Raw genomic sequence first — 64,473 nt, 5'->3', positions numbered from 1 at the left:
AATCTCCGGGCAGAGTACACTGCAGGAGTCCGCTATTGTTCCTAGCCACATGGCTAAATAATATTCACTGCACAGTACTGTTATTCAGTACGAGCTTTTCTGTGAGTGGAATCATCAGGAAGCAGGCAGGACATGACGACACATTTGGCTTCATAGGAGACAGACAAACATGGAACCTGCCATGAGCTGTCAGGAGCATCAATCTCTGCATATACTATATAAAAATTCTGTGAAATCCAAACGTGGACAGTGAAATGCATATGTAATGTAAGTACAGCCAATCTTTAGCTACTGATATATGTGTTTATTTTCTCTGAGACCTTATACCTAACAGCTCCTCTTTAAAAGTATGCATAATTAAAATTTAGATAATTAAAGAAGTGAGAAAATCACACAAAAACTGATCAGTATTTCCCCAAATAAAGATTAAAATTAAAAAGAAAGTGAATTTTGCATGTTGGCTTCCTAATTGGTCAGTGAATCCAGTCATTACCCTGATGGCCTGAGAGCTGGAAGGGGTGTGGCCTTGCTCAATTTTTTGGGAAAAAATAATACATTTTTAGTTGGGCTTTAGAAGGAAATGGGTTACATTTTGTATTTTTCCTTTCTTGAAAATATTATCCACATATCATAAGAAACATGCATATGTTACATAGTTCAGTGTATCTGGATGGGCCTACCTTTAAAACATCCCTCTTCACACAAGCACATAACTTATCATAAGCATTATATAGACACGCGTCAAGGTGTGCCTTACTCTAAAACAGCTGTCAAGGAACCTGCTACCTCTGTACAGTGGCATAGTGGATAATGCTCTCACCTCGCTGTGCTGGGTCCCTGGTTCAAGTCCCAGCCAGGGCACTATGTGCACGGAGTTTCTGCATGGGTTTCCTCCGGGTGCTCATGATTCCTCCCACATCCCAGAAGCATACAAATGAGTTAATTTGCTTCCCCCTAAAATTGGTGCTAGACTATGATATAGACATATGACTATGGTAGGGATTGGATTGTGAGCCCCTCTGAGGGACAGTTAAGTGACAAAACAATATACTCTGTACAGCACTGCGGAACATATTGGCGCTATATAAATAATAATTTTTTTTCAGCCCTCCTCCCCTAATTTATAAACTTGTAAAAGCAACCCAGCCACCCCCACCACCACCCCTACCCCACTGCCACGCACACACACACTTACAATGTTTTCTGTCTCAGAGCTAATGGCTATGCCTTTGCATGTACCTGTAATGTTGGATGATATTAACCTTTCTATTATTTATGTATGCATTTATAAGTGTATTGTTAGACATCTCCATTGCAAAGATGTGTACGAAAAATAATAATTACCCACAATAGCCTGCATTGTCAACATTGCACCCCGTGAAGTGCTACGGCATATAGCTAAATGATTTATTAATTCAATCAATCATAATAGCAATAGTTGAAAAAAAAAATGCTACAGAATCCCAGTCTTTAGTTAAAATGAAGTGTTTCTAGTGAAAGATGAGACTTTTACACCAGTTATAAGCAGCCATTGACAGATAGTAAGATACCTGGATTGATATTTTGCTTAGAGAAACATTCGAATTATATGAAGGGTCCGAAATGTCAGCGCTTGTGTCATGTTTTCTAAACTGAAAAGGTCAGCAGTTCACCCGAAGCTTTGAAGGGACAGACACTAAAACAGTGCTAATACTGGAAGCAAACAAATAGAGGCTCCAGACTCCTTACCTTACCAAGCTCTCACAAGGGACAGTTCCTGTGGTCTGGAAATCTCATGGAAAGAGACCCTTTAAAAAAAAAAAAAAAAAACCCTACAAGTTATCGTGATAATTATCAATGATTTTTCCTTATTTCCGTGGTTGTGGAGTTGTGCTCAGCTTGACCTAGTCTTTCATGCTTGAATCCTCAGAGGACGATATGCTGAATATTCCATAAAGAATATTGAAGTTTTAAGCCCAAGTTCAGGCATGAATTGTTAATATGCATTTAATAGACCACTGTTTTAAATCTATTAGGTAAAGAAGTATATTAATTTAGTTCCATTATATATAAATTATGGGGTGGGGTGGTGAGATGCAAGGTATGCTTTTGTGAAGAGATTTGCTATGTATTATCAGAATCAGAATCAGAATCATTTTTATTTCGCCAAGCACGACTAGGTCGTGCCCGGAATTGGACTTGGCATATAGGGCTGAGAAAAACACAAAACACAGTGTAAATGTTAAACAAAACACAATACAATACAAATACAGTTTCGAACACAATTGCGCTACTGCTATAAAATGTTTTTAACTTTGGACTGCCATAGATCATCCGTGAACCTGTTTGTTCTGTAGGCAAACTGGAACGGATCCATCAGTGGTTCCGTGGAAGCTTTTAGGAGGGGCAAAACCGCTCTTTCAAAGGTCCCCATGTCAAGTACTGTATAATGTGCAATATGAATATTTTTAATATTGTAATAAGAAATGTTAAATAAAGATATAATAGATGAGAAGTTTATTAAAATAAATTATGCAGTTTTTAGAAAACAAAAAAGTTAAATGGCTGCTGGATCAACTCAGAACTACCTATAGTTCTCCAACCTCCTGCTGCCAGCCTTCACATTCGCAGGAGTCTGATCCAACAATCATGATAGTTGTTGGTCAGCAAGGAGGTGTGGCTTTAGCTGGCAGGCCAATCACTCTTCTCCAGCACATGTAAATAAAGGGTGCGTGTATCAGACTGACTCAATGAGCAGGCATTTGAAGGTTGCTGAGGGGGAGGTGATGATCTATCAATTGTTGCAGCTGGTATTTTCCTTTTTATATAGTAAAAATCGTATATATACTATTTTTGGTAAAACATTTTTATGCTTGATTATTTAAAATTTTTACAAAAACTAAGCCTGGGGCGGTCCATTAAACAGGTGATAAAATCAAACAAGACACCTGACAGTAGGGGCTTGTTTCCACTTGAGGAGATTCACAGCGTCTCCCCAGTATGCAAATTTGGATAATGAATGGCAGCCTATTGAAAGCAATTCGATTTTGCAGGAATTTTGTGGAAACGGTCTGTAACTCATTGTAGCCTGATATACAGGTGCCGGAACATGCTGATCTGTATTCCCAACCACATTCTATTATGATGATTCATATTATTTGAACAACAGCTTCTGTATTGCTGTGCATAGTGCAGAAAACATACAATAATGGGGAGCAGTTCAACACACTGTACTATCAGGACATCCAGTGACACAAGTACCGACACATACAATTGATGTATAGTTTGAAAACATCGCAAATACTGGTACATGACTATTCAACAGAAACAGGAAACACAAGAGAGAGGCCTCTGTCCTTAGGAGTTTGCAATGTAGACCAGGGGTGTCAAACCCAATCATGCAAGGGGCCAAAATCTAAAACATATTTGAAGTCAAGGGTCAAGTTGTCTTAAAGAGGCACTTAAGCCAACCTTTTTTTTAAAACCTGACAGTGTGCACAGTAGAGGAGCCAGATAAGAGTCTTACCGCAGTGTTTGTTTTCTTATCTGGTCCTCTGTTTCCCATAAATCCGCCCTGACAGCCAGCCCTGTCGGCGCCTGACGGCGAATGACCCAGGATAGTAAACACGTCTATCATTCCTTCCTCGCTGGGTCCTTCTGCCGCCGGCGCCGCTGCCTGTACTGAGCTGTGCGAGTGCCTGAACATTAGAAGCGTGCGCGCGCGTGCACGGAGCGGGGGCACGCGTGCACGGCGCGATTTGCATTGCATAGAAGCAGTGCATGAGCGAGCGTAGCTAGGAGGCAGGAGACGCAGGAAGCTAACAAGCGCTGGCTGACCCGGAAATAGTTCCGGCCAGCAGCTCCATTTTGAATAAATTATAATCAATCACCCTGCCAGTAACAATGTAACTAAAGGCTCCAGAGCGGCGCTACACAAGCGAAATTGCAGGACTGGGAAGGAAGATTTAGGTAATATCTTCATTTTGAAAAACGATCCTGGCTTAAGGTTCACTTTAAATAAAGTGGCCTAACTATGGTGACTGGGGGGGGGGGGGGGGTCCAGTAGAGTAGTGTAATATTCACCTGCTCCAGTGCAGTGTTGAGTCTCCTCTAATCTTCCTGGCAGCCACATGCTTTATTCTGCATACCTCTAGATTTGAATGCATGTCAAGTGATCGAAAGCTAGAAATATAGAAGTATAAAGATTGCAGCTGGTGCTCTCGAGGGCCACATAAAATGGCAAGGAGGGACGCATTTGGCTGGGGACCTTGTGTTGGACACCTGTGATCTAGAGGGTAGTGGGAGGAGTAGATAAAAGGGTTAGTGGATACGGCAGTGAGCCTCAAATTTTAGCTATAACAAATATATACCTGTCTGAATAGGTGTGTCTTGAGGGTCTATGTTTGAACATTTCCAAGCTTACAGCATGATGGACAGGCTGTAGGAGAGAGTTCCAAAGGAGAGGTGACACTTTTGTTTCTCAAGTCCCTTAAGGTCAGGATTTTACCAAACATTATTTCAACATTTTACCTTGTTTTTATGAGCATGTTAAACACCAACTATTGCAAAGAATTTGTAACGATAGGTGTCAGCAACCAGAGAGAATCTGATTCTTGGTGATCTGCAGTATCCGCAAGAATACAGATATACCTGATTATTGAGGATCTGCAGAATCGCCAATAATCCAAATATAACTAACCTCTAGACACCTGAAGCGTGGAAGTTTGGTGTTACAGTAAGAATTGGACCACCAGGGTAGCAGGTGGTCCAATAAGTAGAGAAGGACTCTACTACAGTCAAGGGTTCCAGGAGGGGGAGTACCTGACTGGTTTTGCAGCAAGGCCCCCTCTGAGGAGCAGAGGACCACTGCAGGAGGACTGAGCACCCAAGGGGTGGGTGACAGCCAGAAGGTCGGGCAGGCCGGGTCGGCAACACACAGACAAAGTACAGAGTCAGGAGACTGATTCGGAAACCAGGGACAGGCATGGTCGGCAACAGTAGATCAGATGTGCGAAGGTACCGAATCAGAAAGCAGAAGAGAAGTCAGGAGAGCTACAAATTCATAAACAGATATCCAATAATGCCTAGTCTAGAGTGTGAGGTCCGTGGTCCCACACCAAGAAACTGGTCTAAGAAATAACACAGATGATATACAGTATTCCTAGCCTGGGGTGTGAGGTCCGTGGTCTCTACACCCTGGAACTGGTCTACGTAAATACAACAAATTTACACAGTATTCCTAGTCTGGGGTGTGAGGTCCGTGGTCTCTACACCCTGGAACTGGTCTAAGGAATAACACAGATGATACACAGTATTCCTAGTCTGAGGTGTGAGGTCCGTGGTCTCTACACCCTGGAACTGGTCTAAAGAATAACACAGATAATAATATAGTGAACTGGCTAAGTGTGGATTCCCAGGTCTCACCTGGATCCACCACACTGAAGGATCTGACTAAGGTTTGAGTGCTAACACATAGGTATTCGCAACGCCAGACAACCAGCAACTGAACGGCAAGAGATATATATAGCAAAGCGCTCCACAGCGCCGCCCAGCTCCTATCAACCAATCACCTGCTGGGCTGGGATCAGCTAAATGCCTCGATCAGCTGACCCTTCTCCTATTGGCATAAAGAACGCGCAGTGGTTTCTCCGCAATCCATCACAGTACCCCCCCCCCCCCCCCCCCCGAGGAGTGGACTCCGGACACTCTCCACCAGGCTTCCCAGGATGTAAGTCATGAAACTCTTTCTTTAATTCTTCCGCATGCATGCGACAATCTGGCACCCAAGATCTCTCCTCTATGCCATATCCCTTCCAGTGGACCAGATACTGCACAGAATTCTGCACCAGGCGAGAATCCAGAATCTTTTCAATCTCATACTCTGGTTGGTCATCCACCAACACAGGGGGGGGGGGGGGGGAGAGGAGTCCACCTGTACTGCTGGTTTTAACAGGGACACATGGAATGATCTCACACCTTTCATACTGGCTGGGAGATCAATAGCATACGTGACATTATTGATTTTCTTGGCCACTGGAAAAGGTCCTATAAACTTAGGACCCAGCTTGGGTGACAATTGCTTCAAGGCCAAATGACGCGTGGACACCCACACCAAATCTCCTGGAGAAAATCTCCACTCTACAGACCGATGTTTATCTGCCTGCTTCTTCTGGGTTTGGAAAGCTTTCCCTAGGTTCCTCTTAACCATTCCCCAAATCTCTTTCAGGGCCCTTTGCCAATCCTCCAGAGCTGGAAAAGGAGTAGATGTGACCGGTAAAGGAGCAAACTTAGGTGATCTCCCTGACACCACTTGGAATGGGGAGAACCCAGAAGAAGAGCTCTTCAGGTTGTTGTGCGCAAACTCTGCAAACGGCAAAAATTTTACCAAATCAGTTTGCGCATCAGCAACATAACACCTGAGAAATTGTTCCAGAGATTGGTTAACTCTCTCGGTCTGACCGTTGGTCTGTGGGTGATAGCCTGATGAGAAAGCGAGTTCCATGCCTAATTGATGGCAAAAGGCCCTCCAAATTTTTGAAACAAAATGGACTCCCCGATCTGACACTACATTTTCCGGAATGCCATGCAGCCGGAAGATGTGCTGGATGAAGAGATCAGCCAATTCCTGAGCCGAGGGGAGTCCTTTCAGAGGGACAAAGTGTGCCATCTTACTGAAACGGTCCACTACCACCCAAATGACCGACTTGCCTTCAGACCGAGGGCGTTCATCCACAAAATCCATGGAAATATGAGTCCAGGGTTCATTGGGGACTGGCAAGGACTGTAAAGTGCCAACAGGGGCCTGACGAGAGGGCTTACTCCTCGCACATACAGCACACTTTCTTACAAACTCCTTACAATCTGTAGCCAAAGTAGGCCACCAGGCACATCTAGCTAGTAGATCCTGAGTTCTGGTGGCTCCAGGATGTCCAGCATTTTTGTGAGAATGAAAGAATTGCAGGATTTGTAAGCGGAAAGGCAGTGGCACAAACATGACCCCCTCAGGCTTCCCCTCTGGAACATCCTGTTGGTAGGGACTCAAAGTGGCTGTCCAATCTCTCCATGTCTCAGTGGCTGCCAAAACTACCTTTGGAGGTAGGATGGTCTCAGGGGCTGCAGGCTGCACTGACTCGGGCTCAAAACACCTGGAGAGAGCATCGGCATTGATATTCTTACTTCCGGGAGTATACGTGATTACAAATCTAAACCTTGCAAAAAACAGGGACCACCGGGCCTGGCGAGGGCTAAGTCTCTTAACCCCCTCAATATACTCCAAATTCTTGTGATCTGTATAAACTGTGATAATGTGTTCTGCACCCTCTAACCAGTGTCGCCATTCCTCAAAAGCTAATTTGATGGCCAGGAGCTCCCGGTTTCCGATGTCATAGTTTTTCTCGGCGGGTGAAAATCTGCGGGAAAAGTGGGCACATGGGTGCAGTTTGCCCTGCAGGCCTGACCTCTGAGACAACACAGCTCCCACCCCCACCTCTGAAGCATCAACCTCCACGATGAAGGGAAAGGCGACGTCAACATGCTTCAGTATCGGGGCAGAACAAAACAGTTTTTTAAGGGTCGAAAAGGCCGCATGAGCCTCTGGTGACCAGTGATGAGTGTCAGCCCCTTTCCTGGTGAGACTGGTGAGAGGAGAGATGATGGTAGAGTACCCCTTTATGAACCTTCTGTAGTAATTGGCAAACCCCAGGAATCTCTGAAGTGCCTTCAGCCCCACAGGCTAAGGCCACTCTAGGACAGCAGAAACTTTCCCAGGGTCCATCGAGAGGCCAGAAGTGGAGATAATGTACCCCAAGAAGGCTACTTACTCTACCTCAAAGAAGCACTTCTCCAGTTTGGCATAAAGTTGGTTCTGTCTTAACTTCTTTAACACCCATCTGACATGCTGGCGATGTTCAGAGAGACTGGACGACAAGATTAGTATATCGTCCAAGTAGACTAGAACAAACTTGCCCAACACTTCCCTGAACACCTCATTAATTAACTCCTGGAAGACGGCCGGCGCGTTACACAACCCGTAGGGCATCACCAGGTACTCGTAATGCCCGTCGGGTGTGTTGAAGGCCGTCTTCCATTTGTCACCATCCCTGATACGGACTAGGTTGTATGCACCCCTGAGATCTAACTTGGAAAAAATCTTGGCGTTGGTCACCTGCGTGAACAATTCGTCAATCAAAGGCAAAGGGTAGCGGTTTTTCACTGTGATCTTATTCAGGCCTCGATAATCAATACAAGGGCGGAGGCCTCTGTCTTTTTTCTTTACAAAAAAGAAACCTGCCCCTGCTGGTGAACGAGAGGGACGGATGAACCCTTTCGCCAAGTTTTCCCTGATGTATTCCTGCATAGCTAGTTTATCCGGCCCAGACAGGTTATAAAGATGACCCCTGGGCGGCATACAACCAGATCTCAGATCGATGGGACAATCGAAGGCACGGTGGGGGGGAGTTTGTCCGCTGACTTAGGACAGAAGACGTCCGCAAATTCTGCGTATTGTCTCGGTACACCTTCAACCTGAATGTTGGTATTACCCATGGTTACTTTCGCTAAACAATGATGATAACAATGGTATGACCAGCTCGTTAGCTGACCTGAAACCCAGTCTATGTGAGGCGAGTGAATTTGTAATCAGGGCATGCCAAGAATGATGGTAGAGGTTGCCATATGCACAACCAGAAATTGCAGATTCTCCCCATGTAATACCCCCCCACTGAGTTGCAAAGTTGGAGTATGGGATAAGGGGTGTCTACTCTGCAGAGTAGAGGCATCTACAGCAGTGAACAGAATCGGCTGATCTAAGGGGAGCATGGGTATTACCAATTTTTTAGCAAACTCGTAATCTATAAAATTATCCGCTGAACCGGAATCAATGAAAGCTTCAGTGGAAACAGTTTGACCTTCCCATGTGACAGAACAGGGAAGTAGCAGACGATTGTTATGTAGAGGTAAAGACTGCGCGCCTAGGGTATTACCTCTGACTACTCCTAGGCGGCAGCGTTTCCCGACTTCCTGGGGCAATTCTGCACTCTATGACCCTCCTCTGCACAGTACAAACAGAGCTGTTCTGTTTTCCTGTGATTCCTCTCTGACCGCGTCAATTTGGACTGACCAATTTGCATTGGCTCAGGTGGCGGTGAGGTAGGTGGAGGAGTGGCATAGGAGACATATCTGATCCTGTCTTTACCACGGGTTTGTTTTTGATATCGTAACCGACGATCAACCCGTACTGCCAAAGAGATTGCTTCATCAATAGTTTTCAGTTCAGGGTATCCCAACATCAATTCAGAGACTGCGTCTGACAACCCTGATAGAAAACAATCCAGCAACGCAAAAGTCCCCCACCTAGCTGACACCGACCACTTCCTGAACTCAGCTGCATAAACTTCCACTGGATCCTTGCCTTGGCGCAAGGTCTTCAACTTCCGCTCAGCGGTAGAGGCAATGTCTGGATCATCATAAATTATGGCCATGGACTTAAAAAAACTCCTCAACTGACCTGAGTGCTTCATGCCCTGATGGTAAACTATACGCCCAGGTCTGAGCATCCCCTGAGAGTAAGGTCTTAATAAAGGTAATTCTCTGTGCCTCTGTTCCTGACAGATTAGGCCTCAGTTCAAAATATGACATTACATGATTCTTGAAATTCTGAAAGACAGATCTATGGCCAGAAAACCTTTCAGGTACAGACATTCTTAAGTCTGTGACTGGAGGGGATCGCACTGAATTTACAGTCGTCTGAAGGACTTGTAGTGACCCAGATAAAGCAGAGATCTGGACCTGCTGATCATCCATCACTCTGCTGAGATTTTCCACCGAGGTGGTGAGTGTGTCCAGACGACTGTTAAGTGCGTCCATATTGTTTTGGTCTGGCGTTCTGTAACGATAGGTGTCAGCAACCAGAGAGAATCTGATTCTTGGCGATCTGCAGTATCCCCAAGAATACAGATATACCTGATTATTGAGGATCTGCAGAATCGCCAATAATCCAAATATAACTAACCTCTAGACACCTGAAGCGTGTAAGTGTTTGGTGTAACAGTAAGAATTGGACCACCAGGGTAGCAGGTGCTCCAATAAGTAGAGAAGGACTCTACTACAGTCAAGGGTTCCAGGAGGGGGAGTCCCTGACTGGTTTTGCAGCAAGGCCCCCTCTGAGGAGCAGAGGACACCTGCAGGAGGACTGAGCACCCAAGGGGTGGGTGACAGCCAGAAGGTCGGGCAGGCCGGGTCGGCAACACACAGACAGATAAAGTACAGAGTCAGGATACTGATTCGGTAACCAGGGACAGGCAGGGTCGGCAACAGTAGATCAGATGTGCGAAGGTACCGAATCAGAAAACAGAAGAGAAGTCAGGAGAGCTACAAATTCATAAACAGATATCCAATAATGCCTAGTCTAGAGTGTGAGGTCCGTGGTCCCACACCCAGGAACTGGTCTAAGAAATAACACAGATGATATACAGTATTCCTAGTCTGGGGTGTGAGGTCCGTGGTCTCTACACCCTGGAACTGGTCTAAGGAATAACACAGATGATACACAGTTTTCCTAGTCTGAGGTGTGAGGTCCGTGGTCTCTACACCCTGGAACTGGTCTAAAGAATAACACAGATAATAATATAGTGAACTGGCTAAGTGTGGATTCCTAGGTCCACCTGGTTACACCACACTGAAGGATCTGACTAAGGTCTGAGTGCTAACACATAGGTATTTGCAACGCCAGACAACTAGCAACTGAACGGCAAGAGATATATATAGCAAAGCGCTCCACAGCTCCGCCCAGCTCCTATCAACCAATCACCTGCTGGGCTGGGATCAGCTGACCGCCTCGATCAGCTGACCCTTCTCCTATTGGCATAAAGAGCCTGTCTTGCGGCGCGCGCGCGTAGCTCTCCATCTGTGTGCACTACTAGGTCCAGACAAACTAGACGCATGTTGCTGCGGTAAAACCATCGCTCTGTACGCAGACACCGCCACCTCACTGTCAGAACGCACGGCGGTTTCTCTGCAATCCATCACAGTATTCCTATCAGAAAATGCTGATTCGGAGTATCAGCTTGCTGTTATAGTCCCAGTTTGAATAAAGTAAGTTTTCCGCTCTGTGGAGCTCATTTTTGAAGGGCAAAGATATGAATGTGGAAGGTCTTGTTTGCCAGCGAGAACACGTCTGAGTGTAGTGCTAGAATACCTTCTCAAGGCCCGTACCAACAACGCAATTTTTCCACTGATTTTCCAGAGTTTTTTTTTAGTAACAAGCAATTATTTCTACAATCTTGTGATGTGTATACAGGCACACGATTACCCGAACAAAGTTTGGCAACGTGCAGCAATAATGACCATCACAGTGGATTGGATCTTTAAGATCCCTGACGACTCTTGAACAAAGTGCCATAATCATTTGAACTTTCATTCGCGCCAGTTGTGTGCTGTTGCATGATGGATCGGCGAACACTCGTCAGGGGGACGTCAACTGTCCTACCATCAGTTGTTTAGTGTTTGTCGCTTGAGATGGACATAATGAAATAATTCCCAGGCTTTCATCTTTAGTGAAATACTGCTAAAATGTAATAATTTGATACATTAGCTTTCTAGAAATAACACCACATGACTAGACTTAACATCTTTAGCTCCTTTAGCACATTTGCTGAGTCTGGACATCAGTCCACTTTGGACTGGAAGGTTACCTGGTGAATCAGCACAGTAATCCTTGCTGGAGTGAAGGGATTTATTTACTGTGCACTCTGAAAATCCTGTTAGTGCCGGAAATCACAGGTTTGTCCTGTAACTTCTCATCCCAAGTGTTATTCCAAGAAAACACAGAACAACCACCCTTCCTTTTCAAAAACTCCCCTCCCATTAGCCTGTCCCACCTGGAACAGAATGCAGATAGAAGAAATTATATCATTTGAATTATTTACTGTAGGACCTGCTTGCCAGTGTGATCATTTGTTGTCCCTCCTGATTCCAGGGAAAGAAATTTGCTGTGACTTGGAGGGATACTCACAGAGGGAAAGATGAAAGGTTATGTAGGTCGCAGCACTATGGGAGACTTAGTCATGGTGATTTGTCCCTAGTTGGTTGGTTGCGGTCATTTGTCTCAATTATACTGAGCAAATCACGGATGTGGTGCACAAAGGGAAGGAGTTGTGTTTTGTTGAGATCTCCCAACTCGAAATTTAAAAGTGATCACAGGTATACATCTTCTCAAAAAATTAGCATATTGTGATAAAGTTCATTATTTTCTGTAATGTACTAATAAACATTAGACTTTCATATATGTTAAATTCATTACACACAACTGAAGTAGTTCCAAGCCTTTTATTGTTTTAATATTGATGATTTTGGCATACAGCTCATGAAAACCCAAAATTCCTATCTCAAAAATTAGCATATTTCATCCGACCAATAAAAGAAAAGTGTTTTTAAAACAAAAAAAGTCAACCTTCAAATAATTATGTTCAGTTATACACTCAATACTTGGTCGGGAATCCTTTTGCAGAAATGACTGCTTCAATGCGGCGTGGCATGGAGGCAATCAGCCTGTGGCACTGCTCAGGTGTTATGGAGGCCCAGGATGCTTCGATAGCGGCCTTAAGCTCATCCAGAGTTTTGGGTCTTGCGTCTCTCAACTTTCTCTTCACAATATCCCACAGATTCTCTATGGGGTTCAGGTCAGGAGAGTTGGCAGGCCAATTGAGCACAGTAATACCATGGTCAGTAAACCATTTACCAGTGGTTTTGGCACCAAACTCATCATTATTAAAACAATTAAAAGGCTTGGAACTACTTCAGTTGTGTGTAATGAATCTAAAATATATGAAAGTCTAATGTTTATCAGTACATTACAGAAAATAATGAACTTTATCACAATATGCTAATTTTTTAAGAAGATCCTGTATAAGCATGTTCATGAGGTTAACAAAAAATTGAAGAGGTTTCACAATTATAATAAACACTGCCTTGCCTGAACTGGCTGGATAGTGTGATAGTTAAGGGCTCTGCCTCTGGCACAGGAAACCTGTGTTCAAACTTCAGCTCTTCCTGTTCAGTACGCCAGCACCTTTTCAGTAAGGATTCCTTGGGCAAGACTCCCTAACATGCCTTCTGAGTGTGCTCTCGTGGCTGCAGCTCAAGCGCTATGAGTCTGCCATGTGAAAAGCACAATATAAATTTTATCATTCTTGCCTGCCCATTCATTGCCTAGGCAGCATTGTTGATTTTTTCCCCGGAGGTGTCAAATCAGACATATTTAAAGCTGGACTCAGAAATGCAAGGAAAGGGGAGGGAGCTAATGTTCAGACCTATGGGCCATGTGCAGCACCAAATAAGGTTGTATGACCTAATGAAATATCTCAGACACCTGTATGTTAGTAATGGTAGTGCTTAGGGAAATGCCCTAGGATACATTCAGGGTAGGGCTGGGTATATAATATCAGTGGGTACAAAAAGATGCAGATCCTGCAGGAAAGCTGTATTGCGTGTTTTATTGTCTCTACCAAATACTCTAAGATAGAGTTTCACAAAGAGAGTGCTGCAGTGCCCTGGTGCGCCACAATCACTTCTCAGAGAGGCTACAACATCACAGCACTCCCCTTCCGTGGCTCTTGCCTGCTTCTCGTTTCCTCATTTTTCGGATTGGGGAGGTTTGAGAACCAATGCTCTAATCAAACAGTGTCATTTCTCACTCCTGCAGGAAGTGACATCACTAGTCACAACACCATTTATGATATGTACTTTTTCTAACATGATTTATGGGAGACCAACACTGTCCAGAAAGTTTTCTTGCCAGATCTGTATCTTTGAATGGGATGTAACTGTACATCTCTGTTCCCTCACATGGATTATATCTTGTTTTGTTACTGTACTCTGCAGTGTCTAATTGTATTCATGGAAAGAAGGGGGAGGGCTAGCTATAACGCATGTTTGTAAATAAGGCCTTGATGTGGGGCCCATAAGTCTTTGATGTGGGGCTCATGATTTGTGGATTTTTCTGGGCTGAGAGTTTCTGGGGTAAGTAAACAACTAATTGATGACTGTATTTATGTATTTAAGAATGATTATTTTACCTCTAGAAGTTGCTGCTAGTACAGTGGGATGCAAAAGTTTGGGCAACCTTGTTAATCATCCTTATTATCCTGTATAAATCATTGGTTGTTACAATAAAAATATCAGTTAAATATATCATATAGGAGACACACACAGTGATATTTGAGACGTGAAATGACGTTTATTGGATTTACAGAAAGTGTGCAATAATTGTTTAAACAAAATTAGGCAGGTGCATATATTTGGGCACCACAAAAAAGAAATTAAAAATCAATATTTAGTAGATCCACCCTTTGCAGAAATTACAGCCTCTAAACGCTTCCTGTAGGTTCCAATGAGAGTCTGGATTCTGGTTGAAGGTATTTTGGACCATTCCTCTTTACAAAACATCTCTAGCTCATTCAGGTTTGATGGCTTCCAAGCATGGACAGCTCTCTTTAACTCACACCACAGATTTTTAATTATATTCAGGTCTGGGGATTGAGATGGCCATTCCAGAACGTTGTACTTGTTCCTCTGCATGAATGCCTTAGTGGATTTTAAGCAGTGTTTAGGATCGTTGTCTTGCTGAAAGATCCAGCCCGGTGCAGCTTCAGCTGTGTTGATTCCTGGACATTGGTCTCCAGAATCTGCTGATACTGAGTGGAATCCATGCATCACTCAACTTTGACAAGATTCCAAGTCCCTGCACTGGTTACACAGCCCCACAGCATGATGGAACCACCACCATATTTTACTGTAGGTAGCAGGTGTTTTTCTTGGAATACTGTGTTCTTTTTCTCCATGCATAGTGCCCCTTGTTATGCCCAAATAACTCAATTTTAGTTTCATCAGACCACAGCACCTTATTCCAAAATGAAGCTGGCTTGTCAAAATGTGCTTTAGCATACCTCAAGTGGCTCTGTTTGTGCTGTGGGCGGAGAAAAGGCTTCCTCTGCATCACTCTTGCATACAGCATCTCCATGTGTAAAGTGCGCCAAATGGTTGAACGATGCACAGTGACTTCATCTGCAGCAAGTTGATGTTGTAGGACTTTGGTGCTGGTCTGTGGGTTGACTCACCATTGACCACTTCTCATTGATCTCACCATTCACCGCTTCTGTCTATCCAAGATTTTTCTTGGTCTGCCACTTTGAGCCTTAAAGTGGTCTAACACCCAGCATTTCAACTTTGCTTTAAAAGATTGCTTACAGCTTATAAACTATTATGCCAGATTTTTTTTTAGCAGAAATTCACTGAATGGATTAAACATGACATTTTAGTGCTGCATTTAGCTAGAACTGCTCCTCGTGCTTGCTTGTTTAGTTACAAATGTATCTATCTACAATGTAACAAACAAACACTGCTCTGAGATAACAAAGAGGGCTTCCCCGGCAGGCTTTTCAAAGGTCTATTTGTATTCCAAATAAAGATACATTTGTATCTACAGATGTACTACAGATAAGAACCGATGCGGATTCCTAGTTAAATCCAACACTAAAATGTCATGTTTAACCCATTCAGTGAATTTCTGCTTAAAAAAAAATCTGGCATAATAGTTTGTAAGCTGTAAGCAATCTTTTAAAGCAAAGTTGTAATGCTGGGTGTTAAACCGCTTTAACTTGAACTGAGCCTGTGGTCTTCCATTTCCTCAATATGTTCCTAACTGTGGAAACAGACAGCTGAAATCTCTGAGACAGCTTTCTGTATCCTTCCCCTAAACCAAGATGGTGGATAATCTTTGTCTTCAGGTCATTTGAGAGTTGTTTTGAGACCCCCCATGTTGCTACTCTTCAAAGAAAATTAAAAGAGGAGGGGAACTTACAATTGACCCCCTTAAATCCTCTTTATCATAATTGGATTCACCTGTGTATGTAGGTCAGGGGTCACTGAGCTTACTAAGCCAATTTGAGTTCCAACAATTAGTTCTAAAGGTTTTGGAATCAATAAAATGGCAACAGTGCCCAAATGTATGCACCTAATTTTATTTAAAGCAGTAGGATCAGCCATACTATGCCAGGGAAAAAAACACATATCTAAGTAGATAAATACTTGATCTACTTACATAACACATGTATTATACTGTCCACGGTTTGATTTCAGTGAATGTTATATAGTAAATGATGAGAATTCTGTTCCTGGTGGGGGCCATGTCTTTTGCCCACAGTTAAGGCTAACTCGTGATGTCATTTCTGCCCTTTACTTTTTTTCTTGTCTCCTCCAATCGCTGAGTCGCCTTAGCCTTGCTTGTAAACACAAGTGAGTAGGGGATTAGGTTTCAGATAAGCAGTGGCAGGGAAGTAAAGGGAAGAGGAGGAATAGATTATAGATAAAAAGAACCCCCAGCATGCAATTCTTTGGCACGACTACTAAAGTGCCAGTGCTCCTTAAGTATGTGATAACTCCAAATCATTACAGCGGAAAAAGTTTTGAATGCAGGATTAGCATCTTTATCACCTAATACACTCAGACCAGTTGCTGTTGAAATTTGATTTTTATGGTGACGATACCGCTTTAAACAATTATTGCACACGTTCTGTAAATCCGAAAAAACTTAATTTCACTTCTCAAATATCACTGTGTGTGTCTCCTATATGATATATTTAACTGACATTTTTTATCGTAACAACCAACGATTTATACAGGAAAATCATGATGATTAACAAGGTTGCCCAAACTTTCGCATCCCACTGTATATGCTGATTTCTTCAAATGTACCTCCCTGCCCTTTCAAGAGACATTATTATTATTATTATTATTATTATTATTATTATTATTATTATTACAGCCAGTAACCATCTTTCAATGAAGCTCACAATCTGTGTCTAAGGTCAGGTTTTTTTTAGGGCAACCAAATAACCAACCAGTATGTTTTCCTGATGGGAGAGGAAGATGGGGTGCCTGAAGGAAACCCATGCAAACACATGGAGAACATACAAACTCAATGTAGATAGTGTCTATGACAAGACTCTGGTGCTGCAAGTGCTACAAATGCAAATCATGGGAGCCTCACCAAAATTTTGATGAGGTTTCTGCTATGTTCACATTCCCATTCCTTGCCCTCAGTGGTCAACCACCCTTGCCCCCTTCCCCATGGCCAAGAGGCCCATCTGACAAGGATCATGTAAAAAGTGTGGCCACCATGACAAGCATGGCCACAGCAACACCTGCTCCGGAGGGCAGGGCCACAATATTGGAGGGAGAGAAGGTAAGAAGTTGAGTACTCTGCAGCCCTGGGCTCCCTGTGGCTGCAGAGGCTTCTCCTATATGCATTGCCAAGCTGAGTGTTTCTATGTATGCATCATTTGTCCATCAACCTCTAAAGTCTGAGGGCAGCTTTAAACATCTAAGCTCTGCTGTTATGACGGTACGCCAATGCGTTTGCACGTAATTGAATCTATGAAGGAGATCTATTAGTTCTAATATCAACATCAACCATTTCCCATCTCCATTGCCCAGAGGCGCTTTTTATGCTGTGGGTATAAACGACATGCTCATTCCCATGTAACACATCTTAGTGAATTTGTTAAGAAGTTTCCAAGTTAATGAAGAGCAACAGAAGTGCCTGAAGGCATCTAGCACTGCTCAGGCATGGAGAAGCCAGTGTTGACTTTTCAAAGGACTATTAATACCAAGGCTGTCTAGAGCAAGAGGGATACACCAAGGGCTGGAGTCTTCCCATCACAAGCTGGCATGCCAAGTGATTTTTTTTTTACTTTGTGTGAGAAATATGTGACTTTGTTTTAACCATCCACCTTGTGATTTTGTTTGTTTTAAGTGAGACTCACAACATTTCCCAAATGACTAACAAAGCCTTGTGCGGTAAGCATCATAAAAATCCCAAATGCCCAACTTCAATGAACTTCTACTGAGTTTTATGAGGCATCCTGGTGTGTGAGAAGAGGGAGGCAGAAATGTATTCATTAGAAGAAGAGAGGAAAGAAAAAATACTACAGACTCCTAAAATTTTTGTCTGTGATTTTGGAGCAAATTTGTTTTTTAAAAACTCTCTTGGACAAAAATTCATAGGTAATCCCGGAGCAATAATGCAAATTCATTGCATTATGCAATTAAAGGGAAAAACAAAATGTATATACAGGATCTTCTCAAAAAATTAGCATATTGTGATAATTTTCATTATTTTCTGTAATTTACTGATAAACATTAGACTTTCATATATTTTAGATTCAAATACACACAACTGAAGTAGTTCAAGCCTTTTATTGTTTTAATATTGATGATTTTGGCATACAGCTCATGAAAACCCAAATTTCCTATCTCAAAAAATTAGCATATTTCATCCGACCAATAAAAGAAAAGTATTTTTAAAACAAAAAAAGTCAACCTTCAAATAATTATGTTCAGTTATGCACTCAATACTTGATTGGGAATCCTTTTGCAGAAATGACTGCTTCAATGCGGCGTGGCATGGAGGCAATCCGCTTGTGGCACTGCTCAGGTGTTATGGAGGCCCAGGATGCTTCGATAACGGCCTTAAGCTCATCCAGAGTGTTGGGTCTTGCGTCTCTCAACTTTTTCTTCACAATATCCCACAGATTATCTAGGGGGTTCAGGTCAGGAGAGTTGGCAGGCCAATTGAGCACAATAATACCATGGTCAGTAAACCATTTACCAGTGGTTTTGGCACTGTGAGCAGGTGCCAGGTCGTGCTGAAAAATGAAATCTTCATCTCCATAAAGCTTTTCAGCAGATGGAAGCATGAAGTGCTCCAAAATCTCCTGATAGCTAGCTGCATTGACCCTGCACTTGATAAAACACAGTGGACCAACACCAGCAGCTGACATGGCGCCCCAGACCATCACTGACTGTGGGTACTTGACACTGGACTTCAGGCATTTTGGCATTTCCCTCTCCCCAGTCTTCCTCCAGACTCTGTCACCTTGATTTTAGAATGACATGTAAAAGTTGCTTTCATCCGAAAAAAGTACTTTGAACCACTGAGCAATAGTCCAGTGCTGCTTCTCTGTAGCCCAGGTCAGGCGCTTCTGCCGCTGTTTCTGGTTCAAAAGTGGGTTCATGCTTCCATCTGCTGAAAAGCTTTATGGAGATGAAGATTTCATTTTTCAGCATGACCTGGCACCTGCTCACAGTGCCAAAACTACTGGTAAATGGTTTACTGACCATGGTATTACTATGCTCAATTGGCCTACCAACTCTCCTGACCTGAACCCCATAGAGAATCTGTGGGATATTGTGAAGAGAAAGTTGAGAGACGCAAGACCCAACACTCTGGATGAGCTTAAGGCCGCTATCGAAGCATCCTGGGCCTCCATAACACCTGAGCAGTGCCACAGGCTGATTGCCTCCATGCCACGCCGCATTGAAGCAGTCATTTCTGCAAAAGGATTCCCGACCAAGTATTGAGTGCATAACTGAACATAATTATTTGAAGGTTGACTTTTTTTTGTTTTAAAAACACTTTTCTTTTATTGGTCGGATGAAATATGCTAATTTTTTGAGATAGGAATTTTGGGTTTTCATGAGCTGTATGCCAAAATCATCAATATTAAAACAATAAAAGGCTTGAACTACTTCAGTTGTGTGTATCTGAATCTAAAATATATGAACGTCTAATGTTTATCAGTACATTACAGAAAATAATGAACTTTATCACAATATGCTAATTTTTTGAGAAGATCCTGTATGCTGAGTGTTTTTTTGTTCTACGTATACCGTATTTTTGGACTCTCCTGATCATAAGACTGACCTAATTTTAGAGGACACAAACTAGGGGGGAAAAAAACTTCTTGTGGCCACCTTGTACCAAAGGATGTCAAATGCTTTTTTGCATGGTAGCAGAAAAGTGTTTGGTCATGGCAAAACGAGCTGCCGGCAGTTGACCTTGTGAACCAGGCTTAAGGACTCTTTTACAATACACACATTTCCGAATCTGATTTCTGATTTTGGTGGCCATTTTACATGCGCTTCCGATTCCGATTTTTGATGCGATTAAAAAAAAAGTCCTCCATGCTGCATTTTTTTCTGCCTTCTTCTTCTTGTGTTGCTAGCATCCAGTGAAAGTCAGAATCGCAAATTGGAATGGAAAATCGGAATAGCGATTTGCAGTGTAAAAGAAGCCTTACTCTGTACAGCACCATGGAATTAGATGTCACTGCATCAATCAATAGCGATAATAGTATAGATGGCATGAGTAGATTTTGGAGTGTGTTGTTGAATACATAGGTGATGCAGGGAGCATTGAAGATTGTCGTATGACTTGAAATGTGTGAAATGTGGTGCAGTAAGCATGAGTATTAATGGAAGAAAATATTCATAGTAACGTATGTTTGTTTCATTTTTTGGTTTTAGGGTTTAACATTTAGCATTGTCGAGGACCAGGGGGTCACCAAGGTTTGGAAGGTGAGGTCCCACTGTGAAAAAGGGTCTAAAGTCTGTCCACTGCTACCGACAGTATCTCACGTACAGCCTGTTAACAGGGATTCAGATGGATGGATGGATTAAAGGTGCTGCAGAGATCATTAGAATTCTATGGGCACCTGCATGAAACCATCTTATTTACTATATTGCGTCATGTAATTGCTAGCTGTTGAAAGCGGACATTATTTCTGATTAAATTTCAGTTACTTCACATGGACACACATCAATGATTTTAATCAGCGTAAGTACATTGGAAAGAACACATGTGCATCAATGCAGAATTTACTCTGGCATTAGCCAAGGCAAATATGAATCTTAGGGGCCCCAAAGATAGAACAGCCATGTAATGCATGCAATGAGAAATCTGTATTTTTCCTATGATATATATACATACACCATACATCCCTGCTTTAAAGAAATTTGCAATGTACGTCAATCAGTTAGAAGCGTAACAATATAACGCCAGTTTGAGCAAAAATAAAACCATCTTAGAAATAAAAATAAGAGAACAAATCTTACTGGATATTCTTATGAGATGTTATTACTCCCTGGAGTGTTTTTTGTGCTTTTTTTTTTTTTTGCCACCTGAGTAGATGTTTCAAAAAACTGTTTTTCAAAAAATATAATCTGACTGCTATACTAACTCACCAAACTCAATATTGATCCAGAAAGCCTTGGCATTGAGGGTGAGTGATGTGTGTTTGGTTTTTCATACTGCTGGACATACTTTCTATGGAGCTTATCCTTCCTACAGTATAATTGTATCATTTATTCTAAAAAGAAGGTCATCGGTCCATGGGAAAATGGTCATCATACATCCAGAGCATACAGCTCTAGAATCCCAGGTTCAATACCCAACAAAGTGCTACACAAAGGTTATACACTTTTCCTGCATTTCTTATCCCAAAGCCCCACTGAGGGACAATGGGTGATGTGGGTTGTTCTTCGTATTTTGTTCATCACTGTGTAATGCTGTTTGTCAGTGATATATATAAATGCTGGAGATAAATAATAAAGATTACAGCAATTCCTTTTAGTGTACAGATGAAACTCGAAAAATTAGAATATCATGCAAAAGTCCATTTATTTCAGTAATTCAACTTAAAGTTAACCTGAGATGTAAGAATATAAAAGTTCTATACATGCCTGGGGTTTCCTCCAGCTCCCTCTACACCAAATGCTCCCACGCCATCCTCCTCCTCATTTGCCCAGTAGAATGCCCATTTGCCCATGCGTGCCCCTCCTCGCTCCCATCGCCAGGAGTGCTCTGCACCTGTGCAGTAGTACCGTGCAGGTGCAGAAGCGTGATGGGGTGCGCACACGTGTGGACTGCGCCTGCACCGACTGGTCCCGACTGGCCAAACTAATGGGGGTTCTACCAGGCATATGAGGAGGTAGAGGAGGGCGGCGTGGGAACAATCAGTGTGGAGGGGGCTGGAGGAATAACCAGTTATATATAAAACTTGTATATTCTTACATCTCAGGTACACCTTAAAAGATTAAACTAATATATGAAATAGACTCATTACATGCAAAGCGCGATATTGCAAGCCTTTATATGTTATAATTTTGATGATTATGGCATAAAGCTTATGAAAACCCCCAAATCAAAATTTCAGACCATTAGAATATTGTGAAAATGTTCAATATTCTAGGCTCAAAGTGTCAGACTCTAATCAGCTAATTAATCCAAAACACCTGCAAAGGGTTCCATCCTATTTCATAGATTACCAGTAGTTTCACCTTTTAAGATGAATTACTGAAACAAATGAACTTTTGCACGATATCCTAATTTTTTAAGTTTCCCCTGTATATGGTAGCCCTAGCTAGAGTGCTGCTTCAGAGGGGGTTTAACACAACTTAAATGTTCATTATTAGACAACTTAAAAGCTGTTTTCTTCTTTTGTATATAGTGGTTGCTATGGAAGAATTCTTGTTTGCATATGGAGGTATTAAAGGATTGGGTATGTATGGGATACCTGAAGTCCCTGGCTTGGGCACATAGTCAGGGCCGGATTTGTACTTTTTACCGCCCAAGGCCACTATCACGAGCCACCCCCTGACGAACAGCTAGTGTCCTACCACACATACACACTTGTATTGATCCCAGTAATCAATGTATTTAAAGATGCTTATTAACAATGCAATTTTACAGATTGATCAACCTTCCGATTGATTGGACTGAACAGTATTGATGGTGCCAATTGACTACAAACGACCAACTGTCAATTGTTTCATCGGTCTGTTTTGTGGATCGATTATATCTGAAATGATCAGAATGATTAATCATTTTTATTCCATTTGTGGGCCAAATCAATACTTTCCACTCTGAAGATGGTGGAGGGCGGAGTTGGACTCGTGATGAGTGACAGCTCAGGTCACAGACAATAAGCTGCCCATGTTTGCTGCTCCTTCCCTCCCTGAGTTCCATACACTTGCCCACCTGCTGCAGTTCACATGTTGGCAGGTTGACTGCATGAATGTGCCAGGCTGCAGCCCGCCCCTGGCTTCCTGGTGCCCTAGGCCATGGCCTATGTGGCCTTGCCTGAAATCCGGCCATGCACATAGTTAATGCTACTACAGTACTTGGTTAGAGAGAGAGATAATTATCGTTATCAAATCTTCTGTTCCTCATGAAAATAATAAAGAATGGTGAACTGTTTTCAAAAGAAAATCAAACAAGATAGATAGAGATCAAGGGCCTGATTAAATTAAATAAAAAAAAAAAAAAAAACTTGCCTTGTGTGAGTAAACTGTCAGCCCACATTGTACACCCACTAGTTCAACTGCAAAGTTGACTCTTGCCTTGCAGGTCCAATCATAATTTCTGCTGGTATGGTAAAACACTTGGCTCAAGTTTGATCCTGCATGATGGGTCATTTCTATTGCTTTGGCTGAGCTTTCTTCAGATCCACACATCACATACTGCTACCTGCTTGACAAACTCGAATTTAGTTATAATGATTAATACAGTACTAGCTGATGTGTGGCAGAAAACTAACACTGCACATCACTCTGAACACACCATCCCCACAGTCAAATATGGTGATGGCAGCATCATGCTGTGGGGGTGCTTCTCTTCAGCAGGGATAGGGAAGCTGGTCAAAGTTGATAGGAAGATGAATGCAGCCAAATACAGGGCAATCTTGGAAGAAAACCTCTTGGAGTCTGCAAAAGACTTGAGACTGGGGCGGAGGTTCACCTTCCAGCAGGACAATGACCCTAAACATAAAGCCAGGGCAACAATGGAATGGTTTAAAACAAAACATATCCATGTGTTAGAATGGCCCAGTCAAAGAGTTTAGCATTTTGGGCAAAAAGTTCCATTTTGGTCTCATCCGACCAGAGCACCTTCTTCCACATGTTTGCTGTGTCCCCCACATGGCTTGTGGCAAACTGCAAACGGGACTTCTTATGCTTTTCTGTTAACAATGGCTTTCTTCTTGTCACTCTTCCATAAGAGCCAACTTTGTGCAGTGCATGACTAATAGTTGTCCTATGGACAGATTCCCCCACCTGAGCTGTAGATCTCTGCAGCTTGTCCAGAGTCACCATGGGCCTCTTGACTGCATTTTTGATTAGCGCTCTCCTTGTTCTCCTGTGAGTTTAGGTGGACGGCCTTGTCTTGGTAGGTTTACAGCTGTGCCATACGCCTTCCAATTCTGAATGATCACTTGAACTGTGCTCCGTGAAATGTTTCAAGAATTTGGAAATCTTTTTGTAGCCTAAGCCTGCTTTCAATTTCTCAATAACTTGATCCCTGACCTGTCTGGGGTCTTCTTTGGACTTCATGGTGTTGTTGCTCCCAAGATTCTCTTAGACAACCTCTGAGGCCATCACAGAGCAGCTGTATTTGTACTGACATTAGATTACACACAGGTGCACTCTATTTAGTCATTAGCACTCATCAGGCAATGTCTATGGGCAACTGACTGCACTCAGACCAAAGGGGGCTGAATAATTACGCACACCACACTTTGCAGTTATTGATTTGTAAAAAAGGTTTGGAATCATGTATGATTTTCGTTCCACTTCTCATGTGTACACCACTTTGTATTGGTCTTTCATGTGAAATTCCAATAAAATTGATGCATGTTTGTGGCAGTAATGTGACAAAATGTGGAAAACTTCAAGGGGGCTGAATACTTTTGCAAGCCTCTGTACATATATATATATATATATATATATATATATATATATATATATATATAGCAAAAATGTAGTGGAATTATATTGACATGATTAGCAGCTTGAAGTAGAGTCATAGAAGGCAATCCCGCTTGGGTAGTAAACCTGATACAATGTTGCTATGCAACAACCATGCTCATCCTACAGTGCATGCTGCATCATTGCCAGGCAACCAAAGCAAGTCTTCCAGCAGAGGGGGCAGAAACACTTCAACTTACCAAGGTGATAGTGATCTTGATAATTCAGCACCTCACTTTTCAAGTAGATGCCCCCCCCCCCCCCCCCCCAGCATCTGATGGTTTGTCACAGAACTGGAAGGTATACCTGAGACACAAGAAATATAGGAGGAGCCATTACTGACTCGCCTACTCCAAAAAACCTAATGCTCTGGCTGAAAGCCAATCTGAACCACTCACCTGGAACAAGCAGCCAGCTATGGATTGTCAGAATATTGGCAGATTACCAGATCTTCATATTCACTCCAGATGGGTGATTCTGAAAGAATTATTGTATAGCCATGTAATCAGTATTACATTCAGAGAAGGCCAGTATAAGCTGCTTTCGTGTTTCTCACGTCACGTTTACCGCAAGATCCAAACTCCTTTGTTCTCAGCCAGGTTGCACCAATGGGGGCAGAATTGATCTCTTTGTATATCCTAGTTATATTGTTTTCTATTATTAAGTAGAATGTGTACCTATTTATTTAGTAAGCTTAATTCATTTATAGCTTATTTATTAATATTGCTACATAATCTTTATACGCCGCTCCAGGCGTGGCATCTTCCACACTCCTGGTACTTTAAGACTGTACTATGTACATTTGCAAGAATAACATATTCCAATGTCTGAAATCTTGATAAACTACCTGTTGAGGTCCAAAATAGACTAGTATCATCGCCATTGCACATCAGTTCTTATCTATTGGGACAATACTGCATATTTGGCTGTCTTGAAAATGGGAGTTTGGAATTTTTTAGGAATATGTTAATAAAGTTTCCTTATTTTGAAAAGACCTGGGTATCCCTCTCAAATACTATTTCCATAACAAGTGGGTGTAATATTCACCCTTTATGATCGCCCTCCCCGCCACAAAGACATACCGTAATCTTTATATTATATTTTCATTTTTTTTTTAATTTAAGTATTTATATAGCGCCGACATATTACGCAGCGCTGTACAGAGTATATTGTCTTGCCACTAACTGTCCCTCAGAGGGGCTCACAATCTAATCCCTACCATAGTCATATATCTATGTATGTATCGTGTAGTGCATGTATCATTGTCTAGGGCCAATTAAGGGGGGAGCCAATTAACTTATCTGTATGTTTTTGTGATGTAAGAGGAAATCAGAGTGCCCGGAGGAAACCCACACAGACACAGGGAGAACATACAAACTCCCTGCAGATGTTGACCTGGTTGGGATTTGAACCAGGGACCCAGCGCTTGCAAGGCAAGAGCGCTAAACATCCAGTGACTGACTAAGCATTACCTGGTACTCATACTATGGTGTGTGATCTGGTTTTCTTGTATTCCTGTATTGTCATATTGCTGTATGTCACCCCTAAATATTGTCTGTAACCTAAATTAATGTTCAGCGCTGCGTAATATATTGGCGCTTTATACATACAATAAATAAAATAAATAAACACTACGCCACAGTGCTGCCCATATTTGTAATGTTATATGTAAACACAAAGAGCTATCCTCTATTCATACTGGGCGCCCACTGTGTGAGAATGAATGTCAGGTGACCTATTAGTTCTGAATAATTACATGTTTCTCATGGCTACACCATGGAAAGCCAAGCTGAAGGTTTTCTCTTCATCCATGGCAAGTGCAACTATAGGAGATCTTCCATGGTCTTTCTCTGTACAATAGCATTGCCATTACTGGAGGTTCCTGCAGAGTCACAGGTGATGAATCCAGAGTCTCCACTGTGACCCCTGCATAGTACTAATGCTTAAAGTGAACCTGTGTTTGCTTTAAACATTCTCAGCTGTCAGCATATGAGACATAGAGGTGCCTGTATGACTCTTCAGACACCTTGCAGAGTACACCAAGAGCACCAGGTCTTGTGATAATGTAATGAAGCAAACCACAGCCATTCTTCTCAGTTGTGTTATTAGCCTTCCCCCTGGTAGTTGTTCCTATTCCTATCCACCTAATTACTATTAGCTCATCATTTGGCAATCCAGCTAATCATTAGTATACCCAAATGCAAGTGGGGCAGAGATAATACTAAAACTACCGTATTTTCCGCCGTATAAGACGCACTTTTTCTCCCCTCAAAATGGGGAGAAAAAGTCCCTGCGTCTTATACGGCAAATGCAGGGAATCCCCGACTTCCGAACACCCGCCGATACGAACCGCCGCTATGTCGGGGATTCCCTGCATTCGCTGAGTTGTGTGGTCTGCTCCCCTTGCAATTTGATAGGTGCATAGATGTATGTATATATCCCTGGCTCACCCCGTGTGACCGCTTCCCCTCACGGACTCACTCCCCTGTCCGTGTCCGCTTTCCTCCCGGCATATGTTGCTACATTCCCCCCGCATGTGTGGGCTCCCCTCCCCGCTTGAGTGTGCGCTGCCCCCGGGATCAGTATAGCAGCAGCAGTCTTACTTTACCAGCGGCTCCCCGGATCGCAGACCTGGTCGCCTGTCTCGCCGCTCCTCTAGTGATGACTGTATTGATGACGCGTATTGCAGAAGCCATCGCTAGAGGAGCGGCGAGACAGGCGACCAGGTCTGCGATCCGGGGAGCCGCTGGTAAAGTAAGACTGCTGCTGCTATACTGATCCCGGGGGCAGCGCACACTCAAGCGGGGAGGGGAGCCCACACATGCGGGGGGAATGTAGCAACATATGCCGGGAGGAAAGCGGACACGGACAGGGGAGTGAGTCCGTGAGGGGAAGCGGTCACACGGGGTGAGCCAGGGATATATACATACACCTATCAAATTGCAAGGGGAGCAGACCACACAGCTAGCGGGTAAACCTATAGATACATGGGGACACCTGAGGGCACATGGGGACCACACTGGGGACTCCAGAGGACACATGGGGGACACCTGAAGGCACATGGGGACCACATAGGGGACACCTGAGGCCACATGGGGGAACACCTGAAGCCACATGGGGGACACCTGAGGGCACATGGGGACCACACTGGGGACTCCTGAGGGCACATGGGGACCACACAGGGGACTCCTGAGGACACATGGGGGACACCTGGGAGCACCTGAGGGCACATGGAGGACATTAATTGAAGGAGAAGATCTACAAGACGCTCCTGAATATGGACGCACCAGGTTTAGTATTTTTTTTTCTTCCCTGGATTTTGCCCTCTAAACCTGGGTGCGTCTTATATTCCGGAGCGTCTTATACGGCGCGAAATACGGTACCTAGATAATTATATGTCCTACTGAAGTGCCCCAGGATAAGGGGTTCTCCCAGTGCATGCGTATTAATTCAGCAATAGTGGTATGAATATGGACACTAGATTTAGAAAACATGCATCATTTTAAGGCATTCATTCTTTTTATCAATGGCTTCAGTGGTTCTCCCCTCATTCTCCTAAGTGTAACCACTCCCTTCCTGAAACCTAACCCTAACACTCATAACACTAAAAACGATTACCTCGCCCCCTTTCAAATAATACTAAACTCTAACTAGTGCCAACATCACCCTAACTGATGAAGAAACAACCTTATCCCTACCACCCCACCCCACCCCCTTGATCCCCCCACAGTGCCACAATTAAACCACCAATACGCTCATCTCACCAAGCATTAGCACCCAAACCACAGCCCAAAACAGTCTTGCTTCATCCTCTTGCACACTTCAGAGAAGTCTGAAGTCTTCTAGGTGCAGGCATGTCTCATGCAGGGCCAGATTTACAACTCAGAGGCCCATAGACACAGTATTTTTACTTGGGGGTGTGGCCTGTGTTTAGGGGTTGAATTTAGGGCACCAGAACGGTGCCCTAAATTCAACCCCTGAACACAGGCCACACCCCCAAGTAAAAATATTCTGAACTCAAATCCCTTCCTTATGTCACTAACTGTCCTTAGAATCTTAAACTCTAATCACTGCCTCATATCCTCCTTAGTGACATGAGACAAGGATAAGGGTGTAAGTGCCTGAGGTTAGTGATATGAGGCAGAGATTAGGCTGTAAGCTCCTGAGGTTAGTGATCTGAGGAGTGGGGGCCGCTTCTCCCACATAAGGCGCCTATAGGCGTGTGCCTACAGTGCCTTACTACGGAAAACAGACTTGCTTTATTCTCTTGCGCGTATATGCGCATTTCAGATATAAGTTCAGTTTAATTACATAGCCAGAAATGTATATTCCAGTTATGGATGTAGCAAGCAAGCAGACACTGGAGCACCTGCTATGAGAGTCAAGTCTAAATCACCGACCAATATCAGTTGGATATTAAAAAATAAAGAAAAACGAGAGAGGGAAACAAGAATCTTCTATGGCATTCCTGGTAGGTTTGCTATGCCACCCAGCTTTATGAAACAGTAGACTAGCTATGGCAACCAAATGTTCCTAGCCTGCACAGTGTGGAGGGGTGATTGCAGAACAATAAGTCACACATTTGTATGTTCCTAAGTGGATATATAGTAGTAGTTCATACGTGGAGGAGCACAGTGTATATACAATGTTTATTCTTTCAGCTGTTCGTTATAGCCAATTTAGGACAGGAGGTGATATTCTCTCTGCCATAAAGTGCCACATCAAAAGAACACAGTTGTTATGAGAAGTCCTTTGGCAGCAATGTGCATGAGAAGGTCATACAAACAAGCTGTGTGAGCAGTCGCCTGTCCCTGGCCACTATGGGGGAGGCCTCGCAGTCACTTTGTTTGTCTACACATATTAAGTCAGTTTATTGCGCTGAAATTGGAATGGGCATGAAAATGGCACTCAAAGCTACGAAACAGGTCTTCAGTTTCTCCAGGCTACTATATGTGACAAGAATTGTTTCAACTACAGCTTTATAATCCTTTCCATCGACAGGAAGAATGTTGTGCTGTATCTGTGCTGTGAACCAAAGGTTCTGGATGCTGAGACGACTACTCTAAAGGAATCATCAGTATGGCTCCACCCTTTGCTCACTCCAAAAGTAAAGTGCAGCAATATAAACTGAGTGTGATTATAAAGTACATAATTAGAGGCTACCTTAGTGAAAACCGCATGATAAAACTTTTTTTTTGTTTCAGAGCTATGCTGTTGCTGATAATGTCGGGAGGAAATTCCCCAGCGTTAGGAGGTACTCCCTTCCTTTTGTCCTTTTACCAATCCTCATGTATCGTTTAATGTGAGCACGTGTTCAGTCCCTCTTAGGCCTCTTGCACACCACATGAGATTCCAATTTTTTATAGTCCGATTTTGGATTCTGATTAAAAATCTTAGCAGCATGCAGTACGTTTTTTTATCGGAATCCATTATCGGATCAGATAGAAAATCGCATGTAGTATGCAAGAGGCCTTATTGTGTTTTTTTCTTAAAGGGGAGGTGCGAGAAGATTAAAAACAAAAATAATCTATTTACCTGGGACTTCCTCCAGCCCCTGGCAGCCGGCCTGCGCAGTACACTCAGATGACATCAGCGAGACCCCGAGCGGTGCTCGCGCAGGTGCAGTAGATGCTGATCTGGTGAGGTCGGCATCTGCACCAAGGGGACCTCCAGGTAGAGATGGCTCAAACCTCCAATTTTCGGTTTGCAGACCGCGAACGTGAACTTTCGCAAAAGTTTGCGAGTCGGCGATCTTCGCGTACCGCAATAGACTTCAATGGCCAGGCGAACTTGAAAAACTACAAACACTGTTTCTGGCCACAAAAGTGATGAAAAAGATGTTTCAAGGAGTCTAACACCTGGAGGGGGGCAGCATGGCAGAGTAGGATACGTGCCAAAAGTCCCGGGGAAAATTACGGATTTGCCGCACAGCAGGATTATAATTCCTAAAAGGCAGAAATCACATTGCATTCCTAAATTGGAGGCCTAAAGTGCTTGAAAACATCTTGCATGTGTATACATGGATCAGGTAGTGTAAGTAGTGTATTGCTTCACACTGACAGACCAAACTCTCCGTGTAACGCTCCACAAACAGATGGCCATGCTGGTGCACACGTTGGCGAGAGTGCAGGTGATGGCGGCTTTCCAGCCCGTACGGTCGGGCTGAGGTAACTCGATGACAGAACAACAGTGACTGTCCAGCTGATCAAATTTGGTCTGTCCACAATGTCCACAATTGCTTCATTGTGATACACAAGCCTCAGCACTGCGGCAAGGTAACGATTACCGAGGGAAATTGACATATGTACATGCCTTTTTGTTTTGTTGTTGCAGCCGCAGTGTAGCCAGAAAAATTAGACAGGCATGTACATGCACCAGAGAAATTATTCTTTTTTTTAGCGGCTGCTGCTAGCAGTGGCTTTAAAAATTCAGGAATCCGCTTGGAGTCCTGGACCCTGTTGGTGGTGGCGGAGAAGGCTATCAAGTGGCCTGCAGGCAGAGATGCTGCGTAGGGAGCGACTTAGTCATGGGGCAGGCAGTCACATGGCGTGCAGGCAGAGATGCTGTGTGTGGTGACTGACTTAGTCTTCGGGCAGGCAGTAGCCCTCCGAGATCCATGCCTCATTCATTTTGATAAAGGTGAGGTACTGAACACTTTTTTGACCTAGGCGACTTCTCTTCTCACTGACAATTCCTCCAGTTGTGCTGAAGGTCCTATCTGACAGGACGCTTGAGGCAGGGCAAGCCAGAAGTTGGATAGCAAATTGTGACAGCTCTGGCCACAGGTCAAGCCTGCCCACCCAGTAGTCCAGTGGTTCATCGCTGCTCAGAGTGTCTATATCCACACTTAAGGCCAGGTAGTCAGCTACCTGCCGGTCAAGGCGTTGGTGGAGTGTGGATCCGAAAGGGGTAAGGTGAGGCATTGAAGTAAAGAATGTCTGCATGTCCGACATCACCATGAGATCGCTAGAGCGTCCTATCCTTGCCTGCGTGGACATGGGAGGAGGAGGAAGATTACTGCCAGTGAATGTGCAGTCACATTCACATTGTGCAATTGTGAATGTACAATGTGCAGTCACAGATGCAGTGAAAGGTATGCAGTGACTGGTGCTATAATACAATGTGCAGTCGCGCAGATGCAGTTAAAAGGTATGCACTGAATGTGCTGGGCCTGGGACAGTATAGCAATTAGCAAGGGCCAGCTGCGACAGACAGGGCTGTATATGCAGTGTCAGTGGCACACACACACAAAAAAAGACACATCACAAGAACATTAGCTCTCAAAAGAGCTGTTTTTGCGGTGCTTTTCAGCAACAACTATCAGCAAGGAGCAAGCTAACAAGACCTAACTATCGCTTTCCCTATCCATCTAGCAATGTCTCTCCCTCTCTTTCACTACTAGCAGTAGACAGAGTGAGAACATGGCCGACGCTGCTGCCTTTTATAAGAAAGGGGGGCTCCAGGAGGGAGTGCAGCCTGATTGGCTGCCATGTGTCTGCTGACTGTGATGTAGAGGGTCAAATTTTAGCCCAATGATGCAGTATAGGGGGCGGGTCGAACTCGCTAAGTGTTCGCGGGCAAAGTGTTCGGGCCGTCTCTACCTCCAGGCCACCAGCTGGATGCGGAGCTGCGGCGAGGGCACAGGATGGCTGTGGAGGAAGCCCCAGGTAAGTAGAACCTTTCTTTTTGGTCTAGATAGTATGGGGAAGGGATAGAGCAGGTGTTTATCGCTGACTGTTAATCAGTTACAGAGATTTTCCCTTACCATTGTCATTGACCCTGCCATTGAGACAGGAGGCAGGGAGACTGCAAACTATGGCCTCAATTCACTAAGATCAGGCTGTAGATAATAAGGCAAGAGAAAACTTACATCGATCTTGCCTTATTAAGGTGTAGATATAAGTTTTCACCGTGAGAGAGTTATCTTATCACTTCAGTCCTTAAAGAGACTACGTAACAAAAATTGCATCCTGTTTTTTATCATCCTACAAGTTTAAAAAGCTATTCGAATGTGTTCTGGCTTACTGCAGCACTTTATACTATCACTGTCTCTGTAATAAATCAATGTATCTTTCCCCTGTCAGACTTGTCGGCCTGTGTCTGGAAGGCTACCAAGTTCTTCAGTGTTGTGGTTCTGCTATGAACTCCCCCTTCCAGGCCCCTCTATGCACACTGCCTGTGTGTTATTTAGGATTAGAGCAGCTTCTCTCTTCTCTCTTATCTTTTACAAGCTGGATAAATCGTTCTCTGAGCTGGCTGGGCTTTCACATACTGAAGAATTACAGACAAGGGCAAAGCTGTTTGCAGGAAGAAACAAGCAGCCTGAAACTTCAGTGCATGAGAACAGGGGGAAAGAAACACACAAATGATCTCTTGAGATTCAAAAGGAAGGCTGTATACAGCCTGCTTGTGTATGGATGTATTTTCTATGTGTGGACATACTGTACATCAACCTACTTCCTGTTTTGGTGGCCATTTTGTTTGTTTATAAACAAACTTTTTAAAACTGTTTTTAACCACTTTTAATGCGGCGAGGAGCGGCGAAATTGTGTCAGAGGGTAATAGGAGATGTCCCCTAACGCACTGGTATGTTTACTTTTGTGCGATTTTAACAATACAGATTCTCTTTAATAAAGTGAACCGAGCATCATTTTTAACACCCAGGGCAGCTCTATAGCAAATTAAAAATGCATTCTAAAAGTGTGGTTTATTATTAAAAAAAAACTTTCAATTTACCTCATTTTTTTACATCTAAGGGTTAAAATAGCCACTTTGTCCGTCCGTAAAGGACCTGTGGTCGCTGAGCAGGAGATTGTGGAACACAGATAAGAAATCACCTCATTAGACTTAACTGACCACAAACAAACCCCCATTGTACTTCAAACAGAAAACATCAGTTACAGTTGAAGAATTTCACACCTAGCCTGGACAATGCTAGTTGAAAAACAGCAGGGGTTGAGCTTCTGAACAATGGCAGCCCTTGCAGCTATTTGAAGCCAGGAGCTGCTTAGTTCACTTTAGGTTACCTCCTCTGTAGTTATTTTCACACGCAGTTAATTAACAGCCTATCTTTAACTTTCAAATGCTGGAGTTGTTTTAAGGATTGAAGAGTTAACTTTAGAGATCTCTCCTTACCTTAAAGACAGAAGAGTTAACTTTAGGTTTGCCTGAGGTAAAATGTTTCCTGAATACTACATGCCTTATAACCATGGTGATAACTCTAGAAACATTATTAAAGACCGGAGATAAGCTTAGTGAATTGAGGCCAATGTGAAACATTAAAATATTCTCCAGTAGTCAGATGTGCCCCCTCCCTCCCTCTCCCCAGTGTAGCAGTCAGATTTGCTCCCCCCCTCTCCCCCAATATAGTAGTCAGATGTATCCCCTCCCCCAAAAGTGTTACAGAGTGTAGTGTGGGGAGGATAATATGCAGCACACACTCACCACCACTGGGGTCCAGGTGCTGCAGACCCCTCTGTCTCCTCTGTAATGTTGCTGCTCTGCACTTCCTGCTTCTCACACCAGGCACTAGAGCCCAAACAGAGAAGCAGGAAATGCAGAGCAGCAACACTACAGAGGAGACAGAGGGACATGCCTGGAGCCCAGAAAAGGTCAGTAAGTGTGCAGCCTATAATCTTACCTACACTGGGATGGAGGGGGGGGGGGGCAAGTTCCCAATAGATTTCATGCTGAAATGTATTGAAAATTGCTGTGCAGTGTGTCAGCAGGCCATAGATCTCTCTCTGATCAGATTCGATCAGAGAGGGGTATATCTAATGGTCAATTTGGCCCTACATCGAGTAATGGATGTTCTGCTTTACTCCAGCTCTACTAGACCAGACTTTCAGGTTTTCAGAAGTAGGGAACACCCGGCAACTTGTATCATTACAAAGCCCTCTATCTACGGTTTACAATAGTTTTTTTTTTCTTTTTGACCAGAATTCTTTAAAAACCACACTTTTACCACGCATTAAAAAGATCTAAAGAAAACCTGATTAACCATAAAATAAATCATGGTCTGCAAATGGCAAAATAAACAGTTTACTTTAGAGGGCCACCATGATAGGAGCAGCTAGAGAAAAAAAATATCCTCAGCACTGGACTAGCATCTTTCACCTGACAGTGATATATTATTATTTTTGGTAAGATAAGGTGGAGACAAGGGCTCTGGTGAGGTAAAAGCCAGGTCCCTAGACACCAAACATCAACTAGGCACTTTCTCCACTTTCTCTGTGGGTTACTTTGGTCTGCCACATAGTAATGTGTACTATGCATTTATAGCTCATAACTGTCCCTCTTTTAGATGGACATCCCCCCTTTAGCAGCAAATCCCTCTGTCCTTTACTTATTTTTCTCTTTCTGACCTGACATATGGATATATACTGTACAAATAAATGTATGTATCTACTATTAGATGGTTACATTGTGTTACATGATTAATATCTAAACTATTACCCTCCTTAAAGGCTCATATACACTTCCAAACAATCTGCCCAACTATCATCAAAACTTGGTCTGTTGGAAGATAGTTGGGCTTGCGTACAGCTGGCAAAGAACAAGACAACCAACTGATAACAGTTTGTTTGCCAGTTCCAACCAGTGGATCAACCACCCAACTATCATGCAGGTTGGTCTTTTGAACAACTTTGTTGTTTTTGAATGCAAACATGTTGTGCAGTTTGTCTTTTATCTTATGTGCATAGCATTTAATTGAGTTGGTTGTTTAGTGTGTGTGTGTACTTGTCACGTAAACAACTTGTTGTGTGTTTCGTCATGTTGTGCAGTTGGTTGTGCATTATTTTGGACATGTGTATGAGCCTTATGCTGGGAATACACAGTGAGTTTTTTTGGCAGATAGATGGCTCGATAGATAATTTCCAACAAGTCCAATCTAATTTCAATCATTTTTCTGATCAATTTCCTCGTAGAAATGAATGAAAATCCATCAGAAAAACGATCAGGAAATCGATCAGCCAGTAAATCTGCTGAAAAAAACGAATTGTGTATTCCCAACATTACATCCTTCTTTATCTCTAAATGCTAATAAAAAGGAAGATTGTTGATGTATGATAAGACTGGAAATGTGATGAAGGCAGGGGCATAACCAAAGGGGAGCAGCCACTTCAAACACAGGGTGGCCCCAAGTACTAACCTTCCCTTCTTCCGATAAAGGGGACTGTATATTCAGACCCGTGCTTTTGTGGCTCAATTCGAATGATGGCTCTCTCTGCTGCCGCTAAACTCCAAGGCGACGTTAAATACTATTCCTCCTCTGAGTTGAGGCAACTCTGAGGGAGCTGTAATTCGGGGTCTGGGGTGCGCAATATAGCATTGTCACTATGGCAGAACCCAGTTCCGGCGCACGGCGCTCAGTGCTTATTACGGGCGTGAAGATCATGATGGCCACACTTGTTTTATGAGCCTTGTGAGATGGGTTCCAAGGCCGTGAAGGACACCAAGGGAAGGCAACGGAAGTGGTGTGAAGTTTTGCTGGAGGGCCCCATGAATTGTATTTACGGCACTGGATGAAGGCGTTATTCTATATATGGTGGGGGTTTGTTTTTTCCCCAAATATGATTGCATTAAAAAGTATCCCTCTTTCCTGCCTCACACATTTGGAAGGTAATTCCATTTGCCTGTGCTCCATCCATTTGCATACATGGCTTTCACACAGTTCTCCAATGAGGCAAATCTGATGCTTCGTTGTCTAGGTAGAATGCCCTAATTGCAGCTCCAGGTCTGCTTTTTCCTACTAAAATATGTTGTTCTTGCCCAAAAAAATATATTTATTATAGATTGTGATCTGAAAGCAATTAATACTCATAGTTGTGGATTTTAAATCATGGGTCTGCTTTAACTCCACACCTAGTTCCAACTGCACTGCAGTCCTCCCTGGATCATATTCAAACATAGTAGGATCTGGCAGGGCAGCCATCAGGGGGGTACAAGAGGGACAGTAGTATGGGGCCCAGGAAGGGCCTGGGGCCCAAACAGTGGCAGTGCCACTCAAGCCTCTGCTGGCAATTCTACCGTGGCATAACAGGAGTTGTGTGGTCATCTCCTTCTTCCCTGCTGCATGATTGGTGGACACGCATCAATGCAGGAGGGAGGGTGTTATGGGCCCCAGGCACGTTGCTTTGACTCTACCCCACATACCGTGGCTCTGCCCCCACACAATCTACCTATCAGATTGTTATTTGGCATGAGAGGGGGCCCTGTAGGTTTGCTAAGTACGGGGCCTGGAAAATTCTGACTGCGGCCCTGGGGTCTGGTAGCAGGTTAGTAAATCAGCACGTGTGCCAGGCACTGGAGTGAGAGCTTTTTATTAAAGTCTGACTGTCCTGGATTCCCTAACTTAAAAAAGCTCCTGCTGTGGATGCTTTATGCAATTGCAGTCACAAAGCCACCAAATCAAAATCTCTGATTGTGACTGTAATCTAATATGACTCAGGTGAATGTGGAAAATCCTAACCAATTACGATCAGACAGTTGTTATTGAATCCAGTTCAGTTTCACTGGATCGCTTGTGTTATGTTTGGAAACCTCTGGAGATGCTCAGGTAAAGCTCCTTTCACACTCGCATACAAATCGTTCAGCTTAGCAGAGAGCAAAAGACCAGATCGGAATGGATGCAAATGGATCCTATTAAGCAATAGGATCTATTCACATCAGTCCGTTTGTATTGGATCCATTCAGTGCGTTACGGCAAGTGTAATGCAAAGAATGGGTCCTGCACGATTTTTCCAGATTGACCAGACACGACGGAGGCCAAAGGAAACCATGCTAGCCTATAAGAATGGATGGTATCCATTTTCACTAGACTGCTCGTCATGAGCGGCTGCTTTGCAAGATACTCACCTGCAGCCATCCTTTCAGGTCCCTGCATAGAACAAATGCTGATTTACCTATTCTGAGGGCCCAGCTGAAGCATCTCAGGCTCCTATTGGTTGCAACAGTCCAATGGGAATCGTCCCTCCCCAAGGAAGATTCTCATTGGTTCACTGAGTAGTGGACCAATGGAAATTTTCCCTGGAGAGGGAAGAGATTTTATACTTCTTCTACACTATTACCTGGATCTGCTTTTGAAAATAAATGCTAGGAAAACCGCTCTGTTATAGCGTTTTTTTAGGGCGATTTCCTGCTTTTCCTATACTTAACATTGAAGCGTAATCACCTCCAAAATGCTGCAGGACTCGCGTTTGGGTTTAGGAAAAAAAATCACAACATTCTGAAGTGATCAATCCCATACAAATACAGTGGTTTGCAAAAGTATTCGGCCTCCTTGAATTTTTCCACATTTTGTCATATTACTGCCACAAACATGAATCAATTTTATTGGAATTCCACGTGAAAGACCAATGAAAAGTGGAGTACACGTGAAAAGTGGAACGAAAATCATACATGAGTTCAAAATTTTTTTTACAAATAAATAACTGCAAAGTGGGGTGTGCGTAATTATTCAGCCCCCTTTGGTCTGAGTGCAGTCAGTTGCCCATAGACATTGCCTGATAAGTGCTAATGACTAAAAAGAGTGCACCTGTGTGTAATCTAATGTCAGTACAAATACAGCTGCTCTGTGACGGCCTCGGAGTTTGTCTAAGAGAATATTGGGAGCAACAATACCATGAAGTCCAAAGAACGCACCAGATAGGTCAGGAATAAAGTTATTTAAAGCAGGCTTAGGCTACAAAAAGATTTCCAAAGCGTTGAACATCGCAAAAAGCACTGTTCAAGTGATCATTCAGAAATGGAAGGAGTATGGCACAACTGTAAACCTACCAAGACAAGGCCGTCCATCTAAACTCACAGGCTAAACAAGGAGAGTGCTGATCAGAAATGCAGTCAAGAGGCCCATGGTGACTCTGGACGAGCTGCAGAGATCTACAGCTCAGGTGGGGGAATCTGTCCACAGGACAACTATTAGTCATGTGAACCAGTTCTCTAGTAGCGCTCATAAACAGTTCATTACACTTGAATATCATCATGGGGTCCCCCCCCCCTTCATAGAGCAACTCACCGGAAGGTGCGGCCCAAGCCGGCCCAATATCGCTTCTGGGGTATAAGGCCACCCCACTGCCTCCTGCCAGCAATCTCCAACCACTCACAGTCATCTAAGAATGCGAAGAGAGGCTTCCATAGCGTAAAAGTGTATTTATTAAAAGATCAAGACATTACACCTTTAAAATTAGTGTCAGCCAATAATCTACTAACTGAAATTCATTAAAAGATAATCCACAAAAACCCTTTAGTTGTTATTATAGGGTTTGCGGTATGTGGCCAAGCTATATCCGGGGGGAACCGTATACACACTCCAAACACCGCCACTATTTGCTGACTTAATAGCACATGAACGCCACTCCGCTCAAGTTAATCGCAACACCAACCGTGTCCAGCCAGTGTTGCGTATGGCGTCATCGCTCCGTAGCTCCGCCCTGGGAGCGACAACGTCATATGCAACACTGGCTGGACGCGGCTGGTGTTGTGATTAACTTGGGCGGAGTGGCGTTCACGAGCTATTAAGCGAGCGGATAGTGGCGGTGTTTGGAGTGTGTAAACGCTCCCCCTCCCTCCCCCCCCTCCCCCCGATATAGCTTGGCCACAAACCGCAAACCCTATAATAACAACTAAAGGGTTTTTGTGTAATATCCTTTAATGAATGTCAGTTAGTAGATTATTGGCTGACACTAATTTTAAAGGTGTAACGCCTTGATTTTTTAATAAATACACTTTTACGCTATGGAAGCCTCTCTTCACATTCTTAGATGACTGTGAGTGGCTGGAGATTGCTGGCAGGAGGCAGTGGGGTGGCCTTATACCCCAGAAGCGATATCGGGCCAGCTTGGGCCGCACCTTTTGGTGAGTTGCTCTATAAAGGGGGGGGGACCCCATGGTGATATTCAAGTGTAATGAACTGTTTATGAGTGCTACTAGAGAACTGGTTCACAATTTTTGAAGATACACACGCATTTTACTAGAGCGATCTGCCTTTGTAGTGGGCGTTAACAGTCATATTTGGATTTTATTTAGTGTGGCCTTTGTATGTCAAATAATTTAATAATTTTTTTGGTATTAACTATTAGTCATGCACTGCACAAAGTTGGCCTTTATGGAAGAGTGGCAAGAAGAAAGCCATTGTTAACAGAAAAGCATAAGAAGTCCAGTTTGCAGTTTGCCACAAGCCATGTGGGGGACACAGCAAACATGTGGAAGAGGGTGCTCTGGTCAGATGAGACCAAAATGGAACTTTTTGGCCAAAATGCAAAACGCTATGTGTGGCGGAAAACTAACAATGCACATCACTCTGAACACACCATCCCCACTGTCAAATATGGTGGTGGCAGCATCATGCTTGGGAGGTGCATTTCTTCAGCAGGGACAGGGAAGCTGGTCAGAGTTGATGGGAAGATGGATGGAGCCAAATACAGGGTAATCTTGGAAGAAAACCTCTTGGAGTTTGCAAAAGACTTGAGACTGGGGTGGAGGTTCACCTTCCAGCAGGACAACGACCCTAAACATAAAGCCAGGACAACCATGGAATGGTTTAAAACAAAACCTATCCATGTGTTAGAATGGCCCAGTCAAAGTCCAGATCTAAATCCAATCAAGAATCTGTGGCAAGATCTGAAAACTGCTGTTCACAAACGCTGTCCATCTAATCTGACTGAGCTGGAGCTGTTTTGCAAAGAATCATGGGCAAGGATTTCAGTCTCTAGATGTGCAAAGCTGGTAGAGACATACCCTAAAAGACTGGCAGCTGTAATTGCAGCAAAAGGTGGTTCTACAAAGAATTGACTCAGGGGGCTGAATAATTATGCACACCCCGCTTTGCAGTTATTTTTTTTTTTTTGTTTGGAATCATGTATAAATTTTCGTTCCACTTCTCGTACACCACTTTGTGTTGGTCTTTCATGTGGAATTCCAATAATATTGATTCATGTTTGTGGCAGTAATATGACAAAATGTGGAAAACTTCAACGGGGCTGAATACTTTTGCAAACTACTGTACATTAGCCAAGCGCTAACATTTTTAAAAGCAGAAGTGCTCCTGGTGTGCACCAACCCTCACTCTGGAATGTACACTGTTCTAGCTAAAGGTGGCCATACATCTGTAGACGTGGTGGCTGTCTGACCATCAGATTCGATAATTATTGGCTAATCTCATGAATATGGGAGCCGCCAAGCGCATGCCCGATCAACAATTTGACAAATTATGGACTGGAATTGGTTGTATGCATCGATCGGACATGCTGGAAAATCTCAGGATGACATGCTTGATTGGGTGTGCGGCAGTAATGGAAAGCCCTGGTCACAGCCTCCAAATGTAGATGTACCCCCCTTCCCCTTGCACGAGCATTAACACTTTACCTGTCCGGTGTCCGCCACCAGCTCTGCACTATTCTTCCTCATTCATGCCCCATTAGCTTGCCCGTGTGTGTGACATCTTTTATGTAATTTTAGTAATATTAGACTTCAGTAAAAAAAAAATCAGAGGTTGGCAACACTGATGGGGAGAACATACAAGATAGTGCCCCGGCTGGAATTCAAACTGGGGACCCAGCACTGCAAGGCAAGGGTGCTAATCACCAGGGCCGGGCCGAGGCAGAGGCAAGAGAGGCTCCAGCCTCAGGGTGCAGTGTAGGAGGGGGCGCACAGCTCACTCAGCTATCATTCCCCTATTGTGTTTGAAGCTGAGAGAAATAAGAAAAGGGGATACACAGCAGTGACTGCAGGCCAGATAACTAGAGATTAGGGTGCTGGGGGCCCTGGGGTGCCTCTTATGCTACGTACACACATGCGACAATGATTGTTTGTTGAGAACGACGAACGAACTTTTAATTGATGAAAGAACGACCTAAGTAAAGTTAGTTTTAAAAGGTGTGTAACGATCTGATCGTTAGAACGAACGCTACATCACATAAAGCAACTATTGCGCCTGCGCATAAAAATGAGAAGTTTCACGGAGAAATAGTGAAATGCGCATGTCAAGCCTAGTACGAACGACCGTTTTCAACGATATACTACTTTTGCAAACGATCGTCGTTGGTTAAAATCCGCCAAGACAGAACTTTCTTTTGTAGCGATTTGGCTCGTTCGTCGTTTGCCTTAATAGTCGGTGGTTCATTTTTTGTAACGATCGTCGTTGGTAAAGATCGGTGAACGATCGTTACAAACGACTATAGTCGCATGTGTGTACGCACCTTAAGACTAATAGCAATCAGTGTGTGGCGGCTGGGGTGGGAGGGATGGAGGGGCGCACTTTAGTGTCTCAGCCTTGGGTGCTGGAGGACCTTGTCCCGGCTCTGCTAATCACTATGCCACTGTGCTACTTGTTTATCTAAATCAGGCCCAGCAAGACAGTACATACACACGTACCATCAGCTGGATCGCTGCCAGTCTCCCCCGTGCCCTCCTATCTTCCCACCTGTGCTCGACTGATAAAAGAATAGCCATTCCTGGTTAATTTGTGATCAAATTATAATCAAGAAAGGAAGTTATGTTACCAAATTAAATGTATTTACCGTAGAATGAGAAAAATCGTATAGCGTATGGGAGGCTTGAGGCACACAATAACATTTACCACTGTCTATGGAATCAGCAGTGGTACCACATATTGCTTATTTGCAGGAAATCAACACCAGCCAAGGCTGTAGGCAGCTGTGTGTTTTCAATTAGAGGAGAGTGACTGTGGTGCAGTGACAGGTGCAGGAGTTGCTGGAAAACATACAGCAGTGATCACAGTTCTAATCAATTCCAATTCTAAGTTGTTCTAACAAATACAAATGTTTATTGTATATTTGGCCTAGAATCAAAGAAAGAGATTGATACCTTAATTGTTGTGTAAATAAACAATATTTTACTATAGAACTACTATCGCCATCTAGTGGGTAAAAGCAGAAATGTGCCTAAAGCTTGTTCTGTACATTATTTAATAAATGATTACACTGGGAGCGAATGATGTGATTATTTGTTCCCGTTAAACCATATCTTGCAGATGGATGGAAGGTTATGTAACCAAAATAACTCATTCCAGTGGCTACTTTCTGCAGTAGTGAGCGAAGGCTGACCTATTGATCTCTTGTCAGAGTGCTGTGCTGCTGTGTGTACATGCGTTTCATGAGCTCTATTACATTTTCTTAACTCTTCCAGAGCTGAGAAAGATCTGTAAATGCTGACAATTTCTTTATATAAAATAAATGAGTGCTACAAAAACCAATTAAAGCAAAAGGAAATACTGCATAGAACATAATGCTTGCAATATAAAACATTTACATAAACCATGTGGCATCACAAGGAGATTTGAATTTTTACCTGTCTGTTATCTAGTATCTTAATTACTTAAGGACCAGCCGAATTTCAAAGGATCGGTGCTGCGTGGGCTCTACAGCCCGCAGCACCGATCAGGAGTGCAGCAGGGCGATCAGACTTCCCCCCTTTTTTCCCCACTAGGGGGATGTCCTGCTGAGGGGGTCTGATCGCCGCCGGCCATTAGTGAGTTGCGGGGGGGGCTCCTCAAAGCCCCCCTCCACAGCGTTTTCCGCCCTCTCCCCGCTTACCTCCCTCCCCTCCTTTCCTTAGGTGGCGCAGGACTGATATCCGTCCTGCGCATTGTAGGATATGCTTCAGCCTATCATATGCCGGCGATCTCCGGCCAATCAGAGGCCGGGGATCGCCGATCTGCCTTACAGCGCCGTATGATGTAAACAGCGGGGATTTCTTCCCCGCGTGTTTACATTACGTGTGTGAGCCACGATCGACGGCTCACACACTGTTCATGGAGGCACCCTCCATGAACTGGCATGGAAAGGCCGCTCGTACAAGCGGCCGTTTCCATGCTATACCACTAACGACCAGGCACCGCCCATCGGCGTTAGCTGGTCGTTAAGTGGTTAAAGGGAAGCTAAACTTAGAAGGATTTTGATTTTTCCTTTTAAAATAATACTCCCTGACTCTCCTGCTTATCCTGTGTTTCTAATACTCTTAGCCACAGCCCCTCAACAAGCATGCAGATCAGGTGCTCTGACTGAGGTCAAACTGGATTAGCTGTATGCTTGTTTCAGAGGTGTGATTCAGCCTCAGAGATCAGCAGGATGCCAGGCAACTGGTATTGTTTAAAAGGAAACATTCATCTCTCTCAGTTAAAGAGGAACTCCAGTGAACATTTTTACTGTTGGCAGGTGATGTAGCTGCTGCATGTTTTTTTTGGCAGTTGGAAACAGCTGTAAACAGCTATTTCCCACAATGCAGCAAGGTTCACATACAGGAAACTGCCAAGAGTATGTACTTTTCTTGTTTCTTGTGGAAGGGGTTTCACCACAATATCAGCCATACAGCCCCCTGATGGTCTGTTTGTGAAAAGGAATAGATTTCTTATTGGGATAAAGTTCATTTCTTGGTCGGAGTTTCTCTTTAAGGTTCCCTTTAATGAAACATTGCTCTTTGTTTATAGGTAACCACAAACTGTCCATTACTGAAAGCAAATATGTAACACTATACATTTGTCTAACATTTGTCCATACACATTAGAATCTGAAAGGGCCCCCATTAGAATCATGGGGGCCCCCAGCAAAACTTTGACACACCCTTTCCCTGACCTACTTCTAATGACCCTCACAGCCTGGGGAGGGGCATCTTTCAAGGGTCATAAAGCAAGTGTAACCATCGTAATCTTCATACCCATAACAAGTGTGGCCTTAACAACACCTGATCTATTGGAGGGACCCCTTAGTCAGAGGGAGAGAAGTAGTAGTTGGGGCCACCTTTCAGCTCTCTTTTCAGCTCTATTAATATTATTATTATTATCCCACAGAAAGAAGTGGCCCAAAAAGAAGCCTCTTGCTCAGATCTCCTGTCCCCTCTACATAGTACAACCCATGCCTCCTGAGTGAGACAAGTCTTACTGCTCAGATCTCTTGTCCCCTCTACATAGTACAACCCATGCCTCCTGAGTGAGACAAGTCCTACTGCTCAGATCTCCTGTCCCCTCTACATAGTACAGCCCATGCCTCCTGGGTGAGACAAGTCTTACTGCTCAGATCTCCTGTCCCCTCTACATAGTACAGCCCATGCCTCCTGGGTGAGACAAGTCTTACTGCTCAGATCTCCTGTCCCCTCTACATAGTACAGCCCATGCCTCCTGGGTGAGACAAGTCTTACTGCTCAGATCCCCTGTCCCCTCTACATAGTACAGCCCATGCCTCCTGGGTGAGACAAGTCTTACTGTTCAGATCCCCTGTCCCCTCTACATAGTACAGCCCATGCCTCCTGGGTGAGACAAGTCTTACTGCTCAGAACATAACATTTGTTAAAGAGAACCTGAGGTGGATCTTCGGGGGAGAGATGGGACACAGAGGCATGCTCTCTGCCTCATGACATGCCTCTGTCCCCACAATATTTGTCGCTATCACAGAGGTAAACATTGAGGAGAGGAATTCCCTGTTTAAAATGCCCACTAGGGGCGTTCCTACAGGGTTTCCAGAGCTGCCATTGGGCAGCTCTGTCTCATTGGCTGCACCTCCTGCCGCTCCCCCACCTCCCTGCACACTGCGAGACACACTGTCTCTTGTTGCAGCATCATGACCTATAGGTCACAAAAGTGAAAGTGGGCCATTGCGGCCCACAGGAGCGGCAGGGAGTGGCAGGTTTTGCGGCTACCTGATCTGCTCAGTCCTGCGGATCAGGTAGCTTATCTTTTTTTTTTTTTTTGAGCCCACCTCGGGCTCTCTTTAAAGAGACACAGTAGTGACATATAGTAGAATGCAGTACATTTTTCAGGACACCCACTTTTATGGTAATTTTCCTGGTTTCAGCATTAGAAATAATTCCTATATATTGCTGTATATTGATGCTTATCAAAGGCAGTTTAGCTATGCAGAAATCTCCTCCCAAAGCATTCCAGGAGACCAGGCATTGTTTTTACCAGCTTCAGAATTCTCAGAAACAAACATTCTGCAGAGTTGCACCTGAAAGGACTAAAGATGTCGCTACCAGTGATACATTTCAGAATGTAAATCAGAATGAGGAGACATTTTACAATAGGCAAACATTGACTAAATCATTTAGAAATGAATACTGTAAATAATAAGCAATTGTATTTATTGTGTTATTTTCACTACAGATCCTATTTACGGTAACTATATAATGCATAAAGTAAGGAGTGGGCAGTTATTGCCTGAATAGGCAGCAATGTTGCCCCTGTTATCTGTTCGCTTGCCTGTTATTTTATAAGTTATATTGTTAACAATAAGTTTTGAGCAGTAAGATGCATAAACTGTTATTCAAGAAGCGGGAATCTATGCTAATTCTTCCATGAGTCCAGCATTACTAGTTATTATAATAGCCGACAGTTTACATTTCTAGACTTTGGCTGTGACAATGTATTTACTTACTAGGAAACCACCCATGGGAAAGCAATTTCTTGCAGGCTGCTTTGCAACAAATAGTGTTTACTGAGTATAAAAAAAAAACCCTACAAAACATTTTCTGTAATTCAATACAATGAGGTATCCAAATGCTACAAATGTATACCATGAACAACACTGCCTGTGAAACCTAATGCAAGGAAGAATCTCATCCATAGAGGGCTGGGACCCACTAGAGCAGGGGTGCCCATTGTGTAGAATGCGATCTACCAGTAGATCACAAAGGACTTCATGGTAGATCCCGACAGTACTACACGTTTCATTTATATACAATTGCTCACCCTTTAGATTGTAAGCTTTTGGTAGCCACCCCCCCCCCCCCCCCATTTACATTGTATGTATCCCTATTTGTAGTCCAGCAATATATGTTGGCGCTTTATAAGTAATAATAATAACAATATCAATCACTTGCACCCTTAATACTACTGTAGATGAGTCTATAAACACATACAGACAGCTGATTTCTTTATTTTATTTCAAAAGGGAATAAAGCTGGCAGCCTCCTAATTCCTTTCACCTAAAGTTTCCATTGATCCACAACTGTGGCTAATTGATGTAGCATGCTTTTTTTTCTTTCTATACATGTATTTAAAGTGTACCTGAGGCAACTATAATGGGGGTATTTATACTTACCTGGGGCCTCCTCCAGCCCCATGAGATGCGTGGGCTCCCTCACTGTTCCCTACGGGCTGCTCTGTTGTCTTGCAATCCCCCCCCCCCCTCCTGGTAATCTGTCCTGTCCTGGCCATTCATGCACTTCTGCGCACACACTGCCCATTCATACGCCTAGCCGCCCCTGGGAGTGGTCTGCGCCAGTACTACTGCACATGCACAGAATGCTCCTGGCTGCTGGAGCCTGACAAGGGGTGCGCATGTGCAAAAGAGAGTGACCAGCAAGATTACCAAGTGGGGGGGGGGGAATTACAAGACAATGGTGCTACGGGAGAGGACCGCGAGGGAGCCAATGCACCTCATGGGGCTGGAGAAAGCCCCAGGTAAGTATAAATACCCCCATTATAGTCACCTCAGGTTTCTGTTATGGTTATGTTGCAGTTTTCCTTTCTCAGCTATCACAGCAGTCTTTTATCAGCGTGTCACAAAATACTGATTTCTGACAGCAGCTAAATGTTACAGAAATGAAATTGAGTTATAGGAAGTCCTTATTATATTTTGGCAGCCGCAACCATAGCCTCCTGGGTTTCTAAGTGTTGTTATGTTCTATGTTAATTGTCAGAAGCTTCTGCGAAAAGTCAGAATCTTTTGGGTTCAGAATTACGTAATTTTATCAGACAAGAAGTGCAAAAATATATAGGAGTTTCACAGTAATGGGCTGATACATTACAGAACATTACAACTGCCTGTGTAACTGTAATGTATTTTGACAGTGGCATTTATAGTGAATTTAGTGCACTGGGCTGTTTTCAGTGAAAGAATCAGCTGTACATTAAACAGCAGAACTGGGCTAAGAACATGGTGCCAATGATGGAACTGCTGAAATTGCACCTGTCCTGAGACCTGAAAAGTGACAGGGTCTCTTTTTGGCAAGGAAGAGACAAGACAACATTGATATTGAGCTTTTCTGCAGGTGGACACAAAACGCATGAGCTGCAGCAACTAGGTCATGCTCAGTAGGCAGCGTAAATGTTATGGAGTCTAGCCCAATGATTCCTTGCTGAATAGGAGGAATGATCAATGAGATACAAATACTTTTCAGTTGATGCAAATTTTTATGCAATGGTTTAAATTGGTCTATTTTCAAACTGCATATATTTGCATAAATTCGAAAGTATCTCTTTGATCATCCCTACTGAATAGGATCTGGCTTACTAAACAGGAAGAGCCAAGATTCAAGTCCAGGTCATCTATGTCTGAGGCAGAGTCCTTAATCATTACACTATCCAGCCACCATAACACTCTACAGCAGTAAAGACTCATACACACGTACAAGCATGGTGCCCTGCAGGGTGTACAAGAGAAATCGCCGCCGGGAGACTTGAGCGCAGGATACAGCCGATATACGGCTTACCAGTCTTACAAGTCCCGGCAGCGTTAATTACTATTCCCCCTCCAGGTCCACGTGGATGTTACTCATGGTGCACTACTATAGCCGTAATTCCTATTACCGTCTATGATGGCGCCCAAATCTCCTCCGCTCTAATTGACATGCTTGCCTTGCAGGGGATCAGGACACTGGATTTTTGGCAGAGGCAGTCGTTGACTCGTCATTGGTCTCTACCAAGTTTCATCTAGCATGTGTACAGGGGTCAACCATGGCTGAAAATCTGGAAGCAAATCAGCTTTGTACTGTACATTTGTATGTAGAGATTACCAAAGCCAAAATGAGTGCCTATAAAAGCCACTGCAAATTATCTTGTAATAATATTGGTGTTCAGAATGCTCATAGTATGTAATAAAGCCATTTATAAGTAGAGATTAGGCTATGCTAGGGTTAATAACTAAGGTTGGGGGCCATAGCAACCATAGCATCTGCTATGGGGCCCTGCAGCAGAGGGGGCCCAGGTGGAACTTACATTTATTCACGATTTACTGTCTTGTGTTTCTTCACCCTCTGACTTTGTCTCAGTGCGCATGGGCTATAAGCAGTGTATATTGCATGAGAAAGCTAATTTCCCAATTCATTCATATACATAGGGTAGGGGCAAGTGGCATTGCTCAAGAGTGCCAATGTCTGAGGGCCCCATGAAAGTTTTGCAATGGTGCCCCATAATCTCTAGCTAAACCACTAGTTGGGGGAAGTTCTTTTGGGGGGAATAAACCATAGATCAGGATTAGGGATATGTGTCATTTAAAAGGCACAAAGATAAATAGTGACTTAACAACAGGCGATGCAGAGACAGCAACTGCACCAGGACTCCTGGACCAGAAGGGACCACCAGCAGCCCTCCTACAAACTCTCTATTAACTTTTCATTTGCAGGGCTCTTTACTGCTCAAGGCCATTGTCAGAAGCCACCTCCCTTCAGTATTGTTAGCCAGATGACCCTCCCCCCCTCCAGTTTAGATAGTCTGATGACCCCTCCCCATCCCTTTAGTATTAGAAGCCAGATGACCCTCCCCTCTTCCATATAGATAGCCTGATGACCCTTCCCCCCCCCACCCAGTAGCTTGCTGCCCACCCGCCCTTGATCCTGTGGTTCCCTAAGCCATGGCCTATGCGGCCTTGGCTCAAATCCGGCCCTGTTCATTGGTAGTCTGCTGGTAAAGATCACCATATGTGCTTTGAATATTTCAATAGTCGTAATCATTAAAGCAATCACAAAAGTTGAAACTCACTTCAGGCTAGATACATACCTATGTAGAGGGATACCATAGTGCCTTCACGATCCTCAGTTGTTCCTGTTTCATCCTCCATTAAAGTTCTGCACCTAGCTATGTCTTTGGTACTTCTTGGGCAGCCTTTGGAAGTAATAGTATTCATGTGTGCTTTCAAAAATGGGTGCATCCATATTGCACATGCGTAAGTCCGAACACGCACTTGCACAAAATGGATGCACTCATCTTTGAAAGTACTCTGGGATGCGAGTACTTCTGAAGGCTGCCCAAGGAGTGCCAAAAAGATATTCCACCTAGTAGGTGGATAACGTCAACTGGCGATGGCACTAGAAAGACCAGATGGACCTAGGCCTGGGAAGTCTATATAGAATCCAGAGTGTTCGCTCTACATAGGCACGTATTTAACCTTTAATAAACTGTTTTCCTTTGCTGCTTAAACCTCTCTGAGGCCTCTTGCACACTGCAAGTGATTCAGATTCAGATTCCGCTTTTTAATCTGTTTTTACTTCCGATTCCTATTCAGATTTGCAGTTTGCTCCCTGCACACTGCAAATCGGAATCTGAATCGGATGTAAAAACTGATTAAAAAGCGGAATCTGAATCGGAATCACTTGCAGTGTGCAAGAGGCCTGACACTGTGGCTGTCCTTGCCAGGCTTTGCTGCTCCATATCAACTGTTAGGCCTAGTGCACACCAGAGCGGTTCGGCTGCAGTTTGCGATCCGCTTGCGGGTGCGGATCTGCTAGGGTAATATATTTCAATGGGCTGGTGCACACCAGAGCGGGAGGCGTTTTGCAGAAACACATACTCCCGGGCTGCTGCAGATTTTGGATTGCGGATGCGTTTCTGCCTCAATGTTAAGTATAGGAAAAAACGCAAACCGCTCTGAAAAACGGCACTTCAGAGCGGTTTGCCAGGCGTTTTTTGTTACAGTAGCTGTTCAGTAACAGCTTTACTGTAACAATATATGAAATCTACTATACCAAAACCGCTACACAAAACCGCAAAACGCTAGCTGAAACGCTGCAGAAAAATAAGAAAAAGCGTTTCAAAATCTGCTAGCATTTTGCGGATCTGCTAGCGGTTTTTGGTGTGCACTAGGCCTTATAGAGTACTTCAGTCGGGCCCATTGTAAAACTTGCACTGAAGTCCATAGCTCCTTAGTTATGTCACTGAAAGTTAGGTTAGGGTCAAATAATCAGAGGGAGCTCTGGTTAGGCAGAGGGAATCAGAGGGAGCTGTGGTTAGGCACAAGTTTGAAGCTGAGGTTGTTGGAGGGTAAAAGGAAGGCGTAAGGACTTGTTCATTTTAAAAATCGCCTTAAAAGTGCTAGTGTAATGTTAACTTATGTGAGTGTTCTCACATAAGTGATGACGAGCTTTCTATCCAATCGCAAACGTGGCTCCTGCACCATTTTCTGAGCGTTTGCGATTCAATAGAAAGCGATTTCCTGAGCGCTTTCATTTAATAAGTACATTGTATTTATTCATTTCTGGGGCAAAGAGTTCATATCCTGACTGACGTCAGGAAGTGAAAAAAACATCACTACACAAAAGCGCTTAGAAAAACGATTTTCTAAGCACAAATCGCTCTGAAAGCACTTAGAAAAGCACTTTCAAAATCACTCAATAAATTGCTCAGCACTTGCGATTTATAATGTGACCAAGGCCTAACAGTCACAGTAGGGATCAGAGTTACAGCACACCATGCCAGGGCACAAAGGGGCAGGATATCCAGTTCAGCCTTTCTTAACCCAAGAACCTGCACCTAGGTCAATTGTACTATATATTGTTACTGAAAAAACATGCAGACACATTGCAGAATTTTATTGTAAAAAAAATCAATTAAATTTATAAAAAAAAAAACAACAAACATCACAGCAGCAATTAGAACCTGGAGCCTGGAACTAGACTAGAATGCTTTTCTGAGCGTTTAGGGAGAGCTTTAGGCTGGTTTCACAGTGGGACGTTACAGGTGCACGTTAGAGCAGCCTGTAACGCACCCCACCGCACAGCAATGAAAAATCAATGGGCTGCTCACAGTGCCCACGTTGCGTTACTTAGTAACGCTGCGCCATAAGACAACGTACTGCATGTAGTACTGTATAAGCGGCAGAGCCGCGTTAGACTGCTTGCACATGCTCAGTAACGTTGGGGAGGAGCAGAGAGCGGCCAAGCACATGGCTAATTAATATTCACTGCACTCAGTGACGTGCAGTGTTTATTTCCTGGAGCGGCCGCTCTGTGCAGCGATTGGCCGGGCGGGACCACGTGATGCCGCATGCGCCCAAGAGTACGCATCACGGCATCATGGACGCCAGAGTGAGCTGCACAACGCGGCTCACTCTGATGTCCACAGCAGAGAGCACCAGGCGTTGCGTTAAGGGCACATTATGCGACCATAACGTCCCCTAAAACGCAACGTCCTGGTGTGAAACCAGCCTTAAATTACTAGCGATTTACCTAAACGCTCTGCCAATGTAAATTAATGCAACAAATTCCACAGTAGCAATTGCAACTAGCAAAATCACAATCGCAGGACTTGCAGCATTTTTGGAGCTTTTGCGCTTCAATGTGAAGTATATAAGCGCTGGCAAATCGCTCATGAATCGCTATACACGTGTGTTATTTTAAATGACTGCAAACTGTAAAAAAAAAAATTATAATAATTTGAAAGGACAATTATTTATTTATTGTATTTATAAAGCGCCAGCATATTACGCAGCGCTGGACATTAGATAAGGTTACAGACAATATTTAGATCAATCGGAATTAAAATCGCTAATTGCAAATTGCTATTACAATAGCTGGCAAAAAGCTTACACTTTTTAAAATCGCTACCAAAATCACCAGAAAACGCTCATGAAATTGCGTACAAAACGCTAATTAAAAATGCTAGCGATTTGCGATTTGTAATGGGTGCCAGACCTCAAAGCTACAGAGCGCTGAACTGTAAAAAATTGCCTGGTCACTAGAGATGGCCCGAACCTCTGATTTTCGGTTCGCGAACCGGGTTCGCGAACTTCCACAAAAAGTTCGGTTCGCAGGAACTTTTGCAAACCACAATAGACTTCAATGGGGAGGCGAACTTTGAAAACTAGAAACATTTATGCTGGCCACAAAAGTGATGGAAAAGATGTTTCAAGGTGTCTAACACCTGAGTTTTTTCAGTGACTACAAAAGGGAATTTTTTTTTCAAAAAGACCTTATAGTTTTTGAGAAAATTGATTTTAAAGTTTCAATGTAAATTCTCCTTCTGACCGTGGGAAAATAAACCCTTTGCTGACTTTAGCGGTTAATAGAAAAGCCCCTTTAAAAGCTAGAAACACCAAAATTGCTGGGAATGTTAAGTAGAATAGTGGGAACAAGAGGAAAAAAAATTGGGAACCCAACATTGGAGTGCAAGTACAACAACATGCCTTCTACCTGCATGAGGCATGTTGTGAGATTCAGACTTTGCTAATGGCCATGGCTGCGATTTATGTTTGTCAGAATCTCCACCATTAACATTGCCAAAATAAACAGGTTTTTGTGACCCTAGGCTATGACCTCTTTGGCCTAGGGGCCCGAAACTCACCAGTCATGATCCCCCTAAGAGTCCCTACAATGCTAGAAAATGTGCCACTGCAGAGCCATCGCCCTTTGAAAAAATGTGAGATTTTGGAAAGTGAAATAGGAGGCCCAATGAAAGCCTATGGGGGATTTTAGCACTTTTGCACCCCTATAACTCTGGTTGGTTATCACCCGCCGACTTTAGCAGTTAATAGCAAAGGCCCCTTACATCCTAGCAACACCAAATTTGCAGGATATGTTAAAAAGATAGCAGGAAACAATATTTAAAGAGACTCCGTAACAAAAATTGCATCCTGTTTTTTATCATCCTACAAGTTCCAAAAGCTATTCTAATGTGTTCTGGCTTACTGCAGCACGTTCTACTATCACCATCTCTGTAACAAATCAACTTATCTCTCTCTTGTCAGACTTGTCAGCCTGTGTCTGGAAGGCTGCCAAGTTCTTCAGTGTTGTGGTTCTGTGATGCATCTCCCCCCTCCAGGCCCCTCTCTGCACACTGCCTGTGTGTTATTTAGATTAGTGCAGCTTCTCTCTGCTCTATTATCTTTTACAAGCTGGATAAATCCTCCTCTGAGCTGGCTGGGCTTTCACATACTGAGGAATTACATACAGGCAGAGCTGTCTGCACTCTGCAGGAAGAAACATCCTGACACTTCAGTGGAAGATAGCTTCAGGGGGAAAGAAACACACAAATGATCTCTTGAGATTCAAAAGGAAGGGTGTATACAGCCTGCTTGTGTATGGATGTATTTTCTATGTGTGGACATACTGTACATCAACCTACTTCCTGTTTTAGTGGCCATTTTGTTTGTTTATAAACAAACTTTTTAAAACTGTTTTTAACCACTTTTAATGCGGCGAGGAGCGGCGAAATTGTGACAGAGGGTAATAGGAGATGTCCCCTAACGCACTGGTATGTTTACTTTTGTGCGATTTTAACACTACAGATTCTCTTTAAAGGACTTCCGAGGCCAAAAATAGGAAAAAAGTTAAATACCTTTTTATAATCTAGATCCATGGAGGATGTCATCCCCGCCCTCCCGTTCATTCTGCTATGGCCCCGGTCGGGTCCCGACCCCTCCGAACAGTTCGGGTTCTCATCCCCCCCTCAATATGGCTGCCACAGATTGCCGCGGCTGTGCAGTCCGCATAGACACGATTGCGGCTGCGCAGCTCTAGGACCTCCTCCCGATGCGTCTAATGCATGCACGCATATTGATGACGTTGGGACCCGACCGGGGCTGGTATTACTGCGGGAGCCATGGCGGAATGAACGGGAGGACGCGGATGGCATCCTCCATGGATCTGGATTATGAAAAGGTATTTAACTTTTTCACATTTGTGGCCTCGGAAGTCCTTTAAAAAAAAAAATTCTAATTATTTTTATGTGCTGAGTGTGGGAAATCTGAAAGAAAATGGCGTAGGGTCCCCCCTCCCAAGCCTCTGTAACCCCTTGTCCCCCATGCAGGCTGGGATAGCCAGAATGCGGAGCCCCGGCCGACTGGGGCTTCGCACCCTGAGCTATACCAGCCCGTATGGTCCATGGTATGGGGGGCTCTGGGGGAGGGGCAGCCAAGCCTTCCCCTCCCCCCAGAGCCCTTGTCCAATTCATGGACAAGGGGCTCTTCCCCACCTCCGGTGCCCCAGGAGGAGGTGGGGGTGACGACTCCCTGGGGGGGGTTCATGGTGGCATCTGGGAGTCCCCTTTAAGAAGGGGACCCCAGATGCCCACCCCCCTCCCATTTCCACAAAGGGTAAATGAGATAAAAACACAACCACGAGAAAAGTATTTTATTATTCTAAATTAACCATAAATACTTACCTGTACCTTTAAAAAAAATTCCCACGCCTATATCCTCAGTAAACGATCCAACGAATACAGTATCCTCTTATCTTGCGATCTTCAATTAAGTTGATTGAAGATCTCCGACGCCCCCTACATAGCGTCCTTTGGGACACATAGGGTATCATTCATAAAGCATTTCCGCATGCGGAAATGCTTAACACCGGTGACTTTCCCGACCACTCAGCATAAGCCCCATTCATAAAGGCTCTTTCCGCATGAAAAGGTGACAGAGCGATACATTTCCGCCTTGTGCGGAGTTTTTCTAGATTAATCTAGAAAAAGTAACAAACACATCCATTCATAAAGATTAGAGCAAGCGGTATCCGGAAGGAAAATACCGCTTGCTCGACAGTAGCGATAGGCGGGCGGAATACATATAAATGAATGGGAGGGACCTCCCAAGCAGCATCAGACAGAGCAGCGCAGGGAGGGAATCGGGCAGCTTTTAAGTTTCCGCATGTCTTCCGCCACGCTGCCGCCAGCTTCCTCCAGAAAACCTCCGCACTTCTTCCGCAACAGGCAGACTTCTTTATGAATGGCCACCCAGAAGTCTTAATTACCGGTTGCGGAGAAGAACGGTGTTTTCCCGCACTACCGACAGCCTCTTTATGAATGATACCCATTGCTGCCGGCTCCTGCTGTCTCTCCCCACCTGCCTTCACCTGTCACTCTCACCTAGGCTGGCACCTGGTGCACCCATGGGTGCACTGGGTGCCAGCCTAGGTGAGGGTGACAGGTGAAGGCAGGTGGGGAGAGACAGTGGGAGCCGGCAGCTATACGTCCTGCTCAGGACGCATTCTAAGCTATACTAATGGTTCATGAATCATCCGGTTCTTTTTAATGATTTGGTTCTTTTTTTTAATGAATCTGCTCTTTTTTCTTTGAAATTTTAAAATCGATTTTCTCAAAAAGTATAAGGTCTTTTTGAAAAAAAAAATTTCACTGCCCTCCTCTATATACCCTGCAAATTTGGTGTTTTTACTATGTAAGGGGACTTTGCTATTAACCACTAAAGTTGGCATTAAAGTCTATGGTTCACTGCTAACGCGAACCACCGAAGTTCGCCGGGAACCGTTCGCCGGCGAACCGTTTGGGCCATCTCTACTGGTCACTAGGGGGGGTGTAAGCATGTGGTCCTCAAGAGGTTAAACAATACCAGTTACCTGGCTGTCCTGGTGATCCTCTGCCTCTAATACTATTAGCCATGCACCCTAAACAAGCATGCAGCAGATCAGGTGTTTCTGACATTATTGCCAGATCTGACAAGATTAGCTGCATGCTTGTTTCTGGTGTTAGTCAGACACTACTGCAGCCAAATAGATCAGCAGGGCTGTCAGGTAACTGGTACTGTTTAAAATGACATAAACATGACAGCTTCCTTATTCTTCTCACTTCAGTTGTCCTTTAAGGTGGACAATGTTCTGGACATCAGGAGCACGTAGGAAGAGTAGGAGGGATTTTTTTTTGACCATGTATGCACATGGACATGCATATGAATGAGGGGCAGCACCTGGGAGTGATCAGCTGACAGGGGCGGTGTCCTCTTCTGTGCATATATACTGGAGATGTATATTTGGGCTGGTTTGGCTCTGACAGGAGTTGAACACCATGTGTGCTTAAAAACTTAAATGTGGTTTATTTCATTAATGTTAGTTATGCACCTGCACTTGGGGCAAAGCATGTTGGCTATTTAATAGGGTCATGTTTTATGTATAGCACTTTTTTTGTAGCACAGTAATTTCAGATTTCCCCTGTTGATGGTTTGAGCTAGTTTGCATGGGTAGCCTGTTGCTGTGCTGGCTATTCTAATGGGAAGGATATGCTGTGAATCTTGTGCTACATCTCACCTCATTCTGCTTATGAGAGGGGGTTATCTGCATATATGTTTAGTTGGTTGTTCTCAGATGTTTTATCTGATTCAATCAAAGTTTGTTTTTAGGCAAGATTGACAAGTACTTTTCCGTTAGCCAGGCGCATCCACTAGGTGGCGATAATTACTATTCCCCCTTCAGGCCGCCATAGATAGTAGGGAAAGATGTAATTCTGGTGGAGTTTTATCGCCACCTAATGGATGCGCCCAGCTAACGGAAAAGTACAGATTGACAGTTATCAGAAACAGGGCTGTTTCTTGGGCAGGGCGACTGCCCTTGGTGCAGACTGGCAAATAGAAGGGGGGGGGGTGCAGGAAGAAGGACATAACTGCTAGGGAGCTGGTGATGCATGGTGCAGCCAATTGGAAGATTACCAGCGCAATACCTTCCTTGACTCCTCATGGGCTGCCAGCATCAGATGTCAAGTCATCATCACGTCACCACTGCGCAATGACACCCGATGTCCTGTAGCAGTACTGCAGGCTGTCAGTGCGTGGTGCCCATGGAGGAGTCTGCTTTCCAGGCTCTCTTCGCCTGTGTGTTTTCCTGGTCCCTGCTTCCTCCTGGATGAGCGGCTGGTCACTAGTAAGTAGGCAGATCTACTTGTGACCTGCGGCTGTGGGACTGTCCCAAAAGAGTAAAGGTTTGTGAGTCTGTGGGGGAGAAGGGGGTGCAATTTTTACACCCTCGCCCTGGGTGCAATTTAGCCTAGAAACTGCCCTGATCAGAAATCATGTGCAAATTTGCAAAAAATGCATTTGCCCCACGCATAATAAAGGTCAATAGAAATTTGCAGTGCTCTTTGAAAATTGTGAAATTGCCTTCGCAATTTTTTGCAAGAAAACAAAAAATACTTGCAGCAGTTACACATTAAACCATGAACAAAAATGCAAATGACATCAACAGTGTCCAGAATATTTGCATGCATAAATGTTGGCAGTTGCCACACTGATTTGTGTGACCTCTGCCTTGGATCCATTATTACATCTTTCTTTGTGTCATTTAGACTAAAGGTGTCCATACACTTCCTGATTTTTCCATTCAATTCTTGGCAGATTCGATCTATCTGCTGGAAATAAATTCCTCCAAAATGTCTGATTGACTTTAGGTCAATTTTGACCAAAAATTGTTCTAAAAACTATTTTTCAAACAGGATGGTAGATCTAGTTGATCGGTGGTGGTGCAGGAGCAGTGGTAGATTGAGGGCTGGTAGTGTTGCACTGCTGGAATCTATTGAAAATCAAAATGCAGTGTGTAGATTTGATTGCCGCCGATTGATCAAGTTTTTCTGTCCTGTCCAATCGATAGTTTCACAGCCTCTGATGAAGCATGGAAACGGCCATCAGGCTTTTAGTACCTGGCAGTGGCGTAACTAAGGAGATTGGGTCTCCAAATCTATCAAGGACAGCTGCACTGTCAGAGAGGTGTATTTGAAACAGTTTCAGGGCTTATTCACAGTGGGACATTGCATTGTAATGTGACATTAAAGTTACAATGCAAAAAAAGGTGGTAATGCAAATAAACGGTGCATTACAGTAGTATACAGTAGGTACAGTAACGCATACAGGCAATGAAAAGTATGCTTTCCTGTACCTGGTCATGTGTGTGTTTAGAGGTAATGCACTGCAGCAATGCGTTACTATAACACTTCATATGACAATGCGATGCTAACGTCGCACTGTGAATGTCCCATAGGCTTATTATTGCAGTGTGGTAAGCTGCGTTATAAGAGTTTATAACGCAGCTCCGCAATGTCCCACTGTGAATGCAGCCTGAGGATTACCACTATGCATTGCACATATAGAGGTGGTCATTACCAATCAAAAGCTAATAAGATGAATAAGGGAGGGCCCCTTGTGGGGACCTCTAGTCCAAGGGCCCCAGTGCGGTCACAACCTCTGCATTCCTATGCCACTGGTACCCAGCACCCTTTCACCTGCTCTGGTATGTGCAAAATGAATGAACTTTATTCACATGTGTAATATACTCATATGCACATAAACTCATACACCATGCATGTAAAGGGGAAAAAAATCTTAAAGGACAACTGAAGTAAGAAGGATATGGAGGCTGCCATATTTATTTCCTTTTATATAATACCAGTTGCCTGGCAGTCCTGCTGGTCTATTAGGATGCAGTAGTGTCTAAATAATGTAAGAAACACCTGATCTGTTGCATGCTTGTTCAGGGGCTTTGGCTAAAAGTATTAGAGAGGATTAGCAAGATTGCCAGGCAACTGGTATTGCTTAAGAGGAAATAAATATGGCAGCCTCCAAATCTCTCGCTTCAGTTGCCCTTTAAGCTGGCCACTAACGATACAATCTTTTTCATCCAATTTTACCATTTCTATGTAATCTAAGGTAACTGCCCAAATTATCCATTCAATATATTCACTTAGTTTACCGCTATACTGCATAGATTTGGTAAAATTGGATGAAAAAGATTGGATCGTTAGTGGCCACCTTTGCATGACTTAATTGCGATCTTTTGTAAAACAAGGGTCCCAGTTTAAACAATACAATATGCTGAAAGAAAATCATTTCACGATGTTCCATTCAGAGGGTAGACAGCAGAAGGTATAATCTTTGTACAGCAGTATGTAGACAACAATAGGCAAGATCTCACAACATTATTTCCAGGTAGTAACAGCCTACTGTATTATATATATTTTTTTTCTCCGCCCACTTTTTGGTTATGGGGATAAAAAGTATACTATATGTTATTCCAGGTAATGTACTATGTGTGTGACAAATTTCATACAAATCCATTCAGCCATTGTTGCGTGATCGAGTAACAAACATCCAAACTTTCACATTTATAATATTAGTGATATACAGTATATTTATATATATATATATATATATATATATATATATATGTAGAATATATACATTTCCTCAACTGTCTGTTCATTGCAATGTCTGTATTCTGTAAAGATTGCATATCTGTTTACTGTGTAGATTGTAAGTTTGCAAGAGCAGGGACCTCCTAGTCCTAGTGTTTCTTATTCTGCTGTAAGTTAACTCATATGAACATGTACCAGTATTGGTGATGTCTCAATCCACACATCAACTATTTACTTGTATTGCTGTATGCCCTGGTTGTACACATTTGAGGCTAGGCTTTGTGGTCAGTTGCATAATGCCCACATTAACATGTGTGAACTGCAATGGAGATGGACATAGACTTGAATGCAACATCTGCATGCAGCGAGGATAACGTGATCAGTTACAATGCAATACTGTGAACAGGCCCATAGAATTGTATGGGCAGAGAGTTGTCATGCAGAATTATTCTGCAGCGCAAATGAGCACTGTGAACTAAGCCAAAGGCTAGGTTTATAGTGACCAGTTGAGTAATGCCCGCGTTAAAATGTGTGTGAACCGCAATGAAGACTGGATATAGACTTTAATACAAAGTGCGCATGTAGCGAGTTAGAATAATGTGATCTGTTAGGCCAGATCCACACTATAAGTGCTTTTGTGAGTGCTTGTGTTTGATTAGCACTTACTGAGCACTTGTTAAAAAATTGCTCCAATTCACTTTCATTAAAATCGCAGTAAAAATTGCCGCGATCGCATACATTTTCCCCGTACGTGATATCGGCAATTGCTGCAAATTTTTATTACCGTGATTTACAGCCTCCCGCACCATTTCGGATGGCAATGTCGGACGAATCGCTAGCATAAGCGATTCGGCCCAGGCGCCACCATTGTACCCTATAGCAGAGTTTCCCTGCGGAAATTTACCTGCAGGGAAACTTCTGTGGATTCGGCGCAAATGGGCCCTTATAGACAGTGTGGTTCTAACTGTGAACAGGCCCATAGAGTTGTATGGGCAGTGAGTTGACATGAAGAATTATTGTGCAACACAACTGAGCAATGTAAACTAAGCCTCAGGCCTGGAACCCACTGAAAACCGCAAACGCAAAACGCAACCGCTAGCGTTTTGTCTGAGCGGTTTGCAAGCGGATTCATGCGCGTTTTTGGTCGTGTTTTGCAACATTGTATTTTTTTCCCCAGCGGGTGCCTAGCGTTTTGCGTTTTGCGTTTTTATCCTGATTGGTCCTGTGAATTATTTTTCATTTTGTTACAGTGTGCTGAACCGCAAAACGCTAGCAAAACCGCTCAGTTTAGGTTTTGCTGAGCGTTTCTGCTAGCGTTTCAATACTTTACATTGAAGCGCTAACGCTCCCAAAATGCTGCAGGTCCTGCGTTTGCGTTTCTGAGAAACGCAAACGCTCCTGTGGAAGTTGCCCCATCCATTAACATTAGCCCAGCGTTTTGGCAAACTGCTAGCGTATCGCAGTGCTGCCAAAACGCTGCCAAAAGCGATCCTGTGGGTTCCAGCCCTAAGGGTTTATTCACACTAGGGAGATTAGCGGGTGATTTCTGCTAATCGCCGAAGCGCTAGCGCAATATTAAACCTCACTGAGTGATCGATTGCCACCAATCACAGCCGTTTCGCGTTTAACGGCATTCGCAAAATGTGTTGCCTGCAGCATTTTCTCGTGATTCAGGAGCGATCGCGATACAGTGCTTATAAAAGCGCTGATCGCAATAGTTGGGGATCGCAAGAGTATACAGTGATTTCACCGCGCTAACCGCTACCGTTTTGCGCTTTTAAGTGTGAATGTCTCATGTATTTCTGCTCCCTACTATTTGTTTTGTACTCTGTACAGAGCTATGGAAGATGTTGGCACCATATAAATAATAATAGTAATGATACTGCATTTAATAACTGCTGCTAACAGAGTAGATCATTACCTGGAAGATGACGATTTTTCTGTTCCATCAATAGAGGTTCAGTTCTTTAATTGAGGTTAATCACACACTGATTTCTAAAGCCTTTAACTAATCTGCTTTCATAGTGTAGCAGCATAAAGACAAGATACAGTGTCAAAAGGAAAGTAAATTGATTTGCCATGCTTGTTTAGGCATTACTAACAAGTGGAAACAGTAGCTGTTTAAAAGGATCTGGTTTGTTTGTTTTTATGTATCAAATTTACACTATTAGGCATTTGTATAGTACTGGCTCAGTTATCCCCAGTGCTTTGCTGAGAGAGTTTAAAGGACTACTCCAGCGAAAAAAAGTAAGCAATTACATCTAAAAAAAACTGTCAGGGTTTGGACTAGGCCATCTTCTCATGGGGGGTTCTTGTTTTCTTTGCTTTCAAAACCATTTACTGAACGACAGTTGCTAAGTCTATCTGACAAAATAGTGTGCAGCTGAGACGGGAGGCTGTCTGATAGCTTACTATTTTGGCAGTTAAACTGTCATTCATGAAATGCTTTTGAAAAGAAAGAAAACCTTGAGGAACCCCATAAGGGGAAGGACTATTCCAAAACCTGTCAGTTCTGACAGATTTTAACTGCTAGCTTGTTTTCACTGTCGTGGTCCTTTAGCAATTCATGTTAGTATCTCTCCCTTGACAAGGCTCCTAGTTTAAGTTTGTGCGTTCCCACAATTTTTCTGAAAACTGGACAAAACCAGTACAATGGTTGCTGGCAGGGCAGTGGACTTCCATGTCACCACAAGAAATCGTGATAGGGTTCACGTTAAAACTATTAAAGCAGCAAGACAGAAACTAAGTAAACTGGCATTTGGAGTATATCAATTAAATACTAATAGTATGCAGGTTGAAACTGGGTCAATAAATTCAGCAAGACGTGCCCTTGATGTGCCCAATTCCAAGCTGTATAAATGTTACCAGAAATTTGCATGCAAGTCTGAAATATTTTCATACTATATCCTCACAACTGTTTGAAGCCATGGAGACCCGGACGCCGCATGGAGGGAACCCACAGCTGTCCCGCCGCCGCCAGAAAGCCACAGCTGTTCCCCTGCTGCCGCTCTGCACATAGGGGGCTGCTCCACTGTTCCGGCCATGGCAGGAGAAGTGATCGCCGCACAGGAGCTGGACCAGCTGGGACCTGGCTGTAAGCCACGTGGTCGGGCTGTGGCTCCACACATGCTGCCACGCATGCCGTCAACTCCACTAAACAGCAGAGCACCACCAGACAGGACAACGCAGCACTCGGCCCTCGCCAGCTGACCAGGTCCCCTGCTATCGCTGCAGCTGCCATGGAGGCTGGGGCCTCCTCGCTCTACATGCTGGCTTCAGCCCAGAGGAGCCAGGCCACTGCAGATAAGTACCATCCCACTTCCCTGCCAGGCCACTACTGCATGCCAGCAAGGACATTCCATCTCTCCCTACTCAGACCCACTGCTCTGCAGCAAAAAAGACGATCAAGGGAGACAGGCCTCTCTCACATCAAATGCCTTAGATTGCAGCGCTGTACACTATTATTAGAGTGCGGTTTCGCCGTCTAACAGTCACCTAGAGGCGATCGCCACTGGGAGGCTGATGGCGGAGCGGAGTTCCATTATTCAAGCGGGATGTACGTGCATCGGCGAGTGTGATCCCCTGCAAACAACGTCCCGGGTCTATGGCTAAAAGTATTAAAGTGGCCATACACTTATAGATTTGCAGCAGATTCGAACATCAGATTCTGGTCAAATCGGACAGGAATCTACAGTATCTGATGTGTGAAAATCGATCTAAATGCATTATTGCACCATTAGATTCAATGCAACTCTAGCTGCTGCTGGCAGCAGATTGACCTAGATTTTCCATCCTGTCACATAGATCAATTTGATCGAAATCAATTGCAAATCGATCTGCTGATTTGAAGGAATCGATTTTCGAATGATCAATTCTATAGAATCGATCGATCAATAACTGAAATCAACCAGTGTATGGGCCCCTTTAGAGGCAAGTGGATCAGCAGGACAGCTAAGCAATCTGCAGTGTTTTAAAGAAAATAAACGTCGGTGACAGCTTCTGTCGCATCAGTAATCCCTCTTTCGCGTGTGTATGCGGAGGGACCCGGCGACGAACTGTCGCCGATCTGTCGCACACATGCTCCCGTGTGCTAGCGACCAGCTACATTTGTAGCTCATGTGTACCAGCCATAAGGAACATGGTCTCCCCTAGGGTGAACACCCCTTGGGTGGGGGAAGCCTCTGGATCATATATATATATATATATATATATATATATATATATATATATATATATATATATATATATATATATATATATATTAGATTCTTTTGGCTACCTAATACTTGGGGGCACCTCTAGCTACTGAGGGTACCTGTAGCTACCTATGACGGGCAAAGGAAATAAGGGAGAAGTGACAGCTGGTCCAGCCAGTATACTTGCAGTGCGGTTTGGTGGGAGTTTGCAGGTTTATGGAGGGTGAAGTCTAAGGGTGCCAGCAGGCCCGTTTCTTGCCCCGTGCAGAGCGTGCGGCCGCCCGGGGCGCTGTTGGGAGGTGGGCGCTATAACGGAGGGGGGAGCCGGAGCCGCGCAGCCCGACCTCTCCCTCCCTCTCCCGGGCGCCCTCCGTGCTCCCCCCTCAGATGCAGAGTCCGTGAGCAGGCAGGGAAGCGCTGTTTACAACTCACCTGCCTGGCTCCAAGCGCTGCTCTCTCGCCGCTGGTCTGTCTCCTCTCTCTGTATACGTACGGATACACACGCTGCTTCCGGCTACAGGAAGCAGCGTGTATCAGTACGTATACAGAGAGAGGAGACAGACCAGCGGCGAGAGAGCAGCGCTTGGAGCCAGGCAGGTGAGTTGTAAACAGCGCTTCCCTGCCTGCTCACGGACTCTGCATCTGAGGGGGGAGCACGGAGGGCGCCCGGGAGAGGGAGGGAGAGGTCGGGATGCCCTCCCGGCGGCTCCCCCCTCCATTATTGGGGACAGCTACCTATCTAACCTACCCTGGGGGGCACCTACCTAATCTAACCTACGCTGGGGGGCACCTACCTAACCTAACCTACGCTGGGGG

The 64,473-nt window shown here is 43.9% G+C and overlaps 1 long non-coding RNA gene across 1 annotated transcript; it reads left to right on the top strand.

Moving 5' to 3' along the window:
* Positions 1-29,667: 29,667 nt before the first annotated feature.
* LOC137536134 (uncharacterized) lies at positions 29,668-48,386 on the top strand. The gene is made up of 3 exons (XR_011024528.1): positions 29,668-29,722; positions 29,820-29,869; positions 48,213-48,386. It is a non-coding gene; the product is annotated as an uncharacterized lncRNA (long non-coding RNA).
* The last annotated feature ends 16,087 nt before the right edge of the window (positions 48,387-64,473 follow it).

Source organism: Hyperolius riggenbachi, chromosome 10, assembly GCF_040937935.1.
Source record: "Hyperolius riggenbachi isolate aHypRig1 chromosome 10, aHypRig1.pri, whole genome shotgun sequence".
Lineage (NCBI taxonomy): Eukaryota > Metazoa > Chordata > Amphibia > Anura > Hyperoliidae > Hyperolius > Hyperolius riggenbachi.
The sequence above is the reverse complement of the archived record's forward strand: the minus strand, read 5'-3'. Positions and strand labels throughout refer to the sequence as shown.